Source organism: Sabethes cyaneus, chromosome 2 (assembly GCF_943734655.1).
Source record: "Sabethes cyaneus chromosome 2, idSabCyanKW18_F2, whole genome shotgun sequence".
NCBI lineage: Eukaryota > Metazoa > Arthropoda > Insecta > Diptera > Culicidae > Sabethes > Sabethes cyaneus.
In genome coordinates this window covers 24,502,697-24,574,785 of record NC_071354.1, presented here as the reverse complement: position 1 = coordinate 24,574,785, position 72,089 = coordinate 24,502,697, and the positions used below count along the sequence as shown (strand labels likewise).

The 72,089-nt window shown below is 38.8% G+C and overlaps 1 protein-coding gene across 1 annotated transcript; it reads left to right on the top strand.

The window, feature by feature from the left end:
* Positions 1-15,314: 15,314 nt before the first annotated feature.
* Positions 15,315-51,354, top strand: LOC128738639 (transcription factor SOX-14). Its single transcript, XM_053833932.1, has 2 exons — positions 15,315-15,601; positions 50,943-51,354. The coding sequence occupies exons 1-2, from the start codon at positions 15,315-15,317 to the stop codon at positions 51,352-51,354; spliced, it is 699 nt and encodes a 232-aa protein (XP_053689907.1).
* The last annotated feature ends 20,735 nt before the right edge of the window (positions 51,355-72,089 follow it).

The following is a 72,089-nucleotide window of genomic DNA, read 5'->3' as shown; positions in this document are numbered from 1 at the left end:
GGGGGAGATAGATTAATAGCGGAAAAACCACACCCGCTAATTTTCTTATTGGCTGGGGCTATTTTATCGCTTTTCTTTTCTGTGCTTCTGTTCTGACGGTGTGGTGTGGTTGTTCTCTGCCCCTGATGAAACAAAAGAGTGCTATTGTTTAATTTCCTGAAACCGATTCGGTGATGATGGTTTCAATGTTTTACGAACAGAATTTATACGTTCAGTCAAGATACCCGGGTGATAAGGTTTTTGTCAATTCTCACTCGAAGGGAAAGCACGCGGTTATCGATTGTTTACTCAACACAATAAATAAACTGCCTGAAAGAAATACATAGGTGTGTTCGCTGAAGAAAAGGTTGAAAGGCGCGCATTAGAAGTCGTCTGATTTACTTTCTGATAAATGACAGACTAATGCTGACTGGTGAATAAGAGGGAGTAAAAAGTGATAATGGATAAGGGTTCTGGTTGGAAAGAAAGACACATTCATAAAAAAAGTCCTAAACAAATGAGGTAATGGAACACTCTTTTACTGGTTGGACTTGGAAAAGCTAGAAAGCTGGTGTTCGGGCAGATTTCATCTTACTAATCATGTCTTTTTATATCTTTCGTGAAGGTCTGTAGTGATAGGTTTCTCCGCATAGTGGGATTTTTCTTCGATTAAAACTTCATTAAAATACATTTTAAAACCGAAGGTTGTCGAATTTTTGTTTTAGTGGATGTTTTAGTTTAGAAACATTAATATAAATAATTATATGGTTAAATTCAGATTACAAACCATTGTTCGGGCTTGTAGTCACTATCCTTTTGTTATCCAACCCATTTTAGGTTTTCTCAGATTCCCGAACATCCACGTGTTTCCGTGCGCAGACGCATAAAAGTCACCACCACATTTGAACTGAACTGCTGGTATCGTGACACTGGTATTGGGGAAATACATAGATATATTCGCTGGAAAACGGTTGTTTTTCGGTTGTCGAAATACAAATAAATGAGACGAGTCGGTTGAGAAAAGTGAAAAAAAACATCACAACACATTGGCTCAGCAAGTTACTTTGTACACTGGACCTGTAGAAGCACTCTCTTCACATCAGTTCGGCTCTCTGTTTACTATCGTTTCACAGCTCACAGGCTTTTCTTGTTCGAAGTATTCACCACATATATGAAGAGACAATTATTAAGACTTGCTCTTTCACGTGATCCTTGTCAAAGAAAACATTCGATTTCCTGAGGCATCCGATCGGATTATAGTGGAGAATAAACAGTAATGCATTGACTTTTAAATATTTAAGAGTCATTCTAGTTCTTACGTTAGCACGACTACGTAATTGAAGTAATGCATTGGTTTGAAAATACCGCGTTGTTCGTGTGTTTGTTAAACTTAGGATATTTTGTCTGGTTTGGAGTTATTACTAATCTACTAATTCCAGCTCAAAATAAACATATGCAATGCAAATTTTTTGGAATATACCCCGCACTGTACTTTGCAAATAATTAGCTAGTTCGAAATTTCAAGATCAAGAACTCGTGACGGTGTACTGAACTGAAATAAAAATACTTATTCGAGCTTAATTCTTATTTCGCGTACGAGTTTTGGAATAGAAAATCAATATTTGCGGACGAATCTAGGAACTGGTAAACATGTTTAAGTTACTTCGTCCGGAACGTCGGCATCAAAATTTGAAAAAAAAAGAATTCTGTTGGTTATCATGAATTAGAAAAACGCAATTTTTGCTCTTATTTCTATTGTTTGTTAGCTATAATATTTTTTAATTTTGGGTGGGTACTGCTCCAAGCTACACATCGTACTTGGCACAGATACTTCGTCTGCACTTCGACGGATCCACTTTATCTAACCATCTTGATTTGAACAGGGTTCGCCTAGCTGTCCGTCTCTTTGCACCCGTAGAGCCCGAGAAATACAAGCCAATGTTTTTATTCTTTCCGGCGTACCCCAAGGAAGCATACTCGGACCATTGCTCTTCAAGATTTTCCTGAATGACTTGGGTGCAGTTGTGTCATTCCCAGTATTTTCGTTCGCCGATGATTTGAAATTTTTCGATGAATACTGTCGGTTTCGGACTGCATGGTGCTGCGACTTAGCCGTCAAAATTGACTTGAAAATCGGACTCAACGAGCATATTGGAATTATTACCGCGACGACCACTCCGCACTTTATTCGCCGTCATGTTTTTCCGACATTTACGCACTCAAAACGCTGTCCTGCTCGTTGGAGCGTAGCATCTTGGAGTGCGGCTCTACCGTTTGGTGCGCACTGTAATTACAATAATTAGCGCGGCATTACGCTGATCAACGCCGCCTGTCACGGTGCTCTCTTACATTTTCAACAGCCTTTAATCTTTTGGAACTTATAACATTCACTCTGAATACAATAGGCAACGGCAACCACGTAGAAGCTCTTTACACTGACAGTAAAGCGTTTGACAAAATTTGCATGTCTTTACTAATCTTCAAATTTAATATTTTTTGAAACGATGGTTCTACAATTGATGAAGGGACGGTAGGGAAAGAAATGAAATTTTTTTTTTTTGGTGAAGGTGGGGAAGAGCGGAAAGGAAGGGGGGGGGGGGGTATTGGTAGCTATGCTTGACAAGTAGTCATTTTGACTCCTACCTTTTGTCCAATACTGGAAGGTGCATTTCAAGGTCAAGATTAAAAACTTGAGATTAGTCTATTTACATAGGAACGGGGCCTTCCCTCGAAAACCCGCGCCGAGAAACGCGGCTAACACAAGCTGACAGACGAACAACGTCACGTGCAGTACCTTGCAAGTCGTAAGGGCCGGCATTGTGTCGTCGTCCTGAAAGTAAACAGTAGTTAGATTAAAACTTCTCGCTCGGTGGTAATCTGCAATTGATGTAGGAAGCGGCACAATATGTGTCGATAACCCAACCTAACGCGTCGCTATCCTTGAGAAGTGGATTTTGCGGTCTCCTTTTGTCCAGCGCCTCTATGGTTCAAAGGTACAAGTACCAGCAAACCACATGCCCTGGCGGGTGTTGTGGGTTCGAATCAGGTTGTAATCTCAGATTACAGCTTGGTTCGACTCATGCACCTTCCAGTATTGGACAAAAGGTAGGAGTCAAAATGACTACTTGTCAAGCATAGCTACCAATACCCCCCCCTTCCTTTCCGCTCTTCCCCACCTTCACCAAAAAAAAAAATTTCATTTCTTTCCCTACCGTCCCTTCATCAATTGTAGAACCATCGTTTCAAAAAATATTAATATGACACATTCCAGCGTTACGAGACACCATGAGCAACCGTTTTTTCGAAGCAAATTTGTTCATATTTTACCAACAGTCTAACGAATATCTTTCAAAATAGGTGTTTTGAGATGCTATTTAGTAGTACTTTCTCAATACGAGGGCGAAATATTTATTATAATAAGCATCATTGAATAGCGGCGGAATACTTTTCGTTACGGGACACCATCGCAGAAAATGCGTATTCTGAACATGATTCAAACATTTGCAAAACTCTGCTCTCTTTCAAGTTTTTCAAAGTCGACATGTTCCGAAAATTTTTAGCTGAAGGCAGCCTGAAACTCAAAATGTAAAAGTATATTCAGGTTTTTGGTTTAGTTTTTAAGATATAATAAAAATCATTTCGTTACGGGACACCATGCGCTGTTGGGCAAACGGTATTCTGCAAATGGTGTCCCGTAACGAAAAAAGTAAACTGCATTATATGGTTTATTTTCTCTAGATTTCTGTTCGGGCCGCCATATTTTCTATATCTGGTTTATGTTCACTATATTTTGTAACAATAGTGTACTGATGTGGTGTGTTATAGTCTGGTAATAAGACATACGTAACGAAGTATATGTAAGGTAAAGTTTACTTCCAGGTAAAGAGAAATACCCATGTGAGAACTATACTGAAGTATTATAATGAAATGCTTGCCTAATCTTAGGGTTTGGACACATTAGTAATTAAAATGTAGGGGCTGTGCATTAATTATGTAACGAGTTTTCCCCATTGTTGACTAATCGCCCCCTCCCCCTATGTAAGATTTTGCATGATTTTGACCAAAATAACAAAATTCAAAAATTTTATTTGAAAAAATTTAAAACGGCAAATAAGGTTCGTCTTGATGCGAAAGGTATGCTTTATTTGCGCTGCACGCCAAAATGGTATTAAATAGCAAATATTCGAAAATTAGGTATTTTGTTTTACTTCAGACGTATCAGTTAACGTATCATAACGCATAAATTTAAAAGTTTTTAAGCAACTCTACTATTTCATGCAACATTAACAACTCATGTTGCGAACTATAACTATAACATAAGTTGCTATAAAAGACTAATTTTGCCTATTCTTTAAAATAACTTTGTTGAACTTGCAAATTATTCTACAGTCATAAAACAGTTATATAAAATATAAAAAAATAAAACAGTTGAAAAGGGTTATGAAAACTTTCAAAAAAGAAACGCTAAAAAAAGTAGCTGAGAATGATGCCGTTCGAAGTACGACACTTACTATGCATCTTGCAAGCTAAAAAATGTTCTCTGGGCTAGGCTGTCTTGCTAGTGTGCTAAAAAAGCTGACTAAACAACTTTCAGAAACGGAATTCCAAATTTTTAGTCTATTCAAGTATTTTAATGATAAAGTATTGAAGTAAGTCGAAAACGGCGTTAGGTATAAATGTCTTTAAGACTTAACCCTTCTTCTTTATCGAGAGACTTTCTTTCTTTTTCATTAACTTTTTTTTTTATTTTCGGGTACAGTGGGTTGTTATCCTCAGGTCCCTATCTCACTGACGTGGCTGCCACCTTAAGGTGGGAGGAAGCCACTCTGTCCCCTTCACTGTTAGCCTACAGTAACCGAGATTGCGTACCCCAGCCGGCAACACGTGGACGTAGGGGTAGAAGTTAGTAAACAGAGGTTATGGAATGAACATGTTCACCCTTTGCCTGGAGCCACCCTTTGTCGAGAGACTCTGCAGCTAGTTATTAGAGTACAAAACAATTAGGTTGATTTGTCTATTTTGGATAGGCTTTACGCGTACTTTATTCTGGTTACTTCTATTTGATTTTGCCGTAAATGTCCAAAATAACGTACGCGCAACGTCTGCCCAAAATAGATAAATCACTCTACGGGGCTTGTACAACGATCCTACTGACTTTGGCAGCACCATCCAGTCGAGATTCGAACATACGACGACTGGTATCATACCTCGTTAGGTATTACTCATCAGGCATCATACCTTTTTTGCGGTGTCCACCTTTCATATAATGTGTCCGTTTTTCTGTACAATGTCTAAAAAATATGATTACTAGGTAATGTTTTTGATGTTAAAGTATAAGTTTTGAACAAAATTTAGTAGTAGTATGGCTGTATCAAACAGAGATACTTGTGTAGATATTGAATTTTAATCTTGAGGTGCCCGTCTTTACCGCATATTCCCTAATATTACAATATATTATTATATTGTAATCATATTTATACATACTTATAGTAAATACATATTTACTTGCATTCGGTCATCAAAATAATAGATTTGTTATCGTCGATAAAGATTAGTTGAAACATGATGTGATAAGTGGTTTTTCATTCAATTACTTTTTGCGTTAAACAAAACGTTACGGGACACCATTTTGAAGCACCTATTTTATTTTACATAGAAATGCTTATCAAAAGTCAAGCACAGCGCGATTTTGATTGTACATATATGATTAAAGAAAATCCATAGTTTCAAAAAATTCGGATTTAAATTCTCTGGTATATGGAAATAAATGCAAAATTTTCGTTACGGGACACCATTATAAAAGTACCTGTTTTTAAAGGCCGCTTATCTGGAAAATGCTTTCATTTTTCAAAAAACTCTGTATGAACAAAATGTTACCCTAGTAATGAAACATGTTTTGACGATATACAGTTTTAAATTATTTTGGCTTAAAACTATTGACAGAGAATTAATTGCAGCCTTGCCTAAATGATGAAAAAATCTATATTGTTAACCTCCCACTTGCAAGGTGTATTTTAGCATGAATTGTCAATAAACAATATGACAATTCAGGATTTTTGTAAGCTTTATAGTATGTTTGAACATACTACATACAAATATTTTTAATATTACTACTTTCAAAATTTGCTCTCATGGGATAGATGCGCTTGGAATGTGTCATATATATGTATGACCGCATTTCAAGGTCAAGACTAAAAACTTGAGATTAGTCTAATCTTCAAATTGGAAAAATATGGAAAAAAGAAACACTTTTGAAATGACTACAATCATATCTCACAAAATGAAAACAAATAGTTCGTTTTCAAAATACCTTCTCCAAACCACTCCAAGTCACTTCTAGAGTTCCACAAGGTTCTCACCTGGGCCCTCTTTTCTTCATCATGAATGTGAATGATATATCCTTTCTTCTAAATTCTAAATCTAAATACGTGTTCTTGTCTATGCAGACATGACAGCTGTTGATGGAGGTGATGCAGAAAACTTCCAGAATGTAATCAATATATTTTACACATGGTGCAATAAGAGCTTGCTCCAACTAAACGTCAAAAATGCAATTCAATTGTATTCAGCAAGAAAACAGAAACATATTCAGCATATATATTTTTAGGAAATCAGCGTGTAGAAAAATGTAAAATCGTAAGAGATCTAGATGTAATTTTAGACTTGAAATCAATATTTACTGAACATTACAATACAATTGTCAACAAAGCAAATAGCATGCTGGGCTTTGAAAAACGCTTCAGCTATAATTTCAAAGACCCTTCAAACACCATCAATTTCTTATACATAACATACGTGCGACCAATTCTGGCAGAATGTAACGTCGTAGGAATCCATCACAATCTTGCATGAAGAACGCAATCTGTCCAAAAACAATTCCTCTTGTACGCACTACGTAAATTGAATTGATGGACAGCATTTCCTTTGTAAGATTTGGTTATGTCGTCTATCCCCAATAGCAAGAGCATTCGTAGAGTAGTATGCGTAAATCAACTATGCGAGTAGTAATGCGTCGAAAACCAAATATAAGGAACGAAGAGGCTCCAGAGAAAGCAGCGTCTGCCTCTCAAGGATAGTGACTATTGACGGCGATGAACTGGAAGTGGTTGATGAATTCGTGTATTTGGGATCTGTGGTAACCGCCCACAAAAATACAGTCATCCCAGTATTATGAGCCAGTTAAGCATGATGATGCTACAAAATTATTGGTAGAAACACAGATTTAAATAATTTACAGTTGATTTTTAACTTAATTGGTTATAAATATATTATAATTCGATGTCCTGTAGGCAATCTTGTTCCAAAATTAGATACTTTTTTGCAAAACAACAAAATGTAAGCATATTCCATTCCTAGTATTATGAGTCACTTTTAAACCGGGTCAGAATTATGGGTCAATGTTCTCAGTATTATGAGTCAATGGAACAAAATTGGTTTTATTTCGAGAAAAACGCGCGCGCTCGTGTGTGTGTGTATGTGTGTGTGTGTGTGTGTGTGTGTGTGTGTGTGTGTGTGTGTGTGTGTGTGTGTGTGTGTGTGTGTGTGTGTGTGTGTGTGTGTGTGTGTGTGTGTGTGTGTGTGTGTGTGTGTGTGTGTGTGTGTGTGTGTGTGTGTGTGTGTGTGTGTGTGTGTGTGTGTGTGTGTGTGTGTGTGTGTGTGTGTGTGTGTGTGTGTGTGTGTGTGTGTGTGTGTGTGTGTGTGTGTGTGTGTGTGTGTGTGTGTGTGTGTGTGTGTGTGTGTGTGTGTGTGTGTGTGTGTGTGTGTGTGTGTGTGTGTGTGTGTGTTTGTGTGTGTGTGTGTGTGTGTGTGTGTGTGTGTGTGTGTGTGTGTGTGTGTGTGTGTGTGTGTGTGTGTGTGTGTGTGTGTGTGTGTGTGTGTGTGTGTGTGTGTGTGTGTGTGTGTGTGTGTGTGTGTGTGTGTGTGTGTGTGTGTGTGTGTGTGTGTGTGTGTGTGTGTGTGTGTGTGTGTGTGTGTGTGTGTGTGTGTGTGTGTGTGTGTGTGTGTGTGTGTGTGTGTGTAGCTCTCGCGATTTATAGATCTTGTTGTATCTTGCAGTGAACTCAGCAACTGTCTGAGTGAGGTCAGATTAGATTCAATTTTAGCCCACAATCGAATGCATAGAAGAAACTTTGTTCACCAGGCTTTGTCTTAGGACGGAAGGCCAACTAAGTAAAGTAAGTAAGTTCACGAAGAGGAAAAGTATTTGTTCCTGGCTTACTAGTTTTGGGTGGTTTCCAAAAATAACGCGGAACTGTACTGTACGGTAGATTGTGATCCTTTGCAACATCCTGAACTTTTTCGGTTTGTCTTGTTAGATCAAGAGCGTGATGCAATATATCAGGATCATAGTGCTTCGATTTCTGTATATTGATTTTCCTTGCACGTTTTTTCGTTTTACTGCAAACAAATTACAATTTTAGTCAAAAACAGCAAGTACTGTTGATCTATATGCTTGACCCATAATACTGGAAAAAGTTAATTTTGCTCCCAGTATTATGGGCCGTTGTTTAACTTCGTATATTAAAGCGGAAAATAAATTTTTCTAGGTGGTTTCACCATAATTCAATGAATACATGCCTATTCCCTCGATTTCCATCCATTTTGCGCCCAGACACAAAAATTTACGCCGCTATTCAGCTTAGAATTCACAACCGACTTTTCATAACAACCGCAAAAATAACAACAAATCGAAAGTCGATTGGAGCTTACTGACAACTATCGGAAAACTAGGAAAATTAGCGCATTGGAACTAAGTGTGTTGCTGTCAAGCATGCAGCGGAATGTTACTTCTGTCAATTAAACTCATACTCGATGGTTAAATATTAGTTTTCTATGTATAAAAATAACATAAAGTATAGACTGGCCCATAACACTGGGTGGCCCATAATACTGGGGTGACTGTACTAATAAGGAGATTCAACGACGCATTTAAGCTGGAAGTCGAGCTTACTTTTTCCTTCGCAAGACGCTCCGATCAAGGAGCGTGGCGGAGGCGTATGAATCACGAGCTACAGGCACTGCTTGGAGAGATTCCCATCGTGCATCTAGCGTAAATGGGAGACCACAGTGGGCCGGTCACGTCGCGAGGATGCCAGACGAGCGTGCAGTGAAATCCGTTCTCTTCAAAAACTCCACCGGTACCAGGAATAGAGGGACCCAACGTACCAGATGGCTCGACCAGCTTGAAGCCGAATTGTGTGTATCGAGGCAGGCAACAAATTGATGACGAGTAGCCTAGCACCGAGTACAGGGCAGAGGAATTTTTGATACGGCAAGAGCTACCCCGGCTCTCAGCTTGTAAAAGAAGAAGAAGATGTCAGAGGCAGTTTTTAAAAAATGAATGTATGTTACTTCACAAAGTATATCAGTATATTCAGTCTGTATGATTTTGTCGAAGGCGATGCAAAAAAAAAATATAAAAAAAACAAAAAAAAACAAAATATAAAAAAATACAGACCAATGGTCTTGTTCGTGATATTCTGGATAGGTGAAGCTTACCGTACATGATTTACTCATTCTCAAAAGTTATTTGCATACAGATTTAACTATGCTATCTCATTTATCTCATCCTCCTACATGACCACTGTAGGCCAAAAGTTTTCCAATTCCATTTTTCTTATTCCTTAACCAGCCTTAACCAGGTCACTAAAAAAACACAGAGCCTCCTTTTTTTCTGTCTAACTAAAGGGTGTCCCACATCCAATTGCACCACGGAAGAAACGCTGAAGAAAATTACCCAATTGACCGATCCTTTTCAAACTTTCAGACAACAAAATATAAGCCATTAGTAAGCTTTTGGCATATTTGTTTCGTTCAACTTCAATACCGTAATCGTATGCTCGCCCCTTACGCTTAGCTTCACTCAAAAAGTTTTGTACAACCTAGCTGCAGCTTCATCTGTACGAAAATCCACTTTTTCTTCATTTCTTCCTCAGACTTGACCTCCTTGGGATGCTTCCGATGCCTAGTATTTTTCGATGAGCCTTTGGTCCGGTGCGTTGGAGGCGTTCATGTCCTTAGGTACGAAAGCGACTCCGTAGGCTTCGTACCACTCCAATACATTCTTTGAATATTGGCACGAAGATAGATCCGGCCAGATCGTAGGGCTCTCGTGTTGCTTCGACAAAGAAGGCGCATGCTTTTGTAAACACTCCTTGAGGTAGATCTGCCCGTTTACAGTCCCGGTGGTCACGAACGGCGGACTCCGTTTGCCACATGATGTATTTCTTGGCCAAATCATATATTTCTTGGCAAACTATATAAGTTTCTGCATCCTTCCTTCCTCCGGAACATCAAACTTGTACTGGGCGGTGAAGTACAGTAGCCCCGGAAGCTGCCGGAAGTCCGCCTTGACGCCTTGATCATAATTCATGATGAGAGCTTTGAAGATTTTACAGTTGTTTGCGCAAAATAAATTTGCGACGTTACTTTTCGGGTGATGCAATTTTTTCCAATTTTCGAAAAACTGATCGCGATAAAAACAGAGTGCAAACTACTTCTACTCAAATTTTCAAAAGAAAATATCCAATGGGTAATTTTCTGCAGCGTTTCTTCCGTGGTGCAATTTGATGTGGGACACCCTTTAAGAAAATAATTTGAACTTGGGCAAGGACTTGGATCTGTGCTTGGGCTTGGATCTGAACTTGGCTAGGGCTATGGCTACATTGATGCTACATTGATTAAATCTGTACAGAAAAAAATTGACGGCGTTATCAGTTGATTTGCGGCAGCCATGGCGAAAACAGGCTCGCAATTACACTCGATACTTTGTTCGTACTGTCAGCTTCACACCGAAGCTTGGTATGACAGATATACTTGCTTCATTGCTTACCTCTTTGTCGGGGGACAACACTTGTCGTAATCCCAATCCCCAGTCGGCCAGTTATTGCCGTCCAGTCTCAAGTAGGTCTCGTCATGACCACATCGCGTTTCTGACTGATTGCCTGCTGCTCTGACACGGCCGGTCTCGACTGTGTTCAATTTCTATTGCACTTTACACTTGCGCAGCGTTGTTAGACGGTCGGAACCAGACTTCTGTTCAACGCTTCCGCCTTTCTTCAGCAGAGGATGTTCAAAATACCGGCTCGACCTACACTTAGCGGACACAAAATGCCTCACAATTTTCATCTTCTTCACTCCTAGATGAAGCTGCCAGTACGAACAAAGAATCGACCGTATTTGCTTGACTGTTTTTGCACCTCACATAAAAAAAAGCAAAGCCATGGGTTTATACCGTCTTTAGACATTACCCTTCTTTATCGACAGACTTCGCAGCCGGCTGTTAGAGTACAGGAAAATTACGGGGCCAGTGCAACGATCCTATTGACTCTAACCAGCAAGCACCGCCTAGCCGAGATTAGAACATACGACTAGCTTGTTAGGCCAGCATCGTACCTCGAAGCTAACTGGGCGTGTTCTCACCTCACATAAACGAAACTTGAAAACTTGAAAACTTCACACACAGCGTTAACTGGTTCGTTTTGTTCGTACACTGTCCGATGGAACGGAATTCTGAGAAAGTCAGTTCAGCGAATGTTCGGGGGTGAGTTCACACTGATCTTTATTGGAACGAACAGTATCTATTAAACCTTTATTGGAACGAACAGTATCTATTAAACCACATAGTAGTTTTTTGACAAATACCGCAGGTATATCTTCCCTTCTTTTTTCCAATGTGTCCACGTCCAGCAGCCAGCCTCAGTGTTCATATGGAAGTAGGGTAAAGAATTAGTTTTAAGCAGTCTAAGCGGGTCACTGATTGTTTTACCTTATTACAAGCGATGGGTTGACTAAGTGGGGGATATCAGCATACCAATCTTCTTGCTATCTTTAGTTCTTTAAGCTGTTACCATTGAAAGACACTATTTTTGAGCTAAACTTTTGATTTTACCTTTAAAAGTTGGAGCGGCGGAACTAGTTTTGAACAGACCGAACCTATTTTCACCCGCAAGGTGCTTTTTTAAGCAATCCTGAAATCTGAATTTTTTTACGTCCCTTTAAAAAAAAGAGAGTGAATAATATGGTATGTGACAATTGAGTGCTTGACTTTTAGAGTGTAATCAGTGCTGAAAAATGTGATGGATTCGTTAGTAGCGAGGTGGCGATTGCCTTCAGCAGCTGAAAAATGTACGTTTTTGGACAACAATTTTTAATTCATCATATTTCTTGTCGGAAACCCAATAAATTGTGTTTGTGTGAATCAAATGTATGGTTAAGTGATTTGTGAAGATGATCCTATCAAAAGATTTTGAAAATATGAATAAAAAAGTGCATTTTCGGCTCATTTATGTTCAACTGATTAAAATAGGTGACACTGCTTAACTCGTTCCTTACCCTAATTCAACTGGATTCATCCAAAGATAACCTAATAGTCATACGTACCTGATAAACTTTTTCTGTACAGATTCGATTCTCCCAATCTCAAGGCCAGTGTAAGGGCTCCAAACTGCCTGCTGTTGCCAACTACTGCCGTCTCTACACACTTAAAAAAAAGCGCCGAAGTCGGCTAAATTTTGCCGAGATTCGGCAAAATTTCGGCAAAATTTTTTATGATGCCAAACGTTAGTATAGATCCGTAAACGTCGATTTGCAAAACCGAAATTTTTACCGAACGCTCGGCTGTCCAAATCTCGGCAAAATTTAGCCGACTTCGGCGCTTTTTTTTAAGTGTGTAGGTCTGAGTATAGAAATGCGTGATACAAACCTCTCAAACAGTATGAATCATGAAACTCTTCTGCAATTTTCGTTATGAATTCCAGGCTCTTCTTTACTATGGAAATGATACTACTGTAGTGGTCGTGGAATGTAAGCTTTCGATAAAACATCAAAATTCTTGAAAATTGTTACGCGTTTTCGCGTAATTTTCTGGCTGTGTATCGAATAATCGTACTGAATTTAAGCTTTTTCGGTTGTAACTGATTACCTAGCACTTGGTAACGCTAATGGTGATTCTGTTGCACAGTTTACGCATCAGTTTTTGTAATTCGATAATTCGAAATCAGGAACTGCGCAAACTACATGGTAGATTTTGAAGTCATCAGAGTACATAAATCTGCAACCTGCTGGAAGAATTATGCAGACATCATCGTTGTAACAGAGCGAGAGCAAGGGTTCAACATTGCTACCCTGATTTTACGAGCTCCACCAAAACTTTCTGATGACTGCTATAAAACCGCTTTCTGACTAAGTGGCCCACTCTTCAGAATGTTTTTATAACCTCTACAAGAATCAGACTATAAACTCAAGTTAGCGTATCACTCTCTGCTGAAAGCAGCAATAAAACTGATTAAGCTTTCGCTGCTTGACAGCCACCGCCGTAATTTAATAAAGCTTTTCGCTTTTCGCTCTGGCAAAAGCTAAATATCAGTAGATACCCAAAAAAATAGATCTTAATTTTACATCCTTATGCGAAATGGAGAGTGGTCTGTGCTTACTGTGCTTACACAAACGCAGGCTTGGCATACAATACCAAATGCAAGGACATTTCCTTCCCTTAATGCTGATTCTATGAATCTCTGTTTGGATTTTAAAATAAAAAGAATGCCTTCATGGCCGAGCTGCCCTTTGACTTTTAACCTTAACTTCCGTTTTAAAACAAATTTTGGCAATCTAAATATATAGCTGCAAAGGTATACATATTTTAATGGAGCATTGATTTTCTTCGCAGCCAACTGGTAGGGTTCAGGACAATTGCGGGGCTTGTGCACCAATATTATAATTCTAACAGAGATTTGAATTTTTACTAAACAACTCTATTGGTAATATGTTCAGATATATTTGAATTTATTTAGCTTAGATTGATTTATTGTCGCAATCAAGCGAAAAATTGAATATACAGTTCAATTATTAGGAAATGAACGCCTTAGAAGATCAAATTTATTTTAAGTTGTAAAACCAAAAACCTTTTGTCCTGTTACTCTTTTCTCGCACAAATGCCAAAACAAATTGAATCTGTGTTTGGATGTAATAATATGTATGTTCATACGAAAATAACAGTAGCACCTTCACTCCCGCTATGTAGGTACAGGTTTCCATCAACATCGATTGCATTGCAAGCGGCATACCCGACAAAAATCAACTCATATAAACATCCAACGTTTTTCTCTGTGCCGCAGATGCACATGTGCGTGCGTCCTCTCTTTCTCTGTTGCTCTTCCTTCCCACGACACGGTAGTACACGGTTCCGTGATAAACCGCATTGCTCCGACATCGACATCGATATACCTACATACACGCAATCCGAGAAAGAGCGAACCGCGAGAGCCGAGGGCTCGTTGGCATAATATAAATGGAAAAGAAAAGCGTGCATTTCCGTGTCTTCCGTGCCTACTCCTCATCCTCCAGTCATCCCGTCGTTACCATCGACCTCGTCGTCGTCGTCGGTGTCGTTATCGGACGAGAACATGCTGCGGCCCGACAGAGAAGGAAAATCCGGCGCGCATCTTTTCAACCGCGTGGAAAAAAGGATATCTGTTTTCATTGTGGGTGTTTTCTTCTTTTTTTCGTTCCGACCCGTTTTTCGAGTGCTCACACGTTGCTGGCAATCTTTTTATGCGTTCTGTTGTAGTGTTTGTTGCATGTTCAGCAATGTGTGTTTGATTTTTCCTCTTATTTTCCTTGCCCCGCTAGGCACTCGGAGGGACTCGTCGGTTGGATTTTTCATGCCGACGCGCTGCCGTCGTTCGCAGTCACTGGCATTGTTGGAATATCGCAGCACTCCTTCGGGTCCCGGTTGACTGTTGGTCTTTTATCAAAATATCAACAGTGGAACAGATTATGATGCGACCATTATGTGTTTAGAATCCGACGTGAAAACATCGTGATAGCGGTTTTATTCTCGCTCTCCGGCGACCAGCGTGCAACTGATAAGCAGTTATCCAGGTGTCAGAGTGCTATTTTTGGGTACAATCCAAGGGTGTGTGTTCGACTAGAACTGCCAGTGCAACTAGCGCAATTAGTTCCTAACCGGCGTGACCGTTAGTTTAGAAAGTATGCCATAATCGTTGTGAAATTCCGCATCGCGTTTGAATGCAACGTCATTGCGAATCTGATAAGCGGCAAGCAATTTCTGCATGGCCGTAGTCGTTATTTCGACTTGATAAATTGTTGCCGTATAGATAGCTGCAAAATTGATTGTGCAATACAAATTAGTAGAATGCGAGATACCCGATGGAACGCAATCGCCCATTTAAAGTGACATAGAAAGAAAAAGAGTTCGCAAATTACGGGTTATCAGTGCCCATCAAGAAAAAAAAATCAAAGCATCGTGCGACAGTAGTGGAGTGACCTCATTTGTGTAACGAGATCGAGATCGAGATTCAAATATTCCGACCACAATGGACATGACAATCGCCTCGAAGAATCACACTCTAAACGGCAGTGGCAGTGGCATCGGCAGCAGCAGCAGCGGCACCGGCAGCTGCAGTTCCAGCTCGGGCCCAGGGGAACACATCAAGCGGCCGATGAATGCCTTCATGGTGTGGTCCCGGGGGCAGCGGCGAAAGATGGCACAGGACAACCCGAAGATGCACAATTCGGAAATTTCCAAGAACCTCGGTGCACAGTGGAAACTGCTAACCGAGGGCGAGAAGCGGCCGTTCATCGACGAGGCGAAACGGTTAAGGTAAGAGTGAGCGTGAGGTGAGGGTAAACCGACCGACGGGAAGTGGTTCCCTGGTCGGTTATTGATAGTATAGTTTTTTGAGGCAATTGGTCATCGATATTTGTTTATAGTCTAATAGTGTGCCAAAAATCCACATAAGCTAAACATTTTTGCAAGTTTAATTAGCAATACGCAAATCTGCTGTAAGATCGGCGAATTTTCAATGTGCAGAATATAATGGTTAGACTTTGCCCATCTTGTAGATGCCAGAGTTAAATTTTCCGTAATGTTCATTTATAATGGTGTGGTAATTCAGTTAATTGTTAAAAATTGGAATAAAAAAGAGCTTTAAGTGCAAAAAAACGTCAACGTTTCCGTTCGCATTAATTTGACAATTTCGAGAAAACTTTCTAACGTCTGTCTGGCGCTGTTTTTCTATCAAGTTTATATTTTCATTCGTAGTATCGTACGGATTTTCTTTATCTATCGGAGTGACTTCTGAAAATAATAATTGTATGATAAATTACTTGACTTGATTATCAAATCGTCACAAAAAATGATTGATAGTTTATTATTAACATTACATAACAAACTGAATCGAGTTATTTGTGGGATCCTTTCTTCATAGAATCATTGCTGAGAAATTGCTTGTGTGGTTCAAACACGCTTTTTCAATCTTTGAAGAAAAAAATATCTTCGTTACATAATCAGGCGGGGTGCAAGAACAGCCGCGATTCATTCTCGTGAGTTTCAATACTAGATTTCCAAATATTTCTTAATAAACCGTGAGTGCCATACAACCGCATTCGGATGATGTAATAATTCTTCGTTTTCCTATTTAGTTTAATCAATTTTGCAAGTTCTGCAAAAACTTTAACTGGTTTTGATCGGAATATGCATTGAATCTAGTCAAGTCATACAACCCACCCTAGTAACAATTTGAGTTTTATTGCGCTCTTATTGCGGTTTTCATGACCAAATTTGGTCACCAGAACCGTAATAAGTGCGTAATAAAACTGGCATTGTTACTTGGGAAGATTCCACGACATTCTGCTTTACCTAGGGCCTGCATAAGGGCTGCAAATTACTGCTAATGTTTCTAATAAAGAACGAACTAATCAGTAATACAGTGCCCTCAAACAATATGGGTAAGTGAGCTGTTTGGCAATTCTAGTAATAACACTAAGGTTTCTGTTTGCCTGTGCAATAATCTTCAATTACGGGGTCGTGCCAACGAAAGAACTTTGGACGCTTTACTTTTTGTTCTTACAATAAGTATAAGATTATCCTCATGCCGACTAGTTTTGGGTAAGGTCGTTGAATAATAATTTCTAAAGGACAAGTCCCACTTCTAACGAACAATTCCATACAATCGAGTGTTTTCGACGTGTGAAGAAGGTCACGCAGCATTTGGTTATACTAAGGATCAGCTAATTACAGCAGTACCATTGAAACAAATCACAACAAGATACCGTTGGTTGCAGTTCAATATAGTCTGCTGTGGGAGGTCAATTCCGGTGCAGTGGTTAGCATTCACGCCTCTCACGCCGAGGACCAGGGTTTAAATCTCAACCCCGTAGAAGTCACGAATGGCCTAAGCTGTTAAAGTGACTATAATCAAAACAAAACAAAAGTCTGCTGTGGACCACAAGAAACAGTTTGAAATCATCCGCATCCTGATGGGATAGCATAATAGACATCGTTGAAAAATATAAAGAATATTGGTCTGAGTTTACTTCTATGAGGTACACCTGATGAGCTGACGAAGCTATATGATTGGTTATTTCCGATCTTCACAGTGGTAGAACGGTTAAGCAGGTACGATTTAAGAATGGAATTATAGGTGCGGTGAAATGCTGTACAGATAGTATCTACTTGAGCACCGCCTTCGAAATGTTTAATGCAGTATGAGGTAAACTAAGTCAAATTACAAGTAAGTCGTAGTGATGATGGTGTGAAGTCTTTCAAGCAGGTTCGTAAATCTTATGCAAAAGTTTTACAATATTCTGCCCGTACGAGTTGGCAGAGGTTCTGCAGTAACGATTCTAATTGTGTCGAAATTCAAAATCGAAAAACTAGAATGTCTATTTAATGGTCGTTTTCTAGGCAGTGTGGAACCTGAAGCTCGAAATAATCCACAAGACCAGGTCCAGGTGACCTAGACTAACGGACTTTTATTTATTTATTTATTTATTTATTTAACTACATATTCACGTAACACAAGTAACCTCATAATGGTTTTCAAAGTTTGCGTACAATGTGATTTCTGCTAATAATCAATCAGTTCTAATAATAATCAGTTTTCTGCTGAGAGGAATGTTTTACAAGATATTTTGAAGACGGCGTAGCTTCTAGCACTTTTGCACACGCTCGGCAGACGGTTCCAGAGACAGATACTACGGTGACGAAAGGCTTTCCTGCCAGCATCAGTTACACAACTGGTTAGCAAAAGATTGTTTGTTCTATTTGATTGGGAGAATGAGTAAAAGTCTGAAAGATAAGTTGGCCCATCAAACAATATTTTATATGTTTGAGTGCATATTCGGAAGTTAAGAAAATTTTCAAATGTACACCCAACCAATGAGCTTGAAATTTGATTTGAAGCTTGAAATATGATCAAAACGGCGAATGTTATGGACGTAACGAGTGACGGAATTAAAAGCCAACTTGAGTTTTTCGAAATTTTTGTTAGATACATTTGCAAACAGGACACTACCATATTCGAACAAAGGAACAATAAGAGTTCTAGCTAGTTGTAAACGTATAGGTTGTGGAGTGTAATGACGTAGTGCTACTAATGAATGCATAGAACCATAAACTTTCTTACACACGGCTGCTACTTGAGCATCCCACTTCATATAGCTATCCATGAGTATGCCCAAGTTTTTGACAACCGCTGAATAGGGAATAATCTCGTTTCCAACCATAACTTGAGCAACTTCATCGAAAATCATTCTTTTCGTTCTGAAAATGATTGCCTGAGTTTTTCCAGCATTTAATCGAATACCATTTGAGTTACTCCAATCCATAATTTTCTTTATGTCCATATTGATTTTATTTACGAGAATGTCGATTTCATTACTTTTTCCGGGAAGGTATAATTGAAAATCATCAGCATAAAGATGAAATTTGCAGTACAGCAATTGCTCAGGAAGATCGTTAATAAACATCGAGAACAGAAGCGGTCCTAAAATTGATCCTTGCGGGACTCCGCTTGTTACGGTAGCCAAGTCTGATTTTATGCCGTTGAGCTTAACGTATTGTGATCGGCCGGAAAGATATGAATGAAGGAGCTTAATAGCACAGTCTTGTAGTGAGAATATGCGCTTTAACTTTATGCAAAGTAAAGCATGGTTGATTGAGTCAAAAGCTTTGCTAAAATCAAGGAGCACCATAACTGTAGCAAACTTTCGATCCAACGCGCATCGAATATCATTTTCGATTTTGATGAGCGCTGTGGTTGTGCTGCAGTGCTTACGGTATCCTGACTGGAGAGGGCACAGCAGACTATTTTGCACTAAATAGTTATTCAGTTGTTTTGCTATTAGACCTTCAAAGATTTTTGAGAGAGCGGGAAGAATGCTGATTGGACGATAATCAGCCTCGGTGGAAGGATTCTCATTTTTTGCAATAGGAACAACGCGAGCAATTTTCCAGTCACAAGGGAAGCATGACGTAGTTAATATACAATTAAACAGGTCGGTAATAAAAGGCAGCGTGACACAAAGTGTCTTTTTTAGAACATGCAATGGAATTTGATCAGTTCCGGCAGAATCACATGTGGCCGAATTGAATTCGGTTAACACTTCATCTTGAGATAAACATCTGAAAGAAAAGTTTTCCTGACTTATATCCGCAGTTAAATCGTAAGGATGTGTGGGATTAAGTTGAGAAACAAAGTACGTGTTAAGCGATGACGCACTGACGTCCCCGCCACCAGCTCTAGAAGACGCCTCTTTGAGACCCAGCTGTTTGATGTTTCTCCAAAGTTTGTTTGTTGAAAGTTCAGGGTTAAGATGGGAAGTGAAAAATTCTTGCTTGGATTTTTTTACTTCACGATTTACAATATTTCTTAACCGCGTAAAATTGTTCCATTTACTAAGACATTGCTTATCTCTTTTCCAGCAATTATATGCATCCAATCTGTTTTTAAATAACACATTTAAATTCTGAGTGATCCAAGGACATTTGGGATCGATGCTCTTTTTCTTTCGCAAGGGAGCGTGTTGATCAATGATGGATAAAAGGGTGTCGTTCAAAATAGCTAATTTATCATTTACATCATTGTATTGTTGCATTACAGAGAGATCGGCATTACGTAGATCCTGCGCAAACTTGTGGTAATTAATTTTGCCATATTCACGAGTCCAATGATATTCGGGAGCGGAATATTGGCTTTTTATTCTATAATCGAAGCAGATTAGATCATGATCACTAATACCTCCAAATGAAGACTGATACAAATTTTTTATGTTAAAAGTACAGTTACCCGCTACTAAATCAATCCAAGATTCTGGGCAGTTGGGTCGATGACATGTGGGTAGGGAGGGCACTAGTTTAAAAGTCACCGTATCAAGCTGTTTCAGCAGCTTTGTCACGGATGGTTCAGCAAATTTTAGCAGATTAATGTTTAAATCGCCCATGATTAAGATATTCGGCTCACACGAGGATAGCTCAACAATTATTTCGAAGATTTCGTTTAGACTAGAACTAGGAATGTTAGGTGGTTTGTATATTATCCCGCAAACAGTTTTTAAACTAGTAAGCTTAATAAAAAGATAATCTACTTCGCTACCTTTTTGAGATTTAGAAAGAACAGAATATTTCATTGATTTGTTTAAGTAAAATGCAACTCCCCCCCCCACGAGTCTTGGTACTGCTCAGGCGATCAGATCGTACAATTTTAAAGTTGCTTATGGATATTGATCTGTTAGTGTTTCCAGGCTTAAGCCAAGTTTCTACTACTCCAAGAACCGATATCATTGTATTTTCGAAAAATGCACGGTAATTATCAATGTTGTTCAGTAGGCTGCGAGCATTATGAAAACCAATAGTTGTGAAATTACGAGATTTTTTAGAAATCAACGATTTTAAACTGGTGTCAGAAAAGTCGTTAACCTTTGTTGCTGATTCAATGTAAGTGTCCAAGCTATCTCTAACCGAAACGTGTGCAACAGGGAGAACTTGATTTGAGAATGAACTGATCGGTGCAGAATTACTCACAGTTGTTAACCTGATATTTGAGGTCGAATAGTGACCGCAGAGTTGTCGTTTTTTGGTTGAAAAGGACGAACTATCACTCCTTCCGGCCAGTAAAAGCTATCTCCTACAGCAACTTCCAGATCAGCAGACACCGACACTTTGAACGAGACGAATGTCAGGTCGCTAAGTTGTTTGCCCCTGGGCACAAGCTTTGTGCATCTCACAGAAGAGTTTTCGATATTCAGCGTTTCTCGAAGATACTCGATGACATCTTGTTCCGATTGTTCGACGTGGAAAGGGGTGATGTAAAACGATTTTAAATCGTCAGTGGAAATTTGTTGGCGGCGTTCAGTTCGATTTACTATTCGTAGAGGATTCACGCGACCAGCTCTGGATTCGGGGGCTCCTTCGAATGATCCAGTTCTAGAGCCTCGTGTGTCTCCAGCAGAGGTAGATGGAACGGGAGTAGAGAGGGTGGCCGTAGCAGCAGTGGTAGCAGTAGAAGCGGTGGTGGTGGCAGTGACGTAGGCGGCAGTGTCAGAAGAACCGATGTCAGCATTAGTGGTAGCAACAGCAGCAGCGTTAGAAATCGTTGTTAGACGTTTTGACGCAGGAATATTGGCGGTGTCTGGGATTGGTGGTACATCGTGCTCAGCAAAAGCGTTCCCAAAGTTGGAGTGCATCGTACTATCAAGATTCAAACGATCTATGCTTTGACGAAAGTTTGATACCGTATTCAATGATGTGTCCAAAGGTTGTTGTTGAGGCCGCTTATCGCTCATTGATTCCCTTCTAATTTGTTGATACGTTATTAAACCATTCATCGCTTTAAGATTTTCAGCATATTGGCCCAGTCGAAGATCCATTGAGTCCACTCTTATCAAGAGATCACGCAAAATTTTGAGAATGTGAGATTCTCGATCCATAATAACGGGATTAAAGTTGATTCTACAGGCCTCACAGAACCATAGCAATCCAACATTCGATGACCACGCTTTAAAATTCGTTGCATTGAGCCCAGAGCAATTCACATGCAGCAGTTTGTTACAAATTCCACTGCAGAGGACGTATTTTTCGTTGCCTTGAACAGGCTCCGCACAAACCTTGCATGCATTCATGACAACAAAATTGCTGCTTCCCTGAATTCAACGCAAGAGTGATCTTAAAACAAACGTATACTGAGCTTGTTCAATAAGAAATCGAAATCGCTTATCACCCTAACCTACCGTGTTTTGTTGATTAGGATGCTGCTTATAGTTCTCTTACCTGTTTCTGCGATTGCCAAAGCCAGTGACTAGCATCGGAGCTAGGTATAAGATATGCACTTTCCACTTTTGAGACTGCGGGAGTCTGCAATCCCACACAGCTCTATCTAGAACCGGCACCACTTGTCGAAAGCTCAATCAAAATTAAAGAAAACTGTAAACACCACACACAATTTTTGAGACCAAAGCGTATGGCGAAAGCAGTCCCTTTCAATTGATAAGCAGCTATCGTGTGTGCAACAGGCAACAGGAAGCAAAATAAAAACAGATCGCTACGACAATGCACTACCAGTTCAGCTTTTCAATACTGTAGCCAAAGTCAGTAACTAGCACCAGAGCCCGATGTAAGATCTGCACTTTCCACTTTTGAAACCGCGGGAGTCTACAGTCCCACACAGCCCTATCCAGAAACAGCACCACTTGTCGAGAGCTCAATCAAATCAGATAAAACTGTAAACACCACACACAATTTTTGAGACCACAGCGGATGGCAAAACAGCTTTACTAAATGATAGGCAACTTTTACGTGTGCGCCAGTAAATAAAAGCAAAACAAGATAGCTCACTGCGATACCAACACTAGTTTGATAGTGGAAAGAGTAACAGCTATAACGCACCTATTGTTATACGAGATCAGCCGTCAGCAATTCGTTCGGTTCTATGAATTGATCACAAAGAAGCAAAAACTTTGAAGACCACTAGCGCACTTTAGGATTAGCGGAACCTCACTAATTCTTGATATTCACGTCCAAACGATGTTTCCAAATCTTCACCAAGGAACTTTTACGGCAGAATAGATCCAAATACGGTGTTATGATTATTAAAAGTGGAGACGATAACAAAGCGACTGTCGATGTTATCAGGCGTTATGGTAAATTGAAGGTTTGGTACATTTGAAGCAATTGAATGTGCGATAAACGGTTTCTCTCACTACAACGCAAGGAACAATTCCTAGTTTTATTTCGTTTCTCTAGTGGTTTTCATGACCTATTTCATAAAACCGCTAATAAAACTATGAGCTCCACCAGAACTTCCTGATGACCGCTATAAAACCGCCTTCTGGGCAAGGAGCCCGCTCTTCAGAGGGTTTTTTAACCTCTTTAAATATCAGTTTATAAGCTTATCACACACCGCAGAGAGCAGCAATAAAACCGATTGTGCTTTTCGCTGCTTAACAGCTACCGCCATAATTAAATGAAGTTTTTCACTACAAAGCTATAAAGCATACAGCTTGCTCTGGTAAAAAACTAAATCAGTCCGTGAGCAGAAAAGTTAAAGTTTATTGCCATATCATTCTGATCGATTTGGATTATAGCGACCATAATAAAATATCCCATAGAATTCTTAATAAATTTTCAGCAGCTTGTAACTGACGGGGTCGTAACTACCCAGCATTTACGAGTCCCTAAATCAAGCCTCAGGGACGGCAAACGTTCGTGACTTACTATCAAGAAAACACTTGAAACCCTTCTGCTCAACTCTTCCCGTTTATTCACAACTTTTCCCTTCGATAACTCCTACCTTTTGGCTTCGAGGTTTCACTTCCGGTTTCGATGCTGACCGGGATCCAATTGCGGTCAGGTCGGCGACGTTGGAACGGGGTTCGACGACTAACCTCCGGCGTTCCGACTGCAGGCTCACTCAGGGCTTCTGTCAAGCGCGATGGCGACGACGCGACGTTACTTCGATGGCGTCGATGGCAGGGACGCTCTCTCAGCTTCGGGGTTGACGATCGTGGTGGCAGCGGCGGACGTGAGGACCAAATTCGGTACAACCCAGGTCTCGTTCCGAGTCACGTTGGTAACGTCAGGTAATCGGGGTAAATACAGGGTAAGCACAGGGGTCCTAAGAGCGAGAGGGGTTTTTTAGCATCCGGTTCGAGGCGGTCAAGGTCGGGACTATGGTAGAAGAATCTCTGAACAGCCATACCTGTTGTTTGCTTTGTTATACGCGGCTTTCCTTTCCTCCTTCGAGTATTTCTATCTTTCACTTCTGTCTTCCTTTAGAACCTTTTGATCTTATTTCGTCTTTCTGTTTCACTGCTATGATTAGCTTTTAACGGTTTGGCTTCAGACAAGGTAATGGCTTCAATTATCTTATGTCCAACGACCTATGACCTTTATTCGCGCCCAGAACCGTACTCTCTCTCTCTCTCTGGCTGATCGTTTTCCTGACATACTCAATCCACGCTAGCCCGACTCAATTTTTCCGCCCCCTGGCGGTGGGTGGGTGGAAACCGTTGACGCGTGGCTGCGTACGTCGCCGGGGAAAGCTGATCGCAATAGAGTATTTCAACTATTTTCTTGACATTTTATTTCGTGACATTTATCAAACATTTTACACGCGCGACAGTCTCCTAAATCTTGGGCGGAGACTAGGCCGACGGTTACAAGCTTCCATTGGTTTGCAGCATATGCGCATTAAATTTTACTCTGCATATGGAAATGATAGGTGGATGAAATCAACGCGCCATCAAAATTCTGCAATTTTCGAAAATTGGCTCCTGTGACAGAAAACCCGAGTGATAATAACTTTCTTTCTGCAAAACACTTTGCTTCGATAAATTTTTGTTTGCAAGCTAAAACAAAATACTAGAATATGGCAATATGGCTTCGAATAAAAAAGGCTTTCGGTATTGAACTCTAATATTCTTTATGATAGCGGCAATAAATTCGATTGGTTTGGGCGTTGGACACCTCTGTAAAACTAACAGATTTATTGCGAAAGGACAAGCAACCGAAGTAAGATCAATTTTGATTGGTGCGCCATCAGGTATTGCTGCGCCCCATGTATAACCATTATTGCTATTAACGTCAACTAGTTTTATCGCAGTAATATAAGCAACCAAAATAAATTTGCTCTATTAACAGTTTTATTACAGTTTTTTAGAGCTGGATATATGTGTGTTTTGACTCGTATGATTTTGGTGTTGCGAAATATCATAATAAAACAATATGTAATGATTAATACCGCAATAAACCTTTATATAATTCAAATAAAACTAAGCGGCCCTGAATTGTTACTTGGGAAATCTTCTGGAACAGATGGAATAAATCCTATTCTACTACAGAAAAGATTCAAGTACCTTAAAAATATTCTGAGAAGAAGTTCCTCTTCATTTAGTACAGCATGGTTATCACTGGTGTGCCCATGCTCACAACCGGCTGTTAGAGTACAGGAAGGCTAGTACAACAATACTACTAAGTCTATCTAGCAGAACCGCCTAGCCGAGATTCGAACATACGACGACTGGCTTGTTAGACCAGCATCATACCTGGAAGCTCTCTGGGCGAAGCCAATTTCGAATAAATAAAATTTTATTCAATTTTGATTTCATACCTAATTATCTTTAAGTAGTCAGTAACGGGCAGCTCAGATGGCACGTTCTACTGTTATACTTTTGGTTGATGGCTTCTGACTTTTATTTTAATTTTGCACTTGAGACTAGTTAATTTGATTTTTAAATTTTAACCTGACTTGATATTTGTCTTTTAACAACTTTTTATCATTTTTGATATTGACTTATACTGGTCAAGTTAATTTGTACTTCTTACTATGGAGTAGATGTGTTTTTGTGAACAACGAATATTGGAAGAGCTGGGAAAAATGACATGCAAACTTTGAAAAATAATTAACTGTCCAGGTGGGTTTTATGTAGAACTGACCGGTGGTGTAATGGTATCGCACTCAACGCGAGATTGAGAGTTGTGGATTCAAGTCCCACCTGGACATTAAATTATTATTCAAAGTTTGCATATCATTTTTCCCAGTTCTTCCAATGTTTTGTCTTCTAATTTTTAACTTTTGGTTTTTGAATTTTAGTACTCGACTTTTGACTTTCTTCTTTTGTTTTTTTCTTTATTATGTGACAAAGATTGCCAAAAACACTCTTGATTAGCAGATTTATATAACCCCGTTTAAAAGTTTTAAATGTCTGAATAGCAAAAAGTAAACAAAGCGCGGAATGCGTAAAGTCACATCGATTTTCAGTTTATGACTCTCTCTCTCTCAATTGACTCTGTCTCTCAGTTGTCGGTCAAGTGTGTTACCCTCAAACTACAGCTGCATCCTTCTATTAGGTAATCTAATAACTAGTTTAGTTTCATTCTATAGAACGTATCATACACTTCCTCGACGCTCGCTTACGATATTGTTTTGTGTGACTGCTCTTTGTTTCTGCCGCAGGGAAAATAGACTGTTATCTACTCGGTCAGTGCGATAGAAACAGGCAGCACGTTGCCGTCAGTAGCTCCGGCAAGTCTAGTGATTTACGCAGATACTGAGAAACCAATTGGTTTGTTTGTTGCTACAGAACTTTTTGTGGGAGATGAGCTACTGAGAGAACAAAAGAGTCTGCAGTATCCGTCATATGGTTTTACGGACGGCCTTCTTGTCATATTAGGCGGATTGTGCATAAGTACATTATTTCTCTGCTAACACAATTGTGATTAAGTGTTAATGATTTGGAAAAGTTCTATACAGAAATATACCCATGCGCGTTATAGCACTAAGTGCAGGTGCAATCTTGTGTTATGCTACTATTTGGGACCACATGTGAAGATGTAGAATTATGATATTGAAAACAGATCTGATATTGAAAGAAAATCTGTTTTCAATATCATAATTCTACGCCTTCACATGTGGTCCCAAATAGTAGCATAACACAAGATTGCACCTGCACTTAGTGCTATAACGCGCATGGGTATATTTCTGTATAGAACTTTTCCAAATCACTTTCCTCCTAGACAGGCATGGAAAGACAAAATTCCAACAAAGTGGTCTGTTATACCTACGGTTTCTTACACGAAGAGTGCTGGCGTTTACAGCCGTGAGCTGGAATTGGAGAAATCCTATTCACTCGGTAGTTATTGAACCTGTTTGTAAACTAAAATTTTTGCAACCACGCGCGAAGCTCAGTTTGCACTTCAGAAAGAGTTAATAAGCAAGATTTTCTAGTTCTGCTCAAGATTCAAGACAGTTAGAAGCAAAAATTCCGTAGGTGCATATTAGTCGGCAAATTGCAATTTATAGTCTGTATAAAAATCCACTATCCTATGAAAATTTCAGATATTTGCAGCTTTCATGGTTTGCAGGTTTGGTGTAGATTTTAGCTAATTTCTCTGAAGATTTTCATAAATTTCCGAAAAATGTGTACAGATTTTTTCTAGCTGGCAATATTTTTCAACGGATTTCAAGCATCGTGTAAAAGAAAATTCACGTCAGATTTTCTGTCTTATTTATCAAATTAAAAATGAAATTATTGTAATACAGCAATGTTCCGATTTTGTCAGCTCCCGATTTTGTCTACCCCCGATTCCTGGTCTACCTGGTCCAGCGCCTCTATGGTTCAAAGGGACAAGTACCAGCGAACCACATGCCCTGGCGGGTGTTGTGGGTTCGAATCCGGTTATAATCTCAGATTACAGCTTGGTTCGACTCATGCACCTTCCAGCATTGGACGAAAGGTAGGAGTCAAAATAACTACTTGTCAAGCATAGCTACCAATACCCCCCCCCCGCCTTCCTTTCCGCTCTTCCCCTCCTTCACCAAAAATTTTCATTTCTTTCCCCTACCGTCCCTTCATCAATTGTAGAACCATCGTTTCAAAAAATATTAATATATATGTATGACCGCATTTCAAGGTCAAGACTAAAAACTTGTGATTAGTCTAAGAGATAGAAGGTTAGAATTTCAATTCCGCTGGACGATAGAACTTTTAAGGTTAAAGGGTTTGAGGGTTAAAATTTAATTTTTAGTAGAAGTCTTCGATATTGCAAGGTATTGAATTTTGAAAAAAATTTCGAAAAAAAAAATTTACCGTTTTTGTCAGTTTCCCCGTTTTGTCAGCCCAAAATTCAACATAGGGCTGACATAATCGGAACATTACTGTATTATGAACGGGAAGATTTGGTATATTAATTCATAGTAACATGTGGCTACAAGCAATTCAAGTAGATGCTGTGACTCCAGTAACCAATATTAAGCGACAACAATACAGAGTGCAGTACTTAGTACATGCACTGTAACGACATTTGCGAGTGTGCATTTAGCTAACAGCCACGGTCGTCGCTCTCGCACGTTATTGCAGTCTGAGCAACTGATACCGATCATTCGCGAGGACTCGCACTCCTACCCGCGTGTAGAATCGAGGGCGTAAGACGAAGAAGAAAACAAAAAGTAATGCAAAATCTGTATCCCAGTGTGCCGCTAGCCCTCACGGGCAGCTGGCTGTTCACGAGTTGTTTGCCTCGTGAGTGGTTTTTGCAGAAAGACTCTACGAGACTGTGCGTTTGCGAGTATGTAAGTAGTAAAATGTCTGCACACAACAACGCCGGCTGTTTTTCGTTTGTTCTGGGGGCGCCATTTTGAGAATTTGCGTGGAGCGACAAATTGGCTAGCGCCGGCCCTGCCAAATGTTATTCTGCAAAATGTCTGCAGGTCAGGCAAGTTTTCCTGGCTGTAGAATAACGACAATGCCTTGCGTGAGTTATTTTCATTTATGAATGACGGAAATTAAAACGATTAGTCGACATTGTCTTCTTCGTCGCACGAAAAAACGTAGGATATTTAGCTGGTAGGGCTTCGTTAATGATAAAAAGCATTTAAATAGATCTCAGCTCACTTTGATTGATCGCGTATGATAGACAACAAACCATTTTCAGTTTTTTGCTCAGTAGTTACTGTTAAATGAGTAACTGCAGCGCCTCAACGAAACAGAGTTCGAAAAAGTAGTGTAAAAGACAATTGTAGAGTGTGTGAAAATCTTACGTAAGAAATTATCAAACCCCCCTCCCCCCAAATAAGATTTTGTAAGATTTCGTGGAACACCCCCTCTTCCCATTATACCTTACGTAATTAGTGCATGGCCCCTTACAGTATAGTTCATTGCATTTTGCATAGTTGCATGTGAAACAAATGCATTGTTAAGGAGTCGTAAATCCTAAAAATAAGTTCAGGTGTACTACTCTGTGCCAGGTGTATAGATTGGATAGGATAGAATCTGAGTACAGAGTTTCGCTCGAGTATTCCAACTTTAAATTAATCTTCACATTTCGTATAATTGTCTTCATTCTAAGAGACGCTATTTATCCTCGCAATCATTGTACGCAATTTCGCAGCATGTCATTCCAGATGTCCACAACGGATAATCGTGACAAAAAAACATCCTCAAGCTGCCGAACCTCTGCCGCTAGGAGATGGGTCTTCTGCTCATCACTACTGTAGCGGTTACAGTTCCGTTGTGTAGCCATAAAGCAACGCGTGAAGAAATGCCCGACAAAACGCACTCCGGATTGCACCAAATCATAAAACAAACAACAGTCAGTCTCAGCTCGATTTTTTTTTCATTCTACGAAAACAAAACACTTGAGCGCTTCTCATTGTACGAAACCGAACGCAATAACAATGCAACTGTTCAACCGTACTCCGAAGCATAAGTCAGCAGCATCCGAACGAGAGCAATCACTATACGCACGCATATGCCCCGCATAGAAAAGGTATCCTCACGTTTATGAGCCTTGACGCGACAATAATGAAAGGCAGTGTGTTGTGTGTTGTGCACCACATGTGTAAATAATTTGCTGCCAAGCTGGAACAAAAAAAAAACACAAGAAAAGATAAAACCTAATCCCAGTTTTTCGTTTTCGCTTCGAATTATGCTGAGCTACATTGAAAGTCCCATGTGGAACGGTGTTTCCACTGGCTGGCTGGCTGGTGCAGAAGCGCAGAAACAAAAAACAGCTCAGAGGCTCAGCATGTCGTCTAATGACTTCTGTCAATATTTGCCATCTGAAGTGGGCCTTCAATTGTGCTGCGACACTTTATGAGGGCACTTGTGGAGGAAAATTTGCGTAACGTTTCGACAGGAAATCACGCTACCCGGCTGAGTCAAGTGACGGGAGCCCGCTGATTTTGGGAAAATGATTTTTAATATAAATTTCGAATGTAATGATATTTACTTCAATTGTTCAGCACTGGTTGAGGTCCCAACTGAACGGTTACTTTCGAAGACCCACTCAAAGAAACAACTAGCGACAGATGTTCTTTGTCTGCCAGACTTTAGTACCTTCATCCGTGTTTTGTTTTTTTCTTTCATGGCTTCTTCTTTGTTCTGGCAAACAAATGAGATGAAACAAAACCACAATTCATAAATTGTGAACTCGAAGAATAGACTGTGTCTAGGACATGAATGTAGCTCAGCCAACAGAAAATGTAAATAAGGATGAAAACACAAGGACCTGCCTTCGGTTATTAGTGTGACGGCAACTAATTTATTGACTTTTGGATGGCTTGCCGAAAGGAAGTCCATACTCGTTAAAAAATAATTTTCCTTCAGCTTTAGCGCTTCCCCGTGGGAATATACAGCCGTCGCTGAGTTTTTCCTGCACCCGAAAGGCACAACTGTGAAATCCGTGCCGGTCGATGGAAAACTCTGGCCCAATTTGTTGCATATCCGTGCACTCATCAATGCAGGCTCTTTTGTACGGCAATCGATTGTCTTGCAGCTGAGTGAAAATATGGTGACTACAGTAGAGTGCCGTCGTCGTTTGTCAGCGCGATTCGTAGCAGCAGCAAACAATAGGCTTAAATTTGAAAATGCAACAAGCAACCATTGTGTACAGTACAATGGAATTTGCAAGGATAAATGCCACCGGAGCACACCGACCGACCGACCGGTGCCTGTCAGCCGGAAAATCCAACTGACAAACAGTTGGGCTGGGTGGAAAAGCATAAAACTATCCTCGCTGCTAGGTTGGCAATCTATTGTTTCTGTCACATGGCTTCGGTACTTGACGAGATTTCAAGTTTCGAACCGTACATCGTACCGTAATTTAGAGTAAAATTGTGACTTTGTTTTTCGAGAATAAAAATGGCTACAATGGAACAAAACTCGACAAACACCAAAGAATTTAATTTTATAACAAACATTGTCCTAACAAAGTGGTACAATATCACTGTCCGCACTGCAGTGCGGACTGCCTCTAGTCCGACGGACGGGACGACTTCGGAAACAATAGCCGTATTAAATGTGATACAAAACAAATAATCTAGTCATTTTATCGATGCTTACTACAAACTGTTCGGAGGCCGTTCGAGTGAAAAAAGTACGCGCTGGCACTGGCACTGGTAGGTACGACGTACGAGTGAGTTGCTGTCGGGAGACCGTATCCTGACGGTGTGCAATTGGCGGATGGAGGGGACAATTTGTGTCGGATTTAATTGCTTCTTTCAGCCCGTTCGGCCATGATGGCCTTGTTTGTTTAATCTTTCATTCCGCGTGGGACTTGCGGGTCCGGCAATATTTCGGTATACAATGGAGCAATTGACGCAGCCATTGTGTTGGGCTTTCTGTTGGAAAAACTGAATGAGCAATTATCGGAATATGTTAATGTTTTCGGAGCTAATTTTGGATGCCGTTACAAAGGAATAATTGCCGATGGATATTTTTTTCCTGTGTTGAATGAAATTCAACGGCTTAACAATAATAAACAGTATTACCATGAGGAAGGGTCAAGTTTTTGCTATAATGAAGCACTCCTGCAGAACAGGGAAATTATCTCCCGTTTATTTGATTATCACCTTCCGGACATAAACTCCTGTTTCACGCAATTATAGAGGAAAGTAATTAAGCTGGACTGTGCTTGATTCGAAAAGGAAACCCTGTAATGGCCGAGTACTTCCGGTTGGTGTTAAACTAGTTTTGCAGAAGGGAAAGCCATTTGTACGCAATTTTGTAACATATAATTTCAGATACCCTCAACGGATAAACATAGAGGTGGACCTGTGCCGCTAATCTGCGAAATTCATACAATTGATCAAACTTTTTTCTTATATTAGGATAATTATTTTTAAAGTTGTATTCAAATCAGTGGGTAATTTTTTTTGAATATGAATAAATTTTATTTATAGCCCGGATAATTCGAAAAACGAGTGTTAACGCTTCCAGCACGTAACAGAAGTAAAAGTTAGAAACAGTGCAATGACCGAAAAATGGTAAATAAAATATTCTTTCGATTTTTGTCATTAGGTTTTCACAAGTTAAAACGCTTAAAAATTTGTGCTATTTTTCCAATTATTTCCTTTTTTAAACTTTTTCGATTGTTTCATGAGAAATGGTCGGTCAGTAACAGCTATGGAACGCTATGGAACAGGATAATCAGATCGACGCCATTTACACTGGCAGATACAGCCAGTAGTATTGTTGCACTAGTCCCGTAGCTGTCCTGTACTTTAATAGTCGGCTGTGAAGTCTGTCGATAAAGAAGGGTAAAGTCTAAAAACGTTTAAGCCCAATGCTTTGCTTTTTTAGACTAATCTCAAGTTTTTAGTCTTGACCTTGAAGTGCGGTCATACATATATATTAATATTTTTTGAAACGATGGTTCTACAATTGATGAAGGGACGGTAGGGAAAGAAATGAAAATTTTTTTTGGTGAAGGTGGGGGAAGAGCGGAAAGGAAAGGGGGGGGTATTGGTAGCTATGCTTGACAAGTAGTCATTTTGACTCCTACCTTTTGTCCAATACTGGAAGGTGCATGAGTCGAACCAAGCTGTAATCTGAGATTACAACCGGATTCGAACCCACAACACCCGCCAGGGCATGTGGTTCGCTGGTACTTGTACCTTTGAACCATAGAGGCGCTGGACAAAAGGAGACCGCAAAATCCACTTCTCAAGGATAGCGACGCGTTTGGTTGGGTTATCGACACATATTGTGCCGCTTCCTACATCAATTGCAGATTACCACCGAGCGAGAAGTTTTAATCTAACTACTGTTTACTTTCAGGACGACGACACTATGCCGGCCCTTACGACTTGCAAGGTACTGCACGTGACGTTGTTCGTCTGTCAGCTTGTGTTAGCCGCGTTTCTCGGCGCGGGTTTTCGAGGGAAGGCCCCGTTCCTATGTAATAGACTAATCTCAAGTTTTTAGTCTTGACCTTGAAGGTTCAAGGACCTTGAAGGCCCTTCATCAATTGTAGAACCATCGTTTCAAAAAATATTTGCTGTTTTGCCATTTACACTGATCCAAATGCGGCTCGATCGTGTCGATCATGATATCTTGCTAACCAAGCTGAACAAATTGGGAGTCTCATTCGCAAAATTGTCATTAAACTGGACCCTTTTGTAATCGACTAGTTTCAGAACCATTCAGGAGTGCCTCAAGGTAGCGTTGAAGGACCACTGCTATTCTCGCTGTTCATTACCTAGCATTCAGAAATTCACTGTCATCGATTTTTTCCCGTAAAACACTCGATAGTTTTTGATTACTGTATTGACCACACACCGCGCAGTAATAATGTAACGGACCTTGGCATCTTATTGGAGCCAAGTATCGTTTATACAACTCTACACGTTTATTAATAATAAGGTAAAATCTGACGAAAGCTGCCATGGAGAAACTCTGATGCTTTACCACTATATCTCAGTGGTCTGGAAATGAAAAAGTGCGGACATTAGCAATTGGGTAAAAATGCGTAATTTTTCCAGGGTGGTGTCTTCAGAAAAGTTAATTAATAAATTATAGTGCAGTTCTCTGCACTCTGAACTCTGCACTCTGTTGCGAAATATAATGATGTGTTAAAAACGAGGACTTAAAAATCACTTATGCTCAATAACTTTGCACACGATTTTTTTTATTGCTTTCGAGTACTGTATACATTTATTTTTTTATATATATTTTATTACAGATAACTGGTTTTTTAATTCAGTTAATGACAATATAAATATAAATATAAATATTTCTTGTAGTGCGAGAAAAAATGCTACAAGAAACATTCATAAAATTAGGTGTGCAATGGCATTAAATGAATAAAATAACCAGTTATTTGTAGCAGGGTTTACACTTTTCAAATAATTATTGTGATATTACCAAAATTTGCTATGAAACAAACTACAAACGACACGGTTATGTAAAGAGGAGAGATAGGGCTTATAAACGAAGTGAAAAAAAAATTGGCGGCCATCTTGGATTTGGCCGCCATTTTGGATTTTATTGAAAATCGCCGTTCTCGCCATGATCCCCCCAACCGATTTTGATATCAAGACCTCCATCGGAGAGTTGAGAAAAAATGTTATAAGAACCATTCATCAAGTTAGGTGTGCAATGGCATTAACTAAATAAAACAATTAATTTTCTGTAGCAAGATATTCCATAATATGAAAGTTGTAAACCTTGATACAGATAATAAATTGTTTCGTTTATTTAATGCCACTACACATATAATTTGATGTGCATGCCCCTGCTACCAGCAGGGTTCCCAGCTTTCGTTGCGTCGTCTATTTCCCAGCTTTTGTAGCGTCGTCTATCCTCGGTGGCAGGAGAGGGCGTAGGATAGTACCAGGTGTGCTTTATGGATGCTCGTGCTACTGTGGATCAAATTTTAACTCTTCGGCAGGTTATCCAGATGCGTGTTTTGGGGGCACTCTCTTTGCTCAACATGTTTTTCATTGATTATTTTTATGAATCCCTTTTTTGTGTAGCGTTTCCTAATCCCAGAATGCTGCCTTAAATAGTATCGATAAATCTAATATCGATGCTTCACGAATGATATATCGACGGTAAGCGGCGGATTTGATATTGATATTCCATTATCGATACTTTCGGGAATTTTGCCCAATCCTAGTCCACTGTTTCGAACTATTAAAAGGGCAAATCTCATTTTTTAAGCATTTTCAACCAATCGAGTACTAAAATTCTAATATTTGAAGACCTCGTGCCAGTAGCGGCCCACTTTCAACGAGAATTACTCATGTTCTTAATGCATTAAGAGAAACAAAAATTTGAATCATCCTACTCTATGGATTCACGCTCATCCTACTAGCAAAAGAGAATGCGTTATATTTTAATTATAAACTGCTCCAAAGACGCACCACTTGAAAAATTAATTGTGGTTTAGTCTCACTGTGCATTCTATTTGATTCATATCAATAAAGTTCTCTTATATAATTTCATCAAATTTTTATTACATATCTTTTGACAGGTAGGTAATAACATTCTTATGAAATATCGCGGGGGGGGGGGGGGGGTTGGCGAAAAAAAAACTTTAACCATTTTTATTTAAAGTTTAAACGTGAAAACCAAATCTATTCTTCCTTTCAATATATACATTATTATTTTCCATGCAAAAATCTACAAAATATAGACAAAAACGAAGGAAAATTTTTTGGCCGTTTTTCGGAAATTCCATTGTACGAATTTCCGTTTCTGTTTCGTGCTAGTAGTGTTAACTCAAACTCGTACACTAGTTTTTCGAGTTTTTCAGGCTGTAGAACCCACAGACAATTGATTTTACAATAAAAAAATTAACCCATATCATACAAATTATTTTTTTGCTCCCCGACTTTTCAGATCAATTTCCAAGGTGGGGGGGGGCGATAAACTTTAAAAATAATTTGCAATGGTTCTTGGTTAAAATCATTTTAAATTATTGTGCATTTCAATATATTGAAAATGATTGCTCATAACTTTCAATACTAATCTGTGAGGCCATATTGGCTTTTAAACAAAACTAATAGCACATAAATCAGTTCAGTCATCTCTGAGAAACGTTCGACTATTGACACCTAGTCAAAACACAAGTATAACTTTTGAACTGCTTTCTCAACTCTAATGAAACTTAGTATATAACTGTAATTCACTGTAATATGACCGTTTATTTGAAACTAAGGTTGTTAAAATCAGTTGAGCGGTTCAGGAGAAAACCGTGTCATGTTGTTTTTACATTTTTACTTATAACTTTTAGACGGAACGTCGGACTGCAAAACAACAACTACTAGAACTAGTAGATAATAACACCTTTCAAACGAAAGTAATAGCGCATAAATCGGCTTAGCCATCCCCAACAAACAGACGACTAAAGTTAAGCGTCATACACATTCACACACACAGACATTGCTCAATACGTTGAAGGTTGAACCCTATCGATTGACGCTTAGCCCTCCGGGCCTTGGTTTTATTTCACGTTTTTCGACCCATTTATAAACTTTGTTATATATAATAACAAAAGTAAAAAGCAACAAATAGAATTTAATCAACAATCAAAACAGTTACCGCCATCCGAGGTGAGATTATGCCACGGGGGTGAGATTGTGCCAAAAACCGAAAATGTTTATTTGTGAAAATTTATTATATCTATAGAAACTGGTGACCTACATTCAAAATGATGATGAACATAACATATTTATTCATAACTTCATAATTTAGCCTAAACAGGGTTTCAAAGTTCGCGATCAAAAATACGCGGAAATAACGCTTGTAAAAAATGTCCCGCATAAACCAACCCTAACAAGAAATCGCATCAACTTGCTATTTTGAAGGTATATCATGATGATGATGGTTTTATTAAGGACCTTTTAACTTAAAGTCATTCGGGTCCGTTTTGAAGGTATATAAACTAATCATTTACAATGTATTGAAAGGTTATTATGTGTTGGCAAAGGTTTTGATTACGAAAATAATATTTTTCGAAACTTTGTACTTTTCGAGCTTCACGGGGTTGAGATTGTGCCAAGCCATAATGATCGATCCAATTTGTGGATTTCACATACACAACAAAAATACGTCAGTATACACTAGCACACTCACATTCTTTACTATTGAGCACAATATTTTGACAGATTAGATTGCATCATCCATTTTGGAGCAAACAGCATCATAGGTCTGTTAAATAATTTAAACTAATTTTTACTTTTTCTCTGGAAATTTCAGATACTTTGAATAAACACTCTAATATAAGACGAATATATTATACCGTGTATAAACTGCTAGTTTTAAGGAGGGGAGAGGGGGGTGGGATAGGCCAGACGTGTTGCGGCCGTGGGTTCTCGAACGAAGTAATGGCTACTTTTGTTAAATGATCAAATCGGAATGCCCCCTTATGATACACCCCTTCATATATCTCCCCCTTGTAAACCCTAGAAACGCTATATAAAGGCTGTGCATTGACTACGAACTCTTTTTTAGTTATTTCAGACCTCTCCGGGTTATTTTCGTTCATACTTTTTGTATGATACGTTGTTTTTGGTCGACCCCCTGCCCCTAATAGTCCACTTAGTTCATGGACGGCCCCATATGAACTATTTTATACTGATATTTATGTGTATTTTTTATAAACATGCTAATGTTCACTGTTTAGGTTTTCAGCCTAACTTTATGTTTTTGGCACTATGTCACCCCCTAGAAGGGGTGAGATTGTGCCAAAGTTCATGCACTTCCAGTAAAATTAGGTTTCATTGTAACTAAACCATCTCTACGGTAGTTGTTAAAATTTAGTATATATTGACAGGTTTGAAATCAACTTAGTTCCTAAATTGTGTGTATACTGAGCTAAAGAACAAAAATATATGCTTTTTTGGCACAATCTCGCCCCGGATGACGGTATCTATAGTTCATGCTTGCTATAAAAACACGAGCATTCGTATTCTTTTAACCACTCTGCATCATTTTTAGTACACCGAGAAATCCATTAAAATAGCCGTAACGATGATTCGAGCCCCTCCCCCTCTGGAAAGGGGGCTCCCAAATGAAACACATATTACTGCATAACTCGTGAGCTATTCAAACGAATGGAACCAAATTTGGCATGTAGGGGTTTTGGGAAGCAGGAGTTTTTTCTATGGTGGTTCGAGACCTCTCCCCATTCTGCCTCCCAGTTGGTCTCGATGTACGATGCTGGCCAGTAGTCGTATGTTCGGATCTCGACTGAGAGAGGCTGTTAGTGTCAATATATAGTCCTATACTCTAACAGTTGACTGCAAAATCTGTACCGTCATCCGGGGATACTTGCAACACCGGGGTTACTTGCAACACCTTTGCGCATGGTGCTTTTGACAGTTCTAACGCATTTGTTTGTTTACATAGCCATTTGTGGTCAACGCCGTTTTAAAGAAGGGACGTTTACCTATTGTTTAGTTAAGTCTAATCCATTATATCATTGTTTTGCTTGTTTTTATACGATTGGAAAGTAATTTCACGCTCAGAGTAGAAAAAATGCATGTGCAAAGTTACACCATTTCATTAACATGAAATTATTTTTTATCATTTGGTTCCTGTATACAATTAGTGCATCATATGAGCTAACAATTGCAGCTTTGAGCTTTGTTTATATTTTGAACTTGGAGAAGAAACGATGAATTCGTGTTGTTACTTCCAATATGGCGCAGCTTGCAGCACTTGTAAAATAGATAGTTATCGTAATAGACAGTATGTACAAAGTAAGTTTGCACCTGTACGATGTTATTTTGTCTACTGCCATCTCTAGAAAAATTAAAACTGTGAAAAATTCCACGTGCCTTGAAACAGCAATTTGGAGTTTGCTGACATGCTGCATTTTCACCGATTATCTTTAAAAAGGCGATAGACAAAATTGGGAAACAAAAAACGCCTCCAGTATCTCTTGTTTTACTACAAATACATTCAAAATATCTAAAAACAGGCATTCGCGGTTTGAAATCAGATATAAAATTATAAGAAACGCAAAATCAGAAAAGTGTTGCAAGTAACCCCGTTTACTGGGTAACTTGCAACACCCCTATTTTCGGTTCATTCTACAGATTCATTTAGTTTATATTTTTTCTCAAAATCATAAATCAAAAGTACTGACCACTATACAAGTTTTGGCTACTTACACTTGGACCTAAATGATATACTTCGAAATTTATAGTAAGTCAAAGTTCAAAAGTGTTGCAAGTATCCCCGGATGACGGTATTATAAAACCAAAAGGTCAAGGTTCGATCACGGAATGTTACACCTAGGCTTTGCTTTTGGTTCGAGACCCCTTCCCCTATAAGAGGAGGGCGGGGCTCTCATACGAGTGAAACTCAAATTTCTGCATAACTCGAGAATTGATCAAGCAAATAGAAGCAAATTTGGGAAATGGGCATTTATGGAGTCATGATGGTTTACTATGGTGTTTCGAGACCCCTTTCCCACTGGAACTTCCAGAAGAGGAGGAGTCTCGAATCACCACAGAAACATTTTTTGGTTTCAAAAGCCTCCAGAGGTGAAATTTGATTCCATATGCTTTATTAATTTTCTGTTTCATTTGTTTGAAAGCTCCCCCTTCCAGTCTGGAAGTTCAGATGTTGATTGATATTGATGTGTTGTCCTCGGCTGTCGGCCTCGAAGTTGTCAAATTCTTAAAATCCATCTGTCCCCTGCTAACTAAGCTTATTAAACACATTTTTAATAGTATTATCAACACAGAAAATTTCCCAAGCCGGTGGAAAATTTTTAAGGCAATTTCCATTAAAAATAAAATTAACTCTAGTTCTTCTTATGAGGGAGTAAATGTGTTTTTGTGAAGAAAGAACATTGGACGCAATGCAAACTGTGAAAAATAATTCACTGTCCAGGTGGGACTTAAACCCACAACTCTCAATCTCAAGTCGAATGCGTTTCCAAGTACACCACCGACCAGTTTGTTCACAAAAACACATTTACTCCCTCATGTGAAGAACAAAATAACTTGACCAGTATAAGCTGATATTAAAATGATCAAAGTTGTAACTCGAATTCCTTGCAAGATATACGACCAATCAGCATTCTATATGCATTATCAAAAATTTTTGAGAAGGTATTGAAGATTCAAATCAGTGACCATGAACGCCGTTACAATCTATTGTCTCAATTCCAATAGGTTATTGGACTAAAGAGAGTACATAGATTATTATACTTCAGGTTCTAGATGATAGTGCTATTGCTATAGATAGCGGCAGACCAACTGTATTGATTTTACAGAATTCTTTAAGGCATTTGACACGATCTCTAACAGCATGTTATGCACGAAGTTTCACGAAGCTAATTTGAATTTCTCAAATCATGCATCATTTATACCTTACCAGAAGAAATCAAAAAGTTTTTAATGGCGGTTCATATATTAGAAATATCCGTATAACATCGGGCGTGCCCAAGGGTCTACATTAGGACCACTATTATTTTCAATGTACATAAACGTTCTTCCTAAAATTCTGCAGAGTAAATAGTTGATGTCCAGTTGACCTTCAATTGTGAGTTCATGTCTTCTCGCGACGTGACGACGTCGGGGGAGCAGCCTCACCACAAAAATCACCTCTGTCTAGGTTTATTTGTTTTCCTGGGTCTACTAACCTCTATTACATTCCTTCAGATGGGTCCGAACGAGCGATAGCGTGTATGGAGACGATCACACCCGCGAAATAGTACTTTCCGTGAAATGGCATTCCGCGGAACACTATATTCCGCGTTTTGGTCAACCGAGCATCGGTTTTCTGCGAAATGGTACTCGGCGAAATGTTATATAATCACGGCGAATATTTAAATGCTATCAGCTTTATTTTATCTGGCGTAGCAATGAGTTGAGTTGTTTTCTACTGTGAGGTAATTCAAAATTTGTATATCAAACTGCCCTGGGCTTCATAGTTACGTAACTGCCAAAATGAATCATCAAAGGTTAAACTCCTTAGAAATTTACCAAATTCGAGATCGTGGAGATTTACGATTTATGTACAGCACAGTTTAATTTATGGCAATACAAAGTTTGCCGGGTCAGCTAGTTTATTCTATAAACATCTCTATCATATAGCAATTGCATGATCAGAATTTTCCTTAGTATCAACTACTAAGCACATTGAACATTGGTTTATAGTATGAAACATAAGTACACGACTTCCGCTCGTCGTTCCTGTGAGCAAACAATCATCGTCAACAAATGGCCAAAGAATGGCTATTTGTTCGGTGATAATGCCTCGAAAAGAACTTCGCGTTTTGTTATTCCTCCGCTCCGAGTGACATATCCCATCAATACCTCTCGGGAATGTTTTCTTTTCATTCCGACAGAGCAAACAACGGTGCTCATATCATCATCGCATGAACCGCATTGAAGGAACACAATATCAATTATTGTTAGACCACGACAAAACTTATCATCCACTCTTGATACCCCGATATGGGAACGGCTAACCATCAATGCCCGGCCCTGGAAAAACATTAGCCAGGCCAATCTTTGCCACGCTGCCGTGCATCGGCCGAACACCGCCCGATGAAGATATGGAAGACAAACCACGTTTTGTTGGGCTGCATTATCAATTTTTCCTCGGAATCTTTGTTGGACTTTGTTGAAGTCGGATGACAAAAACAAAATCAACAACCAAAGCGTAGGGCTTAATATTTGCTTTACCTTTTGACCGAGGACTGATAAAAATTATTATTCCTGTCGATTTCCACGAAGTAACGCACTGTACTGCAAAGGATTTACTTAGTTATTCATGATATCGCTGTTTGGTTTCTTTGTTATAAGCGAATCCTTTCCCTAAGTGCAATGTATGCGATTAATCATTTAAACAATCCACGTTGTAAAACACAGAAAAAGCATTTGTCCGAAATAAAATAGTACAACACAAAAAAAAACAACCAACCTCAACTTGGCGGGTACCGAGTAGAAATTTTAATATTCCGATCGCGAACACTGACCACCTCCAGCAGCAGTGCCGAATGTAGCGGAAATAAAACGGAATAATAAATGAATCATAAAAGCCGAGAAAATATCGAACAAGAGAGAAAAAACAGGATCAAATTAATTTCGCTATTGTTCCATTCAGAAACAGCAATACCGTCGCTGAATGAGCAATGAATAGTCAAAGCCGAAACAATGGTGGCCGGATTATCCGGTGGATGTTCGCGCGTCTGTCCCACCACTCCCCCCAGCTTCCAGCACCAGCACACTCTCCCTCGCGGGGAATTAAACAGGGGCAAGCCAATTCGCTCTGGTGTCATGTAAAAATGATTCAGAACTATCTTTTTGTTTCGCGGAGAATAATCGCGAATGTTTCGCAGGACAGGGACATGGTTAAACAGTGGCAGTCGAGTATAAAATAATTTATAGTTTATTAATATTTTGTGTTCGACATTGCTTAATGTTGTAATTATAATGTTAGCTTATATTTATAAATGAGTGTTATAAACGGATCACAAGATAAAATTTTAGCCAATTATCGAGTTGAGATGAGGCTAATATTCGTATGCTATGCCAGCCTTCAGCATGTGCTTCACACTTTTCAATTGATTATTTTCGGGGTTCCTACGGAGTGCTGTTAATGAAAGTTTTTAGAATGAATAACTGAATAACTTTGAAGAACATTGAAATGCTATAAAAAATCGTGCGCAAAGTTCTTAAGCGCAATTGTTTTTTTAAATGCTCTTTTTAATCTAATCATTATATTTCGCAGCCAATAAGAGATAGGTAGTAACTATATTCAGCAAAGCATATCATTTTTGACTGTTCTAAAACTTTTCTGATGAAAAAATTTTTGAATGCGTTTATAAAAATAAAAGTAAGTTGTATCATCCTAATAGGTGGATAAACAATCACGCTAGTGAAAAAGTTGAGGTATATCGTATCAATAAACTTCTCTCCAGACACATTTTTTGCGCAATAACAAATGATAGTGATACATTCGGTTTGCGTATTGAATTCATAGAGTCTACTTATTTCTTGGAATAAAAACTAAATAGTATAAAACTTCAATAGTACAAATAAAAATAAAGTAAACGTCCTTACCAAGATGAACATATGGTTGAAGGATAATTTCAAATATATTTTCCCCGGTGTACTCAAAACTTGAACGCAAAACCAAATGTTGTTACAAAATATCAGTTTTCAAAAAATTTCAAAAGTTGATAATTACGTAACTTACTCTTGTTAATTGTTATTTATCACCTCACCAGCCGTTTAGTAACAAATGATTGTGGTTTTGACCGTTCAGTCATTAAATGTTATTGGACGCTTATTTTTCTTTTCACGCCAACGTTAAACCCCGATGAAGATACCTGATCGACATCGAAACGTCAGTGCAAAAAAGAAAATTTAGCGAATTAAAGCATCTGTGACAGTGACAAAATCTATACAACAAAAAGGAAGATCATCATTAATATTTAAGACGCTCGACGCCAATTTCTTCGATTCGGCTAAACATTTAAACGATTATTTTCCGTAACCATATATAGGTGGTTTCGAGTGTACCATTTTGGATCACGCCTATTTCAAGAGAAGGGTATATTAAGATTAAAAATAGTTTAAAATAATTTCCCGAATACTGGCTTTGTCAAAGTTGTAATTTTTTATCCGTACGTTTATTTTAGATTTGAGACAAGCTGAGGTAATGAAGAACTCTCGCGTTTATACCACCAACGTTTTGGTAATGCACCTTAATGAAATGTTAAATTTCTAGGAAGTGTTCAACAGCTGGTAGACAACAAACTGACCACGAAATACTTATTAACATTGGCACTAAAATCGGCGATAATGTCCATAATACTAAGAACAGTGCTTTCTAACTAACGATTAACGTAGTTGTCTGAGGCTTGCACCATCGTCAATATAAGGGAACCCCATTACCAAATCCATTTGCATATGATTTGCAGCACTAACTTTTTTTGTCAAATTTGAAAAACATTCAGTTAACCCACTCCAAAGTGTCCACTCCAAGTGTGACGCTAGTTTGCCTTAAACTGCTTATCGGTTCTGGGTCTTCCTCAAACTCCGCTTGACGAATATTCCGAAATCCGGCCAAAATAACATGAAATAATCGTGTTGGGGATTTTTCAAAATATTCCTTCACACTCGGCTTGTCCAAATCTCGGCAAAATTTTACCGAATTCTGTGCTTTTTTTGAGTGTGTACAGGTTTGGGCCAAAGGGTCTCAGATTTCTATGAATTAACGCATACGGGCATAGTTCGGCCTTTCTTGATACGGTCAAATAGGGGGTCGGCCTTTCGTGATTCGGCCAAATTCAATTTCAGCTTTCTAGAACAGTTGTTGGAATTCGGCTAGTTTCTATTCGGCCAATTGTGTTTCGGTTATTTGTTATTCGAACATTCTATACCAGCCCGGTAAGTCGATGCGAGGGCTAGGAAAAACTAATAAGAGTCGGTAGACCTAGGAAGGCAAATAAATGTAGACAGATGTGATTTCTGCGGCGACTGCAGTGGCCAGCAAAACTAGCAGCCTGCAGCCGTCTCGCCATGAGTCATCTATGAAAAGACATGAAATATTTTTGACGTAGGACTACGTCTTACGGCAAGTTTAGAGATAGGGTGTCATTCCAAAAAATCAAAAATGCGAGCGTCACGAAAAATGATAAGTTTGAGCGCTAATAGCTCAGCGGTTTTCGGATCGATTTTCAATATTCAAATGAAGAAAAGTATGGATTCTTGATGTTGAACTATTGAAAAATTGAAAATAATGAACCTATGTTTTACCAGAATTCTCGCTTTGTGATTGGTTGGAAGATTCTTTACGATGATCTAAACCTATACCAATTTGATATCTGTGCTTGGGAAGCAAGCCAAAACAAGTGACAAAGTTTCCATATTTCAACAAGATTTCTTAACACCGCGGTTCAACCTAGACCATTTTGATGTCCTTGCTTGGGAAGTATGCCAGAAAGAGTGACAAAGTCCCCTCGTACCAACAAATTTCTTATGAACGTAAACCTAGTCCAATTTGATGTCTGTGTTAAAGAAGTGTGCCAGAAAAAATGACACAAGTTCATTGTCCCAACAGATTGCAAATTCTTTACTGCGAGACGATTAAACCTCGGCGAATTTGATATCTGTGTTGGAAAAATGTACTACAGCTGTTGTAGTGTTCGGTTATAATACGACTCTGTATGAATACGCATGCTTGCCGTTCCATTAGAAGTGTAGTGAAAAGATGTGCTGTTGATAAAATAGGATTGAATTGGTAAAATCCCTTCAACGTGGGGAACCCTGGGTAATAAAAACAATCTTTAATTTCAGTAAGGTAGCAGGAAAGCAATAGTTTGTGTTCTTGATGTTGTTAAATTTTTTTCAAATGTACAATCTTTTGAGAATTGAACGTATGCAATGCTGCTACTTTGATAAATGTTACATACAACGCATGTAGCATGTATATATGTTGCATGTATACATGAAGAATCGAATGATTACAAGAATGAATACATGCTACTATCACTACAAAGACACTTACGTAGTCCTGCGTCACCTATATATGCGGTCGTGTCTTGTACACAACCCCTCTGATTTTTTTTCGAAATTATGCCAAAAAAATTTTATTTTTTACCTTATATTTATACCAAAGTTTTTGTTGCAAACTAAGTTGTTCCAAATAAATTTGAGTTAAATGGACGGCCCGGTTCTTATTGTATTATGGCGGAACGATGATTGGCTCAAGTGCATATTCATAGGAAAGCGAAGTTTTGTAAATTATGCCTAACGTCCATTATGCCATATGCCATATGTCTCAAGTCCGTATGCTTATCGTCCGCATGCCTAAAGTTGCGCACTCATCCGATACGCCTAGTCGGTACTTTTGCACATCAATATTCAAGAGCGTTGTGCGAATTGGGACAAAACAAAACGAAAGTAAAACTTAAAACACATAAATTTTTCCAACAAAAAGATACGAAAGCGAGCGAACGTTCTGTCTGCTGCAAAGCCAGAACGACTATAAATTGACTGTAAACAAATTTTACTTCAGAAAAAGGTTTCGCCTTTCAAGGCAAAGAGCGAATTAAGTCAACAAAAGTGTTTTATATATTCTGCACTTCATTTTCTCGACAGTATTGCCTTAAGTGTAGTGTATGCGATACACTTACAAATTATTCATACTTACGTATACAGGTTTTCTTTCATTTAAACTTCAAATCTACTTACAAAATCAATCACACTCCTAAAAATGAGAAGCGCAATCAAATTATAGTTTTCCCTAAACTAGTGACCTCATTAGATTATTCGAACCAGTATAATAACTTGCCCTGATCTATTATAATAGTCAAATAATTATTAGTAGTATAGAATTCAGTGCAATAGATATGGATGTGAAGAGCCCCGAAAATAAATCAATACTCAACTCACCTGATATCGAATGGCCAGATTCACGTTAGAATTATTCACTTGTATTGCCAAACTGGTTAAACTTGCGGCTACAAGATTCCTTTTCCAGAAATGAAATATATTCCAGTGAACGTATCGATCGTAATCATAGGTTGGAGAATTCGCAAACTGAATATATACACCAAGCATCAGCAAGCAATTCTATCACGACTATTGACCAAAATGAATGGTTCAATTCGCCACATCGAATGAGCCGCATACATTCACGCTTCATAGCATCGCTGAATATACGAATATCGTGTGCAAAGCAAAAGTGCGATATAACACGTTCTGCTGCTTCTAAAGCCACTAATACTACTTTAAACTATTCTTTATTCACGGTAATACTATTTAGGGCACTTTGTGGCATTTCCGGGTATATTATATCCATTAAATCGGCTGCGTTCGAAGTTCAACATTCAATTTTTGAACGAACTTGCGATGCTCATGATGAGCTATACTCGTGATAAAGTCAAATGCCGATAAATGCATCATCGGCAGCAGAAGCGAATAGTGTATGTTCATGAGAGGCATTCATCGATTCAAATGTTTATTTTTTCGCGTATTCTCCAACCACTGATCATAATAAATGATGGCCGGATGACGCCAAGTCTGATGAATATGGCTGGGGGAGAAAACATTCATCATTACAGCTCCTTTCTAGTGGTTTAACCAGAGTTTAGCAGCTAAGCTGCAGCAGTTTGGATCATTTCCTTTTGATCTCAACAAATACAGCGCAGAGACCATGGATCCGTGCATATTTGGCTAAACCGTTTTGACTCATTCCATGTAGCCTGTCTCTTAGATGAATTTTCAACGTTTTGAAATGCCTTAAAATGGTTGTTCGTGTCACGTGTACTGCTCATCTTACATCTAATATATAAGAGACTGTCTGTAACCAAAACCAGGGCCCTGACAGAATGCCATATTTTCGTGATAAGAACCACAGCTCGCTCCCAACACGCTTTGTATAAAGCTGAAACTAATACATGTGCCACCAAAGCTACAGTTAGTGCGAGCACTTCATGAACACCAGATTTGTTGTGGACCCGATTAAAAACCAAAATCGGTGTTCAAAATTCATGTTACATGTCAATATCTTGGTTAATACCTTGGTCGATGTTTATTCGCAATTTGTATGTAAGATTTATCTTTATATTATTCTACATATATAATTGCATGACGAGGGAGGGCTGTCAGGATCAATAGGATCGTTGCACTGGCCCGCAATTGTTCTGTACCACGCTATGTCCGAAGGCACTTATTATTTAACTTTCATGAACCTCTGATTTCTCTTCACAGGATGTTAGCATTGGTCAAAACCATTAATTTAAAGAAGGTCTTAAAATATTCTATCTTGGGTTTTTTACAAAATTCCATTTCAAGGTTTTTTCTGGGTCATCCCCCCTCAAGTGGTCATATCCGTTGTAATCGACCACCTCCGATTTCAACGAAATTTGGTATAATTGCTCATTTCGACCCCACATTCAATTTCCCAAAGTTTTGTATGGATTGATCAATCCCCCTCCGTTTGATATCTGAAGTTTAACTTATGCACTCTTTATAAGCATAGGAAAACTTATAGCAACGACAGGGAGTGTGCGCTCTGCTGTTAGAGAATTCTAATTGGTAATTGTGTTAATGGTTTGTTTTCCGCCAGTTTGAAAAACTTTACAACAGCACACTAGGTAAACCACCAACAGCAATAACAAATCGTGAGTGCGCTAGGGATTTCCTGTGAGGCGCGTAAGTGCGTAGTAATCAGAGATTATTTTGTAATCATTTACGTTCTCATTACTGAACCAACGGTAATCAACAAAAATATTCAATGATAATCTTAAGTAATTCATTGGTAATCATTATTTTTAACAATCACAAGAGTATACCTAACTTACTTTATTGGTGACGGTCGATTATCGATCCTGACCCGAACGAATTATGGTCCACAGGGTTGTTGCTCCTGAGCTGTCGTTCTCCAGTTCCTTCGAACACCAGCGGACTGTCCGTGGTCCTTGATACCGCACATCCATCGGGTGTGGGGTCTGCCCCGTGAAATTGACGGTCTCTTCCTGGTTCTCTGCTAAAAGTAGTTGCCGTAGTACTCTTTCGTCGCGCATTCTGGCTACATGCCTAGCCCACTGCAGCCTGCCACATTCTACCGCCTTCACACTTCAACCACTTCATTTTGCCATCAAGTATTGAAAAGTCTCACAGATGGCTCCAGCAGGGACATGTTCTGTCAAACATACTCGACGAACGTCTGTGAACGACTGTCAAACTGCATTTCAACCTGATTGATCCACCCAAAACGGCCGATTCAGACTAACAGTAAGCAACCGTCAACAACAACGGAGCGGAAATAAATTATGACGTGTAATCTGTATTAGCCTTAAGCTTTACTCTAAATAATGGCGCATTAGTGTCCATCTAGCGGTAAGCATGTGCAAAAGCTACCTAAAATGATCCATTCTTAAAGCGAGGAAAATCAGCGACTATCTTATGCGACAATAGTTTTTATGCATTTGCTGCTTTGCGTCAGTTAGTTACATGCAATTCTTTACATAGATTCAATTGTATTTCTAGTCAAGTATACAAATAACTATAAAGTAGAGCGTCGAAAGGAACTAGTAAGATGCAGAGGACGTTAGCTAATTGACATTTTAACGGGCTGTCCACATGTTAGTTGTAAGACAATCGAACACAATGAATGGTACTATTAACAATTTCGGGGCAATTGACGAATGCAAATCAAGCCAGTTACTTAAAGTTGATTAGTGCTATAAGTCATGCATAAACTGTTGAAATGCGAAATCATCGCCAATTATTAGAAGATGTGTAATTGTGGCCTCTTACTGCAACTACAAATTCTTACAAACTGATAAAAATCATATACAAAATACAAAATTTTAGGATATTTCAACTTACATAACTACAATTCACAAATGTATATAAATGCTTTAGGGCTTTTATCACAACACAGTAAATTATAAATTTGTGTAACAAACTGCTGAACATTTTCAAATTCTCAAGCACTGTCAAATTGTACCCGCATTCGTTGTTCTACGTGAACCCCTCGTTCGTCCCCTAGGCACAGACCTCCATACTTTTTGAGGGGAAATGAGCAGTCATTAACTTTTCGTCGGAAGCCCGATTTCGGAAGCAGTTTTTAGGCCCAAAACAGGGGTTCTGTTTTTTAAAATGTATTCACTATATTCTCTTTGTCAATCTGAACACAGAGAATATATTTTCATGAACAGAATTTTTGATTCAATGATTCAGTAGCAATGACGACTCATTTCTCCTTAACTAAATTAGGTGCAATGGTGACGCACGGTGTTTTTATACCTGTAACAAAACAGATATTTCTGGTTCTATTTTTTTTTTATTCTGAAAGTTTCTTTGATTTGTCGAGTAACTCGTTAATCAACGTTTAATTTAATTTACCACGCAAAATTAGCGATTGTTTAGGTCATCCAATAAATCCATGCCCTCATTGCGGAACAAAACACCGATCGCATCTGCTCTCCTCCCACCAGAATCTCGTTATCACCGATGTGTACCGTTACAATGAACAGAAAAAAATCCCGTCCGGTGATAACCACCAACCCTTGCTGCGATAAACCAGCTTTCTCACGCATCCCGCACACAGCATTTATTCTTATCGCAACTGTCATGAATACTTTCCCGTGAAATTTTCCTCCGATATTACACCCTCCCACACTCACGACTCGGTAAACTGATTTTTATTTTCCGAATCCTCCCGCCACCCTTCCCTGCACAACCAACCAACAAGCGATAGGGTGATGACAAGATCTCAAAACCAAGTGCTCGGCATCGGGATTCGGGAGGTAGGTACGCGAAACGCTTTACACCCTTGTGCATTTCGCTTATCTTTATGCGTTTCGCCTAGCGACATCGTCAACACTGATTAGGCAACAATTTGGACGTTATTGTTGACACATTTGTGCCGCAGATTCACGCACCCGGGCCGCGAACAGAAGGGGTTCCGTGCCGTCGTTCGTCCGTTTCGTGTCGAGCCGGGAACAATGCACCCTTGTCTCGTTCGCTCGCAAGACAAGGATAATAGAACCTGGGGAGGCCGGACCTGGGAGTGGTGGTGTGCGGGATGGATTGTTAGACCCGATTGTTTGGGTTGGTTGAGGTTTGATTTTTACAATTTACATCATAATTTAATCTGGGGGTGTTTGTTTTAAATTCAATTTTCCTCTGCTGCGTGGTGTTTTATTTTGTGTGGAAGTCATCGCTTTGGTAGGTGTTGTGTATAGCGGGCGCGAACAAAGTGGGAGGAAGTCAGAAGAAAGAAAGGGAAGATAAGAAGTTTTACGACAGTCGGAGTTTTCCTCCGTTTTTATGCTCACTTTGTTAACTGCCCCCAGGCAAGAAACTGTTCAGTGTTGATTAACACCATATTGTTTGGAATGGGAGAGCATTTACCAGTAAGCGTGAACTTCCACCAGTAATGGCTGTCTTCAAAGGCAAACAAAAGTTTTTATTGCTCTGCTGTGTACTAAAAGTAAATATCATACAACAGCAAGTTCGAGAGAAGAAAAAAAGATCTGATAAGTGGTTCAGTTTCATACGTGAAGAATGCACTGTTTACATTACTGAATGTCGATTAGATGCTGCAGCGTTTGTTTTTCCAAAGAATGCAGCAAAGCGATCAACGGAAAATTATATGAACTAAATAGATGCAGTTGAATCTGTAGATTGAACTGTTGTTGATGAGCTGCTTTGTATTTCATGGCACATCATATGGTTTATTTTCCCCGCCGAGCAGACGCTTTTCAATGGATTGTTTGGGAGAGCACAGTCGAATGAGTTTAGACTTGACATAGGTTCAAGTTAACTTCCTGGAATTGCTTCAACTTGTACAATTGATAATTTGTAGCAAATATGATTATAATTTAATATATTTTTGAGCATTAATGGGTAAATTACGCATTCACCACCAATTAACTTGTGTCCATTTCTCTCCCGCAGGGCCCTCCACATGAAGGAACACCCGGACTACAAATACCGCCCGCGACGAAAGCCAAAAACGCTCGTGAAATCGTCGGCTCCAGCCAGCTCAGCCAGCTCCTCGTCGCAGGTATCCACCAAAGAACCGCTCCGTTCCCACTCGCCGCAGAGTAAATCACCGTACAGTCCGTCTCCGCTTACCACACCGATCGGAATCCCGCCGGGAATTTTTCCGTCCTACCACTTCGCCTACGATCTGCACCAGAAGGCATTCTGGAACCTGTACGGTCCGCATCTCCTATCGTCGATGGTGCCCTCCTATAGTGTCCCGCCCCATTCGCCACACCCGCTGGTCTACATTAAGCCATCTAAATCCTCACCCCCGTCACCGATCACGCCACCCTCACCGATACCGTCGAGTAACGTCATCTGACCAACACCGCTGCGCTACAGTGCCGAGCACAGTGTCTAACTTGTTCCGGTTTCAGCAGACCCGTGAAGTTTCCTCCACTTGTCCACGGATCATTCCCAGTTGGCACGTTCCGGACGGGGGAAAATCACTCACATCAACCAACCACCAACGGTGACGAATTGTGTTACTCATTGTTTGCGTTACAGCGAGTGGAAGCAACGATTGCATAATTATTTGTGATAAGCAGGACAGCCAGCGAGCTTGTCTTTGGGGAAAACAGCAGTTTTTATCGCATCACTTCATATCAGATAATCCGCGGGAAGCAAAAATTGCACGTGTGCGAGCTCTCCGCGGAAAACTACCTGTAAGAAAAAGAGAAAAACAAACTCTACATTCAATATTAGTGTTAGATCGAACAGAGCTCTAACTCATTCATTGATTTTGCAATGATTTAGTTTCAAACCTTTTGCAGCAACGTGACAAAATATCAAAATTGTTATTATTGTGAAGGATTAGTTAAATTAATTTTTTTTCCCTTTAATGATCTTCATTTGAAGGCGCTCAAGCACCACCATCAGTACATAGTTGTCGTTAGGCTTCTTTTCCAGCGAGAAAAGATTAGTTTGTATTATTTACTTTTAGGAATGCAATAAGAGTGAACTTATCCGTGCTAAAGGAAAGAGGTATCATGATTGATCAACGATCAACAGTCAATCAACAGCAATCGCTAGTGTAAATAATCTTTAATCAAACATATGTCCTGATAGAAAGTCTCAGAAAAAAACCTGTTGTTTTAATTGATAGTTGTTTGAAAGCAAACGAGCGTTCGTTCGATGGTACTAAAATATCATCAGGAAAAGGCTAAATACATTAAATAAATAAAAAAACACACAAACATACGTACATAAAACTATCTAAGCACTAAATAAATGTAATTGTGAGCTATCGATGGGTTGAACAAAGCTCAATTTCTCATTGAATTTTACTTTTAATAATAAAAAAATAATATCGAAACCTTTTGCACTGCATTTGCTTTCATCCGAACAAGACCAACGACAAATGGTAAAACTTTTTGACAATGTTCTGAATTGTGTAGAGTTTTACAACTAGGGTTACAGACCCTCTTCGTCATACGTAAACACGATCCAGACTTTTATTGCGAGTTTTTATAAGAATTAATCCACAAGTACTCAAGTTTTTTACACCAGATAAATTTGACACATCTTGCCTGTACATGTATACCCATTTAGCCTGAACGAAATATTTCGGAACTTGCATTTCTTAGTGGAACAATTTTTCGTCATTTCGCGGGTGTTCGTCATACGAAAATTCACTTCGTCATAAACAAGATTTCTTTCGTTTATCATGGACAGACAGCAATTATTTACAAAAATCTATGCACGTATTTATTGAGTCGTGTCCAAGAGCTACCCAACTACTATAAACAGAGTGAAAATAGTTTGAATCATAGCTCAAAATTTCAAGTAGGGTTTATTTCTAATTGCCGTCGTAGTAAGTAAAGCCATTCAAATTTTCATCATTTGTTGAATGGATTTAATGAATACTCCAAAAGTTCTTGTGCTGATTTGACTAAAACACACTTACCTTCCGATCCGTGAACTTTGAAATCACTGAAAAGCCATTATTAAAGCATATTATTGAAATTCTTAAATTCGTCGTACCGTTTTAAAATCCGTCCATCAAAATTTTTCATCGTCCGAACTAAAAATCACAACAATGTCTACGAAGCTAACGCGCATGTATTTGTGTAGGACGGCATGGCAAATGTTATTCTGCAGGTCAGGCAAGTTTTCCTGGTTTCCTGGTAGAATAACGACAATGCCTTGCGTGAGTTATTTTCATTTATGAATGACGGAAATTAAAACGATTTAGTCGACATTTTCTCCTTCGTCGCACGAAAACACGTAGGAAATTTGGCTGGTAGGACTTCTTTAATGATAAAAGGCATTTAAATAGATCTCAACTCACTTTGATTGATCGCGTATGGGTATGATAGACAACAAACTAAAATATTAGGGAATAACTAGTTTTGCATTGTGTGTCCTAAAACTGCTGATGTTTTTAATGATTTGTGTTGGATAGGACGGGAATAGACAATTACGACGAAGCAGCAACACACCCTAGTTACTGTTCGTCATACTCAAGCTTTAATTGGTCATACTCAAAACTAGTTGAAAAACCAAGAGGACTTGTATTTTTTGAATAAATATTGAAATATTCTAATTTTTTAACACAATCTTTTCCTCGATAGCGAAGAGACAATCCATAAATATCAATACCTGGTTGGTTTGACTGTAATTCGCATCAAGATTGGTTATAATGCTAGTTTCTTGTCGATATGTCTGGAAAGTAGACGAAGACCCGCCGTAGACGAACCCATCCAGCACCCTAAATAAGAAACATAATGAAAAGCCAGATTATCATTGCCAGTGAGTTTTATGGGAGTCAATAAATTGATACGGACCCAGTTAGTAGTATGTTCAGCAGGAAAAATGTTAAAAGTTGAGATGCCGAAGGTGAAGATAGTCAAAAACAACTACAACAAGCGATGAATACATTTCCAGAAACAGTTTCATGTTTTATATTGGGCAAAAAATAAACGACTCGCTTTGTAATGCTATACGATTTTGCGCTGAAAGTCGTATGTATGTCAGTTATTATCATTATATACGATAGAAAATCAACTTAGGCCGACATTATCAAGCTTTAATTACGATTTTGAATTTGTTAAGAGATATTTACGACAATTTCCTACATTGATATACAAGTTGTGCTAGCTGGGGAGCGGTGTGGCATGTTGCATCGACTTATTGAAACCAACAAGCTCCTTCACATTAAGGGCAATCTATTTGCCAGAAATTGGCACTCAATTGGTACAAAAAAGTTGAAGGTTGCATCAGAGACACTACAACCATATTAATGCAGTACCACGCAAACATATTGTTTATATAGTTTAAGTGCTTGCTCATTCAAATTATTTGTATGAAAATAAAAAATATAGCCATTTTACTCAAGAAAATAATTAAGTTTATCTGTATTGCTCTCTCTCTCTTCTTTTTCTTTTATCTCTTTATGTTATCTCTTTCTCTGTCTCTTATCTCTTCCATATTTCTTTCTCTTTCTCTGGTCTCTCTCTTATTCTTGTCGCTCCCATTTCTTTCATCTATACTGCCGGTGGAAGCATAACTGTCCCATGTTACATTTTGTCATTTTCGACATTTTGTTGTCTAACAAATATAATTATATATGTATTTTTATTATATGAATCGAAAACATGGTGTTTATACTTGAAAAACTCGAAAAAGTTTGAAAGCAATTTGTCCCTCTGGACAAATGGACGCATATTTGTTTCGCTGCATATACCTTTTCATATAAAATGTTTTCAAGTTGTACACAAAATTGAGTGAAGTTTTTCAACATTATCTCAAAGAGGGACAAATAATAATAACGAGACTAAATAATTTTAGAAAAATCAGTTTTTCAACTTTGAGTGCAATTTTCTCATTTTCGTGCTTTGTAACATAGGACAGATATGCTTTCAACGGCAGTATATCTATTTTGATATTTCTAGCCCTTCTCTCCCATTTCTATCCTTTCTATCTCTACCTTTCCTATCTTAATTTCTCCTATCTCTCATATTTCTAGCTCTTCTATACCATTCCCTTTTGACTCTTTTTGCACCTATCTCTTTACTCTCTCTTTTTTCTATTCATATCCTTCTCTTTTCTCTCCCCCTTCCCTTCCCTCATTTCTCTCTCCGGTGCTTTCTGTTCCACACTCTTTATCTCTGCATTCTCTTCTCCCTATCTCCATCTCCTTGTCCTTATCTCCCTTTCTCTCTTTCTATCTCTCTCACACACATACACACTTTCTTATTCTTTCTCTCTCGCTCTCTCACGTGTGAATTGATGCAACATACGGCTCATTCTTTGCTGAAAATGAACTTTATATGACGAGTAACATTTCAAAAGGTCCAACGTGCAAATGAGAGATTCTCTCTGCGTCTCCTCTCTTACGCTTATCACGGCGGCATGAATGCACTTGAATGCGTCTATTTTGCATGAAACGGTTGCTGACGTTATTGGCTAGCTAAACCTTAAGAAACCTCTGGGTTGAAATGGATGCCTCCGTAATAAGCATAAGAGAGGAGACACAATGAAAATCTCTCATTTGCACATTGGACCTTTTGGCATGTTGGTCCAGATATTCTCAATATTCATTCATTCTCGCAACCAGTGAATGAAATCAAATCATTCATTTTAAACTGTCGACCGGCAAACGTAATTACAAAAAATGTACACATTACTCCGAAGTTTTAATTAATTTCCTTCAGCCAGGATTTGGTTGATTTTTAAAAGCAAACATTTAAAAAATTAAACTTTGAGATCTAAAATATCAGTCACGAGCAAGCAAATTGTCTGACAAAGATAAACACTGTCAGCAGTTCAGTAGCCATGTGTATGGGCTGATAGATTAAAGAATACTACCGGGGGTAAAACTGTATGCGCTGAATACATTTTATATTCGCCTTCATGCAGGACTGTCAATGTTTTCGAACACTGCCGATGCTGCGAGTACCATACGGACTTAGTCTCTAAAATTCGGGGAACGCATTCTCTCTCTCTCTTGGTGAACCATCACCTGGTTGGACTCATCTAGAATGACTACGCCCAACCGACTTGTTCGGATTACGAAATTATTCCTGTATCAATTCCTGGTTGAATAGATCAGAACCACAAATAGTATTTTTATTAAGTGTTCCATTTTAGAACATCTCACCTAGTTTTTCCTCCTGCGATTCAGTCTCAATACTATTTTAACTGTGATTTTAACCTGTCCTTTGTAGCTGATAATGCTAATGTGTTGTGTTTTGCCATAGTTCAGGTTTTAATTATTTTACAAAGTAATTTAAGTGTTGGTAGACGTACCTTTTATGTTTGCTTTAGATCCAAGTAGCACACTTTAAGTCCTTTTCGTTGGAGCAACCAGACTACGTCATATTTCGGTTACCACAACAACTTTGCAACAACCGTGCTAGTAGGGGACCAACTAGTTAATATTAAGTTAACGCATATTTGTTAACAGTAAAATTAGCAATGCTCTGGTCCCTATCAGAATTATATTTCATGATAGGGGCTCAAAAGAGCTGGTGCTTAATAAGAAAAAACAATTTGGGAAACTCCTATCAACGGTGATCGATTCAAAACTTGTAATTAACGGGAGAGCAATCAACGTCTCTTTGCGTGACGAGCTAACACCGCTATCCTTAGAACTGCTTAAGGAAGTCAGGGAATTCCAAGAAGTGCTCAATATTAAATACGTTTGGCCAGGCAGGGGTGGTGTCATTTTAGCAAAAAAAGACGATAATAGTAAACCAGAACTAATAAAAAACAGAGAAGATCTAAATCGTGTCAAGAGTCATTTTATGAAGCTTGCTCATGCAACTGATATTTTTACTGATTCTGGGCATTCTCCTTCGCCTAAACGAAAGAAAAATGTACAATAATGGTATAAAATCGAATTTAGTGTTATTGAGTGTAAAATGGATTACTCGTCAATTATGATTCTGAATAAATATTACGATAATTTGCATGATTATAATACAAAGTGTGCTATGGTAGGCACTAATACTCTTAATATAATTCAGTGGAATGTGAGAGGGATAAATCATGTTGATAAGTTTGATGAAATAATTTACTTTGTGAATGAATGTAAAACTGATATTGATGTTATTGTTGTTGGCGAAACTTGGCTGAAAATAGAAAATAGTTGTATTTACAATATTCCTGGCTATCGAGCATTTTTCTCTTGCCGTGACAGCTCTTCAGGCGGATTGGCCGTTTTTGTTAAAACGGCTTTAGAAAACAGATTAATAGATTGTCAAGTAGTACACGGGTTCCACTATGTCCGAATAGAAATCAAACATCATGGGCATTTTTATAACGTTATTGGTGTTTATCGTCCGCCTTCGTTTGATTTCAATGAATTTCAAATAACTTTAGAAAGCTGGTTGTCGACTGCTACTCTATCTAAACCTATTTTCATTGTTGGTGATGTGAATGTGCCAGTAAATATGCAAAATAATAATGTGGTCATTAGATACAAGAACTTATTAGAGTCCTACGGTTATGTATGTACAAATACCTTCCCTACTCGCCCAGCAAGTTCCAATATTTTAGATCATTTCATCTGTTCGATCGACATTGCAGCGAAACTTCAGAATCACACTGTTTTTAGTGATATCAGTGACCACATTCCTGTTATTTCGTCCCTTCCCTTGAACAATGAAAAAAGACAACAAGAGTTGAGAGTGAACGTTGTTGATCGTATAAAACTTTATAATCAATTTTCAATGTTTTTGGAAGAACTTGAAGTTGCCGACGATGTAGATACTACTCTTGATACTCTTATTACAACTTATAATAATTTATTAGCTGAGTGTACTAGAACTTTTATTAAAACTGTCCAAGTAAAAGGTGAATATTGCCCTTGGATGACTTATGGCCTATGGAAATTAATACAAATTAAAAATAAATATCTCGAAAAAATTAAATGCCCTCCCAATGACGTTCGAGCCAAGGAAATGCTGGTTCATGTATCGAAAAAGGTTAAAACTCTCAAGAAACGATGTAAAAAAGAATATTATGAAAATGTGCTCAAAAGTTCAAGTCATTCTAACGTGTGGAAAAAACTGAATGAAATTTTCGGCCGATCTAAACCTAATGAACAAATCAAATTGAATGTTAACGAAAAAAATTGGACACGAATCATGATGTTGCTGAAGCATTCAATTGCTATTTCTCTAGTATTGGGAACAATTTAGCTAGCAAGCTTCCAAAAAATAATTTTGATTATTTGAAAACTGTTAAATGTGTAAGTAGCTCTATTTTCTTAAGACCTGCTAGTATGAATGAAGTCATCGTTCTAATAAATCAGCTCGACGCTAAAAAAAGTAGAGGGCATGATAACTTTCCTGCAGATTTGCTGAAAGCAAACATAAACCGGTTTTCAGAGGTTATCGCTAAACTTTTCAACAGAATTATAGTAACTGGAAATTATCCAAGTGTACTGAAAATCGCTAAAGTTTCGCCCGTTTTCAAATCTGGAGATAATTGTGATCCATCCAACTATCGTCCAATTTCAACATTGTCTGTCATTAACAAAATATTGGAAAAGTTATTAACTAGTCGGCTTGTAAACTTCTTTTGTGCCAACAATGTTTTATATAAATTTCAGTATGGCTTTCGAGAAGGCTGTGGCACATCGACTGCCATCACTGAACTCGTTGATGAGTTAATTGGTCAAATTGATCAAAAAAAAATAGTAGGTGGTTTATTTATTGACCTCAAAAAAGCATTTGATACTTTGGACCAATTCTTCTGAAAAAACTTGATCGTTACGGGGTGAGAGGAGTAGCAAACGACTTAATAAAGAGCTACCTATCAAATCGACAACAATATGTGTCAATTAATGGTGTACGTAGTAGTTTGCGCCCAATCGATATAGGAGTTCCCCAAGGAAGCAACATAGGTCCTCTACTATTCCTAGTGTACATAAATGACTTCGGTAACTTAAGGCTGCGTGGAATACCGAGGCTCTTTGCAGATGACACAGCTCTATTTTACCCTCGGTCTAGTACTCAATCAATTGTAACAGACATCGAAACGGATTTAGTGACTCTTATGGAATATTTTAATGGCAATCATCTTACTCTGAATCTCGCTAAAACAAAATATATGGTTTTCCATTCGCCGCGCAAAAAAATACTTCAACACCCTGACCCATCGATTGGTAACTTGTCCATTGAAAAAGTTCCATCTTTTAAGTACCTAGGACTGCATTTAGATTCTTCCCTTTCATGGGATGCTCATATTAAGCATGTATCGAGTAAAATTGCAGCATTGTGTGGTCTCATGAAAAGAGTGCGTTGTTTTGTTCCCAATGAAGCATTGCTAAGATTCTATTACGCATGTATTCATTCCATACTGCAATATTTAGTTATTGTTTGGGGTCACGCTGCTAAATCTAAACTTAAAAAAATACAAACTTTGCAGAATAGATGCTTAAAAGTAATTTACGGTTTACCTCACCTATACTCAACAGTTTCACTTTATACAAGTTTACATCACAAAGTTATTCCCATTCGAGGCTTGTGTGACTCTCAAACGATCGCGTTTGTACACAATGTCTTGCACAACCCTAAATTCCATCACAATATTTGTTTCTCCACTAGGGTCAATCCTCAGAACACCAGACATGTGAATGAACTTTTGAGAAATAGGGCATGCACGAACCTAGGCCTGTCGCGCATTCTAAATTATGGTCCATTAAAGTATAACTCGCTCCCCAATGAACTGAAAGGAATAACACATAACATTCTCTTTAAAAACAGACTGAAACATCACTTAATCAGGAACGTGAATGAATATATTACATAGATCTGTTGACCATTTTGCAAATGTAGGTTTTTCTGGCTCCTGCTGGTTTTTTCCTGCATTCTTAATTGTAATTTACGTTATCAATGTTTAAATTATTTTCATGTTTTGTAAATTATTTTTCCGTTTTGTACGTGAAACCCTTCAAAGGAACTAAGTTCCACTGGGTTCTCACTTCGTTGTTAATTGTTGTTAATTAAATCTCCGCGTTTTTCTTTTAATATTTTGTTTTGTAAGTGTCCACTACCAGGGGGCTCTTTCTGAGCTCTTTGGTGTGGGGGTCAGTGGAGGGTAAAAAAAAAAAAAAAAAAAAAAAACTGTATCCTCTATAAACTTTAATTTTAAACAATTTGATTCAACGTGTTGCAAATTTCAATCAACTATCTTCTATTTTCTGTTAATGACACTTGTCACCTGTCTCTACCGTTTATGTTAGTCACTGGCAACGTTACCCTTCTCTAAGCGTAGTCGATGTGCCATGCGTTGTTATTCCGAACGCGATTCGCTTAATTTTCTCCAAACAGCTGTTCTTAACCTAACATACCTCAATGAGGAAATTTTCTCACCTAATCTAGTGCCCAGGGGATTTCTCCACGTGAGAATTGTTTTGTCCTATTCTGGCGATAGCCAGATTCCATACCGTTCTGAGTTCCTCTCTCGTGTCTTTCGCTTGTGGATTCATTCTGGCCTTGCAGTGGGCAAAGTTGGTTAAGCGGAGAGTATCATTCGCACTCTCTTCGCTTACCTTGCGCACGCTCCGACACTTCTGGTCTCGCCGAGCGGCAACTCTTTATCGCCGATGCGACTATCTAAACGAATGACTGTGGTGCTTTTTAAGCAAACCGGAAATGTTCATATGTTTAATATGTTTATTTCGTTCTCCGAGCCACAAATCAAGCGAAAGAGGCAGTTTAATTAAGGTTTTGTTTAATTTCAATTCCTTTGCGCGCACCCTTGGAGAAACTGGGCCGCGCATTCCAAGAAATGATTTATTATTTTAGGCATTTGACTTGTCATTCACTGATCGGAATTTAATTCTCTGGGTCCAAGCAAGTTCCTAAATTCGTTGAAGAGAGGGCCCCTTTTTAATACGTTCCTCTAGTGGTTTTTATGACCAATTTCATAAAACCGCTACTGAACCTTCGAGATCCACTATAACCGTCTGAAGACCGGAATCTATATGCCTTCCGATCAAGGAACTCACTTTTCAGAAGGTTTTTTAACCTCTTTAAGAGTCAGGGGCCCTATTCTCACAGTCTCCTCACCTAAATTTTTTAGGTGAAGTGACAATTTGCGATTCTCACAGTCACCTGGGTGACTCCGCTCACCTAGGTGACTGTACAAATCAAACGGGGAGCCGTTAGGTGAGGTGAGGTGACTGTGAGAATAGGGCGCGTGAGAGAAGTAAGGTGAGGTGAGATGACTGTGAGAATAGGGCCCCAGGTCATTAGCTCAAGTAGTCTTATTACGCTCTAATTACCACTATAATTGCTGTGGTAAAAAAACTAAATCAGCCAGTCAGCTTTGTTAACTTATACTTATAACTTATTAACTTTGTTAATATACCTAGGGCCGTGAGTAATAATGTTTAAGTTTTACTGTCAGATAATCCTGATTGATTTGGTTTGTAGCGACCATAAACGATATTCGGTACAATAACTAATAAATTTGCAGCTGTTTTCGTAGTTGTACAGCATATGCGTATTAAATTTCATTGTTCGAATTGGAATGATAGGTGGTAAAAATATTTAGCAAAATCATTCTAGTTGCATTCTGCTATGTGAAAACTGGTTGATAGTATTTTCCTTTCTGCAAGTCTCACTTTGCCTTCATGAATTTTAATTCACAAGCTAAAAAAGTACTTATTTTCGTGACTAAAAATATCTCAATCCGCCAATGTTGGTGGAGTTTAACGTACGTCGCATGCTTAATAAAAGGGTTGTGGATTCTCCTTTTTTATCTAGTCCGCTGTGGTTCAAAGGTTTACGAATATCTGCGATCCACAGGACCTGGCAGGATAAGTTGAGTTCGAATCCGGGTCTAATTGGCTCCAATTATAGCGGATCCCCTAGCATGGGTACAGAGGAACGGTATCCCCAGCAATCCAGTAATCATATAAGATATAAGGGTATTAATTATAAATTATAAATTGTCAGATTACATTACAGCTACATTACGTAGCACATTGAATTGGTTGAAATTGTTTAAGATGCAAAAGATGATTTACAATAGTTTTCATGAAGTCGTATATGAGTTCATTGGATGTCAATATGCAATTGTTTAACGCACCTCTTTCAAATATAAACTGAAAATCATATGTGACCAGGTATGGACCATTACCTTAACAATATACAATTATCTTCAGTATTTTTTTAACTACACCAGAATGATATCAAATAGATGCGCGTTTTAAAATTACAAATCTATTGTATCTATGTAACTGGCCGGGATTAGATAAAGAGATTTCCAATTTCGTCAAGGTTTTCCTGCACTGTCAGTGGCGTTTTTTGGTTTTTACAAAACCAATCTACAAAATAAATACCTTTACATCGAATCATTACTGTCACAATCAATAGTAATAATGTGACTTTTATCGAGCAATTACGTCCACCATTGCTCTACCGATCGTTCAGTGCATCTATAGACTCCATTCAGAAACGTTATGAATTGTTACGTCGTTATTCTGATAAAATTGGCTTATACGACATCGAAAATTCAAATTCAGTATGCAATACCCGCCTATACGAAATTGGCTCTTAGTCCGGTCGAAATAGTGTAACATTGAACACTACGCGCCCCCATCGGGATGTAAATAATACAAAAATCAATGCAAATGATTTCCATCATTCAACCGGCCGATTCGTATGAGGCTCCATGCCGGCCAGGATGCCTCATTTTATTGTTATTATGGCTCATTGTCATCGCCGGTGACAGTGCCGGTACGTGAGCCCGACTTACTGCAGAGCCAAACGCTGCGCACAATCACAATCACGGTCGACAGGGAAGGTTCATCATAATTCGAACCCACTTTTGTCTGCGCCCATTGCCGAACTGTCCTGACGACTGCCTGACTTGACTGAGGAGTTTTATGTGTGAACGTTGGAAAACGATGACATTTTATCGTTTTTCGTCAGGGACCAAATGTGAGCCCAAACAAAAGTGCCCTGCCGAAGCACACAATGGTTTCACATATCACCGATTCGGGTCATGTTCCACATTCGGTACGGAGGGTGGGTGGAACCTCACTGGCAGCAGGTACCAACCGGAAGGTGGCCTAAATTTTGCCGGTCTGAAAGAGGTTTTGCCTGTCGTTTTCGAATTCGGCTCACGTGTTGCCGCTGATAAAAGGCGGTCTGGGTAGTAAAAATCAGACACCTCAATGCCGGAGCCCATTTTGCCGAAACGGCGTGATTTGTAAGAGGAAAAATGATTTCCCTCTATTGTTGCCGTTGTGTGGCTCCATTGTGGAGCGCTTGAATGGGATTGTTTTGCTGGGTGCTCGCACGGAAGCGATGGCTGAATTTTGCTGAACTTTCCGGCAACGTTTTCAGTGGATAGTGGTACCCGGGTCGTTCCTCACATCGCCTCAAACTATACCCAAAATAAACAGAATCTTTGACTGGGCAACCCCGAGGGTAGCTTTTCTTTTTCACATCAATTTTTGTTGTTTGTGTGTGGTACTTGGTTTGTTCGTTTATTGTCCGAGCACAATAATGGCCAAACCGTTCTCATTTTTGTTCACCCACTCGGAAATTGAACTTACTCTACCGTCCCAACGCGTCGCAAAGAAACCTGATTCGTAATTCGGAAACCTTCGCATTCCTGAAAGCTTCTTGTGTCTTTTTCTAGGCATAATACCACAAATGCTTTTCTTCTGCACTTTTTGTCGGGTTGGCTTCGAGCAACTATCATCGAAATTGAACCGCCCATCGCCCCCTAATTCCGATCCCAACCAATATTCCAGCACATCTCTTCCCGAGGACGACCGTCTCCGTTCGGAGTAGCTTTCACCAGCCAAACCAAACACACAAAGGACAGTATAGTTCTTACACAAAGCGAGCATAAAAATGGCAAGAATGGAGAGGAAGTTTAGTGTTTGCGGGGCAGAAACCGTTATCTTCCTTCCCCTTCGATGACGGTGTGCAGAAATGCGGTTTTTCTTGAATATTTCCCCAAACTTTGTTCGAAACGATCAGTGCTTACTTGAAATTATAGTTACATATTCCCTCGCCGCGCACAATTTTCCAAGATAAACACTGCCCTCTTAGCCAAAACGGGAAATAAGGCATTAGTGTAGCTCCGCGTTGAACAACGAACGCGCTGGTCCTTCTTCCACTTGCGAGCAGGGAAAATCGTGCTGCTGCGCTGCTGGGATGTACTTATAAACACATTTAACTTATCGCCATGCTGACATCCTGATGAGAGGAAGTTGAACTCGAAGTAAAAAGAGAAAGCACAAATCGAGAATGAGCACCGTGAGGAGTGACGACCGTGCAGAAACAGAAATAAACGATTTCGCTGGCTTACCAGGCTCTTCACTTCACCGTGGTGGCACAGCACCAGCCACAGTCGGCCAGTATCGCAATATGACTTCTAGGTAGTTAAATATTGGCTGTGGGAGGAAAAACCGCATTAGCAGCACCACCAGGCCAGGCAGGCAGTCAGCGCCAGCGCGGGTTCAAGGGGCAAACGGTGAAGCGGCAGCGAGCATAAAAATGGGAATATAACCGCGGAAGTTCGGTGGAATCGCTTTCTCTTCTTGTCTGAAAAAAAGAACCCAACGATATAAAGGAAAAGGTTATCTCGGTACGAGATCGCTTTATGAACATTATAAAGGGCACTTTGTTGTGCCGAAGAAAAGGAAGAAAGGCGACAGGAAAAATGAAAATGAGAGATTTTCTTTTTTCTTCTTGCGCAGTGCGTAGGGACTGTAGAGGAAAATTTATGCGTTTCTACTTTAAGGATTTCGTTTTTAATTCATGATCGTAAGCATTTTAGCATTGCAGCTAAAATCGGCGAAATTAATCTACATTCAACGAAAACTGCTGAATATTAAGGCAATAATTGTGATTACCTTTTTGCCCGAACACATTTTGGGAAGATCTTTAAACGGTTCGCCTCCACTTCACGAATATTCCTGTTATGTAATTGTATAGGTAGATTCACTATATGTTTGTCGACTGTTGGGATTTAATTCTCGGATTTTTTTCTCGGCTTAATCAGTCTCAAAAATGTCAGAAACGGGTTTGGTCTCTACATCCGACAGTTTATAAATAATCAATGAAACTGTCGGATGTAGAGACCAAACCCATTTTTGACATTTATGAGACTGATTAAGCCGAGAAAAAATCCGAGGTAGAGTTCATGTGGGTACTTTCGGCCCATTAAGCGGTAGAGTGAACAATATTCATGAACTACGTTGAAACTAGGGAGGGTATTTCCAGCACGCTTCTAAATTCGACATACAAAATACAATACGTTTTTTGGCTGCGCTTTCCCAAATAAAAACTTTGCCGCTGTATAACAATACTGAAACGAATGTAGCACTCATAGGCTTTAATGTGTTATAACTATCTTCATAAAAATGTAAGTAATTTACTGAATTTTATTCAATTCAATAATTAGGCTGAAAAAAAAAACAGAAGCAATCGCATACGCGTATCCGCGCTTGATGATGGTTTGGAAAACATACAATTATGATCACGTTTACTTATTCTAGAAACTAAACAACTGTGAATATGTTATCACAGAACAATTCTACTTCTTATTATCATGGAAGAACACAAAAATTCCCCTCTGATATCGAAATATAAAACAATTTTCATTCACTAGCAATTTGCCGCATTTTACTTTTAATTTCAGCATATGGTCTATTTACACTACTACCAATGTGTGAGGCAGTTGTGCCTGAAACTCCGTTCTTCCCTTCTCGTGCTCGACTGTATCGTATGCTGCCCTGAAATCCATGAAAATATGATGCGTGAGTGTGTGTTGGTAATGTTCGAGAAAAACCGGCTCGTTGATCGCCTTCCAGTCCATCACTACAAAGTCTTTTCCCAGCTCATTCCAGCACCACTCTGTCGCCACCAACGGAATTCAGGTGATCTGCAGTTCCAGATGTCAAGCCTCTATTCCATGTCCTTATTTTGTCGCCTTTGTCCATGCCGAATGTTCCGCGTCGAATTTCTTTGACTGGTTGAGTCGTAACTTGACGGGGTAAATTTCTAAGCATCCCTAAAAATTAGGGTTAATCCGTTCAACAGTAGCAAGCTGTTTGGAATGCAACTTGAATATTCCTTGCTCGATATCTTTTCCATTAGTTGCGAGGAACACACTATTGTTCTATGAATTACTAAATCATTCCTCGGGTAACAAAAATGTAGATTGTAAAATAATGAAGGCCATTTTATGAAATTGTATTTTCTAAAAATGTATCACTCTATAACAACTTATTTCGATTTCTGACTGCATTTTTGCATTAATGATGTAAGGTACCCCGGGGCAAGTGGAAATACTCGCTTTAACCTGATTTTCTCCAACCGAACCTTTCTAGAAATGAAAGATAAAACTCCAACGCATTTATTTAAATTATAATTTAAAATTGACTTTCCAAACACTAAAATTGAATTTTAAGTGTCGTTTTCAACTTGCCTTGTAAATTGGACGCACCTTTTTATAAATGATGTTTCGGTCCCAGGTGTTCATAAAAGTACAGGTTTTTCTGGCAGTAGGTAAACATAATTAGTCTATGAACAAGTTACATATGATAACTAGTTCTATAATTTGGCAAACGGCTTTAAATTACGGGTTGGAATGAAGGTGGCTCTTCAGAGCACCTGGGGCAAGTGGGACCTATTAAAAATTAAGACTTTCAGCACAACGCTTCCAATCTTAATACATTTTTAAGGATTACCTACGAATGGCCGAAGCACAAATGGCCGAAATAACAAATGGCTGAATCACGAACGGCCGAATCACAAAAGGCCGAAACATGAATAGCAGAATGTCATATTTGGCCGAAAATATTCACAGCCTTCAACTTGCACAAACATTGGGTACATGTTGTCCTTACTCGCTACCGCTCGTTCGGACTTAACTAAGGGATAATCCCTACTAGTCAGTAAACCTAGGAAAATGCATGCACCTAAATAGAAGTGGTTTCTGCAGGGGGGCTGCCCCCACTTCCAGCTTCCGAAAGCGGGTCACCGGCGAACACTCGCGGCCTCGCACTAAATCATCTAGGAAACATTTGCTAATGACACAGTCTTGCACCTTATAATGATCGTAAATCATTTGCGCTTTGCGGAAAAAAGAACTTTTAATCGTCTTCTATACTCTATCGCAAATAGTTGCGTTGCTTATTGTATTTTTTGTTTGATTAAAGTTATTTGTTAACTACTTGCCCATACAAGTTTTTTATTTATTTATTTATTTATTCTGTTAAATTCATCTGACAGTGTCTACATGAATATTAACTGCTAATTAATAGTTTCTATTAGGGTAAGAACCCCACAATTCGCCCCCACCCCAGAATTCGCCCCCACCCCAGAATTCGCCCTCCCATTGGTATTCCCGTGATTTAACTCAATATATAGTTGAATTATAAGTTGTTAGTTTAATTTATATTCAATTTAACTCAGTTTTCAGTTATGTGAATAGAATTCGTTGTGTTGTTTTATGTATTTTAATGATTTAATGTGGTTTGAAAAATAGGTATTGTATTTAAGACGCGATTTTTCCATTCTCAAGAACGAGCACGAAAAATAAAATTGAGGAAAAGTAATGGAAAATCGTATCTCTCTGCACTTTTTTCGCATCAATTTGGTTATATCTGTTTCAAATTTCATAATTGTGCTTTTGTTTTAATATTTTATCGTAATTCTGTTGAAAATAGAACATAAATGCACTGGGCGAAAACTGGGTATTATAAATCATATGAGTTCCAAAATTCGCCCGGGTCGAATCTGTATATACTTAACCGAACTTACTGCGTGAACCAGTTTTCGCCCTCATCTATCAAATACATGCAAATATGCCACACATAAGCAAAAGCAAGTCACAATCGATTAGTTTGTTCGCTGATTTATGTTTATCAAAATGGTGAGTAAAAGTATCAAATAAATAATATTTTGATGCAGAAAGCACATCATATCTTCATTTGAATTCATCTAACAAAAGAATTACCTGCTAAACATGGGCTAAGGGGCTTCTACCAAACGAAATGTTGAATTAGCAATAATCGACATCGAAATTGATAATAAGATTAAAACTGCGCATGATATTCTCAAAAATCACAATTTTTCTTGTCATGAGAATAAATCTGACTATTGGAAAATCACACGAAAAATCCGTTTACTATTTTATAGCACCTAAGCGCAATAAAATTGTTGTCATGGATAAAACTTTGAAAAGTATTTAATGTGCAATGCAGACAACAAAGAAATAATCGCGGAGATAAAATAGAATATTTCGATAATATCATGAAAACTCTAATATCTTAGCATTACAAACCCGGTTTAACCAAAAATGCTAGTTAAGAATTCCAAGTTATGTCAAAAAATATCCTAGTTGAGTAGGTAAGATGGGTATGCTTTGCAGTTTCCAGAAATATTTAATACAGTAAACCGGCATACCCATTTACAGACAGTGATTTACTAAACAATTTTTTTCTTCATCTTTTTATTGACTATATAGCAGTTAAGCTTAGTTATTTCTTGGGGAAGAGGTTAGGTTGTGGACTCGAGTCTCACCTTCGATTAGTCAATATATATAGCCGAATATCAAGATTTTCCAGTTCATCTAATTTTTTATTGTTCACAGTAAACATTTACTCTTTCCCAAAAAATTACTAAACAATGATATAAGTAATCATTAAGGTTATTTAAACTATTAAAATAAACATTGTACCATTCTGTAGGCACTGAATTGTATTTATTCGCCCACAAATCAATAGTGAAAATGAATTCAACAAAGGACCAGAAAAAGCACCAACAGGACCATTCATTTTAAACATCTTTGACGAGTGTCAAAAGCCTTATTTTACTGCAATGAAAATAAACATTTAGTAAAACCCACCTTCTCTGTGTTTTTTAGTTTTACTGAATCAGGTATCAGGAGGTGATCATGATCAGTTTATTTCAATTTAGATTTACATTTAACGAATTCCTGATACAAATTGATTGCTATATTAATCACTGAATAGACATAATCTTAACGTTAAATAATAGTAACAACAATTCTAATAAAATAATTGAGGTTATTTGGGAAATTTGCAACAAATAACAAGTGGGCGAAATTTGGGTCACATGGGGGACGAATTTTGGATCGCTATGGGCGAAATGTGGTACTAGAGGTTCCTGCTCAAAATTGGGTCTTTTGCTATCAAATTTCAATTTTCGCGATTTCGAATAGCCAAAATAGATAGAATATTAATATATAGTCATACTTGTCTGAGTTCAAGGCTGATTTTATAATAATATGGCGATTTATTCATTTTACAGCATAAAAACCTGATAAAAGGGGCGAATTCTAGGGTCGTTACCCTACGTAGTCTTTGTACAAACTTATGAGATGGTTGTCCGACGTCGAATAGCTCTTCCACTGTCGAAAATGTTCTAATGCAAGCAGTTACAGGCTCGTTACAACCGAAAGCAGTGGATCAAGAAGACGGCAACGATCTAAGTATGGTGGGAGCTCCTCTGGATTACGCCACGGTAGATGTCGCAAAGCCATCCGGATAAATTTTCTCTGCACTCTCTCGACACGTAAGATCCACGATACTTGATGAGGATACTAAACTAAGCAACAGTTCGCAAACAGCGGTCGAACTAGGGCGCAGTATAGCGACTTGAGACAGTGGGGATCCTTGAAGTCCCGACCAATTTTTGAATAAATCCAAGCTGACGCATTGCTTTCAAGATAATTGATTCGCGGTGTAAGTTAAATGTGAGCTTAGTGTCCAGCAAAATTCCAAGGTCAGTAACATGGTCGACTCTGCGCAATTCAGTTGCATCTATCCGATAATTAAAAAGAAACGGAGTTTTTAGGCGGTAAAAACTCATCACCTCTCATTTCGCAACACTTATTGTAAGCCAGTTTTATTTACACCATATAACAAATACGTCGAGCAAAGCTTGAAGGCGGTGACAATCTTCCATTTTTTCAACAGCCAAAAACAATTTCAAGTCATCAGCATATACAAATCTGCAACCAGCACCCAATAGGAAGGTAACATCGTTGAAAAACAGCGAGAAAAGCAGCGGGCTCATATTGCTACCTTGCGGAACTCCAGACATGTTCGTAAACTGCGAAGAAATACAGGATCCAAGCTTCACACGCAGCACTCCTCCGCGCAAGTATGAGCTTAGCCAACGAATCATCTGTTGAGAAGCCCCCCCATGGGAAAGTTTACGCAATAATATGGTATGGTCAATTCTATCAAACGCAGCTTTCAAGTCCGTGTAGATTACATCAACTTGCTTCTTGTTCTCCATTTCCGAAATACAAAACGAAGTAAATTCCATCAGACTCGTGCAAACGGAACGACCAGGCATAAAACCATGCTGCCCTATGGATACATAGTTCTTAGTGCGGGACAAAATCACTCCACTCACGATTATCTCGAACAGTTTTGACGCAGCAGAAAGGCTCGTAATTCCGTGATAGTTTCTGACGTTATGACGATATTGAATAGTTATTTAGGCATTCCGAAAAAATTCGGCCTTTCGTGATTCGGCCATTCGTGATTCGGCTTTTCGCGATTCGGCCTTTTATGACTATTGTTGAAATTCGGTCATTTGGATTTCGGCCATTCGTGATTCGACAATTTGTGTTTTGGCCATTCGGTACCAGCCCTTTTTTAGATGTAGTACAGGACATTTTCAGATCAATTACGTAATATTTATGCTTGTAAAACTTTAAAATAAAACCCAAAAGGCTTTAGTTAGAACGTTCAATCACAGCAATATTATGATTTGAGATTGCTTGATTCTTTTCGGTGAAATGATACTATGTTTGTTTTATGCGTGACGCGTTTCAGCCTACTGCATTCTTTCGGCCATCTTCGGATGCAAAACAGGCACGTCTAGTTACTTTAAGCTTTGGAATAGACATTGAACGCTTAAAGTAACTTGACGTGCCGGTTTTGCATCCGAAGATGGCCGAAAGAATGCAGTAGGCTGAAACGCGTCACGCATAAAACAAACATAGTATCTTTCACCGAAAAGAATCAAGCAATCTCAAATCAAAACCCAAAAGGGCCAAACCAAAGGGAAGTCCATTAACATGGCTTCCCAAGTAACAATTTGGATTTTATTACACTCTTATGATGGCATTTAAGACCAAAGTTGGTCTTGAAGACCACCATAAGAGTACAATAACACTCACATTGTTGCTTGGGTTATGGGGGAGCAAACAATTTGGGTCCATTCTGGCGACATATAACCGATTTTATGTGAATCTGGCAAGGCAAAGTTGATATAATTAGGCTAATGTGCAACTGGTAGTTTCTCTATTAGCTCTGTCGCATTGTGCATGGTAGAACAAACAGATTATAATCATATTTACGGAATGATTAATCATAAATTGCGTTTCGCAAGAATTGGATACCACTATATATTCAACTGCTGGTAAACGGCTGAATAATGCGTAGCGTCGGTGCCTTGCGCACGTGTAGGCATATAATAGACCCTACACCCTACAGTGGTTCATAGCCTCTTATTCAGCAACTCCTATTCCTACCTCCTCGTGGTACCAGCCGGGATACGAGCAACTTTTGTGGAGATCGGGTCAGGGGCGGACTGGCCCACCGGGCAACCGGGCAAATGCCCGGTGGGCCCCAGTAAAAATTTCGTCGTTACACAAAATGAGATTTTCCAAAATTTTTATTTCAGTTAAACTTTTTCTACGACTCATGAATGTTCAATTGCTGAGGCCCCATGATTTATGAAATCAACCGATTTGATAATTGAAAATTCAGCTTCAAATGGGACTATTGGGGCCCCGAACTTTAAACCAAAATTTTTCTTTCAATTAAACTTTTTCTATGACTCACGAATATTCGATTGCTGGGGCCCCATAATACATGAAATCAACCGATTTGATGATTGAAAATTCAGCTTTAAATGGGACTATTGGGGCCCCGAACTATAAACCAACATTTCTCTTTCAATTAAACTTTTTCTATGACTCACGAATATACGATTGCTGGGGCCCCATGATTCATGAAATCAACCGATTTAAAGATTGAAAATTCAGCTTCAAATGGGACTATTGGGGCCCCGAACTTTAAACCAAAATTTC

What these genes read in the sequence shown, in the direction of transcription:
- LOC128738639 (XM_053833932.1), top strand. Translation starts at nt 15,315, where the DNA reads ATGGACATGACAATCGCCTCGAAGAATCACACTCTAAACGGCAGTGGC. An exon ending in GACGAGGCGAAACGGTTAAG is followed by an intron (nt 15,602 to 50,942) that starts GTAAGAGTGAGC and finishes TCTCTCCCGCAG; the next exon opens with GGCCCTCCACATGAAGGAAC.